A 72,089-nucleotide genomic window follows, 5' to 3' on the forward strand; every position below is an offset into this window, starting at 1 on the left:
CCTACTACAAGACTCCCAGAGTCTGAATAATGAAGCATTGTTTTGCAAAGTCATAAACGCCTGGCGGTTCATTCTTTTGGTGGGCTTGAATGCTCCGGGTTATCCTTCTCCGCTTCTCCGTCGGCTGCTTTGTCCTGGAAAGTTGACGAGGCCCAGTCAATGCCGCTCAAGGTTTCAGATTCGGCTTCCTCATCTATTAAACCAGCTGGGTCCACTTCAGGGGCAAAGGTATGCTTACGAGTTGGAGGGATCAGGCTGACTTCATCAAAGGGAGGTGTTGGGATTCTCCGATTCTCGTTGTCATAGCCCGGTTGATACTTGGTAAGATCAGTATCGTTCCCAATAAGAGTGGCCACGGGGCATATAACTTTGACACAGGCGGTGAAGTCATGTCCATCAAATACGGTCCCATCTTCTTTAAGACTGGGGTATCCAAGAGCGAGGTCGGCCGGGTCTAGTTCCGGAATCCATGCTTTCGCCCGGCTCAATGCAACTACGGCCCCGGCTCTTGCGGACTCCCGCCTTACATCTTGGATCCGTTAAAATAGTGAAGCAAGTTGTTTCAACACGTCTTGCAGGAGGTGAGAAACGTCATCTGATAAAGCTACAACGGTCAAAGCACGTTGTGACCCGGTGTAGAGCTGCTCCACAAGAGTATAAACCGCCTTCAGCTTGATCAGCATGTTCTACTTGAGGTTTGTGCTCCTAGGGCCTGCGTTATTAAACATAAGGTGAGCCGGAGCTGACAATTGAAGTAATCATTGAAAGGAGGTTTGCAAGGTTTAAAGTCTATATGGGTAACTTACCAAAGATTGCTGAGACCATTTGAGATATCTGGCGTTTTAAGCCGGACAGCTCCTTTGTTGCTTTTGCATGTAATGCCTCTGCCGTCTCAGCCCGGGTCACCAGTGAAGCCTTTTCATCAGCCAGATTTTCTTCTCTGCCACAAAATTCTTCTTCAGCTTCTCTTGTTCAGAGACATTGAATTCAAATTTGGAATTGGCCTTTTGAATTTCAAGTTCTTGAGCGGCCAGGCGGTTCTTCAGGTCAGCCATCTCCGACTCAAATTGACTTATGGTGGCCTGCATTTAATGCCGGGTTATAATCAGAGTCATGGTAAGATAACATTAAGTCCCAAACACTTTGCAAGCAAAGATACTTTACATTTGGGGGCTAATGTATATCGCAAGTTTAAAGTATCATGTTACAACCGGGTTAAATATCTTCTTTCCAAAAGTGGATAAATCAGGGCTAAGCAGTTTTCTAAGTCTACAACATATTCATTCATAAGCAATAGACTTGGGGGCTGATACAGTAAGTATGATTCGGAGTAGTAGCATAAGTCATACCTCAGATTTTTGCTGTATTTGCTTCACCATGCCAATTTCCAGGTCACGGCTGCTATGTACTTGATTGAGATAGCCAGAGACTGAATCTCCAATACTTAAATGAGTATAATCAGCAATATCTAGCTTGGCCTTTCGGCGTTCCAGAAGTTCCTCCTTAGCAGAGCACTTGGCAAGAACGGTGGGTCGCCCTGGCTCAACAAAGTGAGTCTTCAGAATCTCAATGTCCGGATCAACTGTCTTGACCGGGCTAGGAGCTTCTGGGTTATCAGAGCTATTGAGAGTGTCTTCAGCCGGTGGATCAGAGTTTGGTGCTGGAATGTCATAGGCTGGTTCAGGCAGCGGCTGATGGGTAGAACTATTAGGAGCAGTCGTGCCAAGTTCCGGTTCAGTCATGACTGGGTCTCGGGATGGCTTACTCTTTTTCGCCCTCTTACTGGGCTTCACTTGCACGCTGTGGACAAAGGCAGAAGGATGAGTGTCGGTGTCAAAACCGGCGGATCTCGGGTAGGGGGTCCCAAACTGTGCGTCTAGGCGGATGGTAACAGGAGACGAGGGACACGATGTTTTTACCCAGGTTCGGGCCCTCTTGATGGAGGTAAAACCCTACGTCCTGCTTGATTAATATTGATGATATGGGTTACAAGAGTAGATCTACCACGAGATCAAGGAGGCTAAACCCTAGAAGCTAGCCTATGGTATGATTGTTGTTCGTCCTATGGACTAAAGCCATCCGGTTTATATAGACACCGGAGAGGGCTAGGGTTACACAGAGTCGGTTACAATGGTAGGAGATCTACATATCCGCATTGCCAAGCTTGCCTTCCACGCCAAGGAAAGTCCCATCCGGACACGGGACGAAGTCTTCAATCTTGTATCTTCATAGTCTTGGAGTCCGTCGATGATGATAGTTCGGCTATCCGGACACCCCCTAGTCCGGAACTCCCTCAGTAGCCCCTGAACCAGGCTTCAATGACGACGAGTCCGGCGCGCATATTGTCTTCGGCATTGCAAGGCGGGTTCCTCCTCCGAATAATTTATAGAAGATTGTGAACACCAGGATAGTGTCCGGCTCTGCAAAAATAAATTCCACATACCACCGTAGAGAGAATAATATTACACAAGATCAATCTGCTGACGTATTCTGTGGCGTGACGTCACACCACTTCCAAGCCTTTACTCGAATTGTTTTTATTGTTCCACCTCAGCGCGTTTAGCGAGGCGGTTTCCTTGGCACGTCTTGTCGAAGCAGAGATCGTGTTCCCCTTATTCCGGGATTCCCATCAATACGGACGTGGGTAACCCAACCGCGCCCGTTGCCACGCCCCCTCCATCGAAGGCGGGTTCCAAACGGTCACGGGGACGGCTCTTGGTATTCTTCCTCTTTATAATGAGACCAAGGCCCGTTCTTTTTATTCAATCCTCTATCGAATCCGCCCCTCTCCCTGAGTTCCAACACCCAGGGCTCCGAATTCAGGTACCTTCGATCCTCGACAATGTCCGGTCCTGATCTACGAGGCCGGTGGATGCCCTCCTACGTCACGGAGGAGGACGTGCTAAAGCTGAGAGATGCCAGGTATTTAACCTACGAGATTTCGCATAGGCTGCCTGCCCGAGGGCAAGTTATCCCAACTCCCGAGCCTGGCGAGATCGTCGTGTTCGATGTCTCACTTCCGTCGGGGTTTAGGCTTCCCGACGGATCCCTTCATGAGGGGGCTCATGTTTTACTATGGGCTGGAATTCCACGACCTGGCTCCGGAGTCCATCCTCCATATCTCATCATTCATTGTCGTCTGTGAAGCCTTCCTCCGCACTACCCCTCACTTCGGCTTATGGCTCAAAGACTTCAACGTGGAGCCGATGATGATTGAGGGGCGTCAGGCAGAGTGCGGCGGGGCGGTTATAAGCAAGAGGGCCGAAGCTCCATGGCCCAAGGGCTCTTTCCAAGAGGAGCTCGGCTTGTGGCAACAGGAGTGGTTTTATATCACCGCTCCCCGGGGCAGCAGGCAGAAGCCGCCGCCCGTCTTTCGCTCGGGCCCTCCACAGCATCTGACTTCATGGGTCAACAAGGGGCGTGACTGGGGGCCGCCCAAAGACGTCCCCCTGTTGCAGGACCGGATTCGAGGCCACCAAGAAAGGGAGATCAATCTGGTCACAGTGGTGCAGGTCATGTTGATCCGGCGCCTACTGCCCTGAACGTCGCCCCCTCCACCTGTGGGAATTTAATCCGGATGGGCCGCGAGCTCTTCAACACTTCATGGGTTTGACTCCCATGGAGATGTATAAACTGTTCTTCGGATCACAAGAGACACATCTGGAATTGACCGAGGACGCTGGCCTAAGCTGCAATCGCCCGGATACTCAAGTAAGTAGCCCTGTGTCCGGACACACCATTCATTTATTTATCGTGAGCTTGCCTTTTAACCATCTATCCCTGGACAGGAGTGGATACCGCAAGCAAAATTGATACGGTGTCCGGCCCCCCTCCCCGAGACCACGCAGGATCCCGTGTTAATCAAAATGTTGGAGGTTGCACCTTCGAATGAGGGCGAAGGAGGGCACGGGGAAACTGTCACGTCTGCCAAGGAGGCGTTTAGTAAGGGAGGAATCGAGAGTCCCTCCTTCCAGGGGGAGAAGAGGAACGCTTCCGAAGACCCGGAGGCCAAGGCCTCAAAGCGGGGAAAGAAAGCTGTACCAGAAGGTCCTGCGCCAGAAAGCGCCCCAGCCGTACTGTCTCCTCGGAGGAATCAGCCCTCTAACGAGCCGTAAGTGAAAAGGGGGGTTTTATAATTATCAGACACCCCTTCTTAATGTCTAAAGGTAACGAAGTTTTTACCTTGTAGTTCGGATCCCAGCCCATCTTAGCACAGCTCATCTTTGGGAGACCTTCGTCCGGAGATGATGGAAAGAGAAACGCCTTCATCTGCCGCCCCATCGTGCGGGGCGGACGACCCTGAGGTGTCGTCGCGGAGGGTCTCCCCGAATCCGGCGGGACCGGAGAGTTCGGCGCCCATTGGAGTACGGCCGGTGGAGCTGCAGGATTTGCTTAAGAGGGCGTCCATCTTAGAAGATCACCGCACATTAATGGGTGATGTGATTGAGAGGATCTCGTCCGCTGAAACTGGGTTGTATGAGGCCGTCGGAAGTTTACTGACGGGATTTGAGGTACGCAAAAAATGACATACCCGTTGACAGTTTTGCACATGAAGTGCGCCCTGTATAGATAGTAGCCCCCGAGACTTGGTATGCTGTCGAAAACGACAGCGTGCCTAGGATCGTAATCTCGGTTATTAACTGTCGCCTTTCCCATGCAGGTGGCGGAACGTTCGGTGGCCAGCCGGACTGATGAATTTGCCCAGCTGAAGAAGCAACTCGACGCTGCAGATGCGGACATCTCGCTGGTCAATAGACAACTTGATGAGTCACAAGGTATATGGTTGCCCCGCGGTTGGTTAGTAAGGGAGCTGACGCCCATTCCTTACAAATTGTATGCTTAGATGCAGATGGTGTTGCTGCTGTGGAGGACCTTCGAGCAGAACTTGCTCGGGCCAAGGAGCAAGCCAGAAAAAGCGAGGCGGCTGCCTTGAAGGCAGCGGAAGGGCTAGAAGCCGAGAAGGCTGCTCACTGCCGAAGCAGGGAGGAGATGGCTGGAATGGCCATGAAATTAAGAGTTGCTACCGACCGCCTGGAAGTTCTTGAAGGAGAACGCCGAGCGGAGCAAGAGGACCTGAAGAAGGCCGATGCCGAGGCCAAGGATGCCCGTAGTGCGATGCGGGCTATGAAGGAGGAACTGCGTCAGGTCGAAGACATTGTGGCTGGAAAGCCCTTTATGCTGCGTAGGAAGTTCACGGATCCGAAGTATGCTCAGCTAGGCCGATTGTACGGTGCGGAGGATCCTTATCTGGACTTGGCGGCGAGTGCGGCTGACGCAGTCGTGCACTTTCGAAGCCAGGAGGATCATGAAATGGAAGAGCTTTTCTGGTCTCAATTCCATAGTCCGGAGCGTCCACTTCCGTTGAGTGATCGGCTGGTTGAGTGGGCTGAGCTGAATAGATTGTCCGGACTGGCCATGACGGATGTGGTAACTCATCTGTGGCCGAAAAGGCCCAAGCCGAAGAGTTATTTTGGCTTGTTGCAGCAATTCCTTGGGGCAGTGCCGCATATTAAGGCGATGAAGCGGTCGGCATGCATAGAAGGTGCGCGGATGGCTCTCGCCCGTGGTAAAACATACTGGGCGGAGATGGATGCCACCACTGTTGCATCCCGAGGTTCGGACAAAAGCCGATTCCCCACCGAGCATTACTTTGAGGAAGTCCTGCAGGGCGCTCGTATAATAGAGTCGCAGTGCTCGAAAGATGTTATGTTTGAATGACATGTATGATTTCTAAGACCATGTTTATAATGCAATGACTTTTTATACTTGTGTGTTCAAGTATTGAACTATCTCCTGTGCGGCTGTATACGTATGTATAATCGGAAAGATGACAGTCTTTGGCTTCAGCCCCCACGCACATGGTGCGGGGGTGTTTGCAAAAAGAAAAACACTTTTTCACACTTAATCCAACGTCTTGGTCCTTTTAAGGAGGTGATAGCATAGCAAACTAGGCAACTGGACTATAATGCTTTATCACTTTCACTTAGCCATAGGAGCTCGAATGTGGGGCTACTATATAGCCCCTGATGGCACCGCGCTTCTCCCAACTTGGGGAGCGTATGTGCTTGACCGGGAAGCGGTCCTTCATCAAAGCGGAGGAATTCTAAACATTCCAATGGTCGATCGAGTGGTTGACGGGTCTCTCGCTATATCATGACAGTCAGTTTTCGGCTTTCTCTACTGAGGTGCTCTCCCGGCCGAACCGGGGCACAATCGCAGTAGTTCTTCTGGTGCCGTGTTAGCCGATGATACGGAACGTAAGGCAGCAAAACATAGGAGCCGGGCAAACCCAACATTTGACCAAAGACATGATTCGGAGCTGATGCATATAAGGCCTAACTCGAGACGCCGAACACTCCCTGAGGTGTTCGGTCTTTATGATATCGGGCAGAATAAAGCCCTAAGCCCCTAGTGTCCAGGTACAGGCGGGAACTTCTGATGCGGCCGATGCCAAAACGCCAGCCTCGTCCTCGGCTCTGGTAGGAAACCGGGGGATGTGTATCAACAAGAGACAGTGAGAAAGGTTTACGCAGGGTCTTAATCTGAAAAGAATCCTTGCAACGGGTCCCTACTGCACGTCTGCGCCTATGTCTCCGTTGTGCTGTATCCTGGACGGGTGTAGCACGTGCTTCATCTGTAAAAGAGAAGGACTTAGTTTCTAAGAAATATCGTGCAAAAAGTGTATCAAAATAAAGTATAATTTGGAAGATGAAGAAAGTTGAGCTTTATTGGCTTTCATCATTTATGCGCGCAGCCCCCTAAAAAAAGGGGTATGCGGCTGGGAAGCCCCTTGTTAAGTTACGCCGGACTCGTCTAACCATGTCCGAGGTCTAAATGACCTGTTTTTAGGGGCTTTGACCTGCAAGGTCGGAATAATGTGTGGCTGTCTAGGCAGCCACACATTCTCCATGGTCGAGAGACACCTGGAGTTTTAAGAATATGCCACGTGGATCGGGCATTTTTAAGCGTAAGAGACGCGTAATGTGGTGTTGCATTAAAGCGGGCGAAAGTTGTACGCCCCAGTAGTGCTTAAGGGCTACTGCTAAATGGGGCGATGGAGGGTGAGCTTTTCGCGACGGGGGTTGTCGGATGAACCGAACACGACCCCTAGTGGTACAGAGCCTGTAAATTGGCTAAAAAGGCATGGCGTCACTCCTTTGAAGGAAGTACTTGCTATAGAGAATTATGGTGGGTTCTATCCCCAGTCTGCGGACGATGTCCTGGTATAGCAGGGGTCGCGCTGCGTGTTATCACGTGAAGTGAGTTCACTGTTTTGACTTCTAATGGGAAAGTTTTTTGGTTTCCGGAGCGCTGCTTTTGGGTTTCGTCACTTTCACTTGGTGTGTCGAGCCCTTTGTGTTCGGTGTTAAGTCGGCCGGACTGCTTGAAGACCCAACAATCTCTGTGGGTATGTTTTGCAGGCTTCCCGGAGGTACCGTGTATTTGACACAGTCTATCCAGAATCTTGTTGAGGTTGGATAGCTCGTCACTGTTATCCTTTAAGGGTAGTGTTTTGTTGTTCGGCCGAGAGCTTTTGAATCCGGCGTTGACCGCCATACTATTTGGGCCATTCTCCTTATTCCGGCGCTGATCTTTTTTGCGTCGTGATTTCCCATTTCCATCCCTGATTTCGGATGTACTCGTGTCCCTGGTGCTACATCTAGCCAACCAGCTGTCTTCCCCCGCGCAAAAGCGGGTCATGAGACTTGTTAGTGCGGCCATTGTTCTTGGTTTTTCCTGGCCGAGGTGTCTGGCGAGCCATTCGTCTCAGACGTTGTGTTTGAAGGCTGCTAAGGCTTCAGCATCCGGACAGTCGATTATTTGGTTCTTTTTAGTGAGGAACCTGTTCCAGAATTTGCGTGCTGATTCTCCGGGCTGTTGAGTTATGTGACTTAAATCATCTGCATCCGGAGGCCGGACATAAGTCCCCTGAAAATTTGCTCGAAATGCATCCTCAAGCTCTTCCCAACTCCCAATCGTATTTTCTGGGAGGCTTTTAAGCCAATGCCGGGCCGGCCCTTTGAGCTTGAGGGGAAGGTATTTTATGGCATGGAGATCGTCTCCTCTTGCCATGTGTATGTGTAGGATATAATCCTCAATCCAGACTCCAGGGTCTGTTGTTCCGTCGTATGCCTCTATGTTTATGGGTTTGAATCCCGCTGGAAATCCATGATCCAGTACCTCGTCGGTAAAACATAGTGGGTGTGCGGCGCCCCTGTATTTGGGTGTGCCGTTGTCTTTAAATGCTCGGCTGGTTGTGTTACTTCCTGGAGTCTTCTTTTTTGGCCCATAGATAGACCTGGCCGGGTTATCCTTTTTCTGAAGATCTTTATGCTGATCATGTGCCGGCTTGTGGGTGGCGCCCCGTGTTGCTCTTGGCCTGTCATCTAGTCGTCTATCCGGCCAGGCGGCCCCTTTATTTTTTGACTGCGGGGGCTCGAAGGCCTCCTTGTCAAATTCGGGCAACAGCTTGCGCTTCGGGTAGCTCTTTGTCTGGTGACTAGTGCCATATTTATCTGCGGTGTTGAGTACTTTGCTCCATCTCATTCTAAGTGTGTCTTCCGCTGTTTTGAGATTCCGCTTTTGCTTCTTCAAACTTCTTGCAGTGGCGACGAGCCTGTTATGGAGATTCATATGCTCTGGTGATGTGAGATCGTCTTCGCCGGGGATGGGTTGCTTGTCCGGTTCATGTCCGGCTGGCTGCTTGTTGACGTGTGCGTCGTCCACTGCTTCGCCCTACTTTAGGGCCGGGTCCATATGGGTACCGTTTTTGTCGATGCCAGTCTTCAGGCGGCGCTTGCGTCGCCGCTTTGTTTGTCTGTTGGGGGAGTTGTCCTTCGCCACGTCCCGTTTTTCCTCATTGTCGCTTCCTTTTGGTGTGTCCACCATGCATACGTTGTGGGATGGGGTGGCTTTCCTGCGCCCGTTAGGCGCTGGTTCTTGGTCGTCCCCGGCATCGTCGTCCATACCGTCGATGTCCTCGGAGTCGTAGTCTAGCCTGTCAGTTAAATCGTCGACAGCGGCTACCAAGTGGGTGGTGGGTGGGCTTTGAATTTCTTCGTCGTCCGCATCCCAGCCGTCCTGACCACAATCTGGCCAGGTCTCTCCTGATAACGAGAAGTATTTTAGCGAACTCAAGATGTCGCCGAAAGGTGAGTGTTGAGAGACGTCTGCTGCGGTGAACTCCATGATCGTCGCCCAGTCGGATTCGGTCGGGGTGGGCGCGGGAGGTTCGGAGTCCGGCGAGGAGTCCGGCACCTTGGAATCACGAGCTTTATGAGGGACGAAGTCAGTGTTCGGCTCTATCGCTGTAGAGGTTGCAGCCCCCGAGGCGGTGTCTAGGCATCCATCCTCGATCTGTGGAGCTGGCTCCGAATTGAAGATCGGAGTGGTTTCGAGTGCGGCCTCCAGGGTACTGTCCGGGACAGAGCTAAATCATGCCCGATGTGACAGTGCGGCATGCTCGGCTGTGGCTCGAATCCGTCGAAGATCAAGTCCCCGCGGATGTCAGCCGTGAAGTCCAAACTTCCAAATCTGACCTGACGGCCCGGGGCGTAACTTTCGATCTACTCTAGATGGCCAAGCGAATTGGCCCGCAGTGCAAAGCCGCCGAATACGAAGATCTGTCCGGGGAGGAAGGTCTCACCCTGGACGGCGTCGTTGATGATGATCAAAGAAGCCATCGAGCCTATCAGTGACGACACAGAGGAACTCTCAATGAAAACACCAATGTCGGTGTCAAAACCGGCGGATCTCGGGTAGGGGGTCCCGAACTGTGCGTCTAGGCGGATGGTAACAGGAGACGAGGGACACGATGTTTTTACCCAGGTTCGGGCCCTCTTGATGGAGGTAAAACCCTACGTCCTGCTTGATTAATATTGATGATGTGGGTTACAAGAGTAGATCTACCACGAGATCAAGGAGGCTAAACCCTAGAAGCTAGCCTATGGTATGATTGTTGTTCGTCCTATGGACTAAAGCCATCCGGTTTATATAGACACCGGAGAGGGCTAGGGTTACACAGAGTCGGTTACAATGGTAGGAGATCTACATATCCGCATCGCCAAGCTTGCCTTCCACGCCAAGGAAAGTCCCATCCGGACACGGGACGAAGTCTTCAATCTTGTATCTTCATAGTCTTGGAGTCCGGTCGATGATGATAGTTCAGCTATCCGGGCACCCCCTAGTCCAGAACTCCCTCAATGAGTACAAAAGCATGGATAAGATAAAGCATAAGGTAAACAATAATAAGTTGCCCGGGGGCAGTTTTGAAAGCCGGCATGTTAGATTGCATAGACTCGCCGGAGGAAGGAGAGGTATCCTGATAATTGGAGTCAGATGAATTGAGAGGTTGGCGAAATCAACCCGCCAAAGGTAAAACAGAACGTAAATCAGAGATAACCTCAGTCCGATGTTTCCTGGTTACGTCAGGTAAGCCGGAGGAGAGTTCTACATCCTTGCTGTTCCGGGTCTGCCTCCGGCTTTCAAACTATTGTTGCTTCAAAAGAAATTGAGGATCTTGATAAGCTAGAGGATGTGAAAATCTTACTTTCCGGGTCACCCTTCAGATTTTTTGCTTTGGCAAAGGCTCTGAGTCGGAGGAGATTATAGTTACCTCTTCGTCAATCGCTTGGCTGTTCCCCGTATCCTCCTGAAAGGATAGAATGTCAATAAAATAGTGACAAAAGAGTCAGGAGACTTAAGGATTACCTCTCTTTCTGTTGGGGAACGTAGTAATTTCAAAAAAATTCCTACGCACACGCAAGATCATGGTGATGGCATAGCAACGAGAGGGGAGAGTGTTGTCCACGTACCCTCGTAGACCGTAAGCGGAAGCGTTATGACAACGCGGTTGATGTAGTCGTACGTCTTCACGATCCGGCCGATCCAAGTACCGAACGTACGGCACCTCCGAGTTCAGCACACGTTCAGCTCGATGACGATCCCCGGGCTCCGATCCAGCAAAGCTTCGGGGATGAGTTCCGTCAGCACAACGGCGTGGTGACGATGATGATGCTCTACCGGCGCAGGGCTTCGCCTAAACTCCGCGACGATATGACCGAGGTGGAATATGGTGGAGGGTGGGCACCGCACACGGCTAAGGAACGATCCGTAGATCAACTTGTGTGTCATTGGGTGCCCCCTGCCCCCGTATATAAAGGAGGAGGGGGGAGGTGCGGCCGGCCTAGGAGGGGGCGCGCCAAGGGGAGTCCTACTCCCACCGGGAGTAGGACTCCCTCCTTCCTTGTTGGAGTAGGAGAAGGGGAAAGAGGGGGAGAGGAAAAGGAAAAGGGGGCTGCCCCCCTTGTCCAATTCGGACCAGAGGGGGGCGCAGGCCTCTTTCCTTTGGCCTCTCTCCTCTATTCCCGTATGGCCCAATAAGGCCCATATACTCCCCGGCGAATTCCCGTAACTCTCCGGTACTCCGAAAAATACCCGAATCACTCGGAACCTTTCCGAACTCCGAATATAGTCGTCCAATATATCGATCTTTACGTCTCGACCATTTCGAGACTCCTCGTCATGTCCCTGATCTCATCCGGGACTCCGAACTCCTTCGGTACATCAAAACTCATAAACTCATAATATAACTGTCATCGAAACCTTAAGCGTGCGGACCCTACGGGTTCGAGAATAATGTAGACATGACCTAGAACTATTCTTGGTCAATAACCAATAGCAGAACCTGGATGCCCATATTGGCTCCTACATATTCTACGAAGATCTTTATCGGTCAAACCGCATAACAACATACTTTGTTCCCTTTGTCATCGGTATGTTACTTGACCGAGATTCGATCGTCGGTATCTAATACCTAGTTCAATCTCGTTACCGGCAAGTCTCTTTACTCGTTACGTAATGCATCATCCCGTAACCAACTCATTGGTCACATTGCTTGCAAGGCTTATAGTGATGTGCATTACCGAGAGGGCCCAGAGATACCTCTTCGACAATCGGAGTGACAAAACCTAATCTCGAAATACGCCAACCCAACATGTACCTTTGGAGACACCTGTAGTACTCCTTTATAATCACCCAGTTACGTTGTGACGTTTGGTAGCACCCAAAGTGTTCCTCCGGTAAACGGGAGTTGCATAATCTCATAGTTACAGGAACATGTATAAGTCATGAAGAAAGCAATAGCAACATACTAAACGATCAAGTGCTAGGCTAACGGAATGGGTCATGTCAATCACATCATTCTCCTAATGATGTGATCCCATTAATCAAATGACAACACATGTCTATGGTTAGGAAACATAACCATCTTTGATTAATGAGCTAGTCAAGTAGAGGCATACTAGTGACTATATGTTTGTCTATGTATTCACACATGTATCATGTTTCCGGTTAATACAATTCTAGCATGAATAATAAACATTTATCATGAAATAAGGAAATAAATAATAACTTTATTATTGCCTCTAGGGCATATTTCCTTCAGTCTCCCACTTGCACTAGAGTCAATAATCTAGTTCACATCGCTATGTGATTTAACACCAATATTCACATCTGCATGTGATTAATACCCATAGTTCACATCATCATGTGATCAACACCCAAAGGGTTTACTAGAGTCAATAATCTAGTTCACATCGCTATGTGATTAACACCCAAAAGAGTACTAAGGTATGATCATGTTTTGCTCGTGAGAGAAGCTTAGTCAACGGGTCTGTCATATTCAGAGCCGTATGTATTTTGCAAATATTCTATGTCCACAATGCTCTGCACGGAGCTACTCTAGCTAATTGCTCCCACTTTCAATATGTATCCAGATTGAGACTTAGAGTCATCTGGATTGGTGTAAAAGCTTGCATCGTTGTAACTTTTACGACGGGCTCTTTTATCACCTCCATAATCGAGAAACATCTCCTTAGTCTCACTAAGGATATTCTTGACCCATGTCCAGTGATTTACTATTAGATCAAAATTGTATTCCTTTGCCAAACACAGAGCAAGGTATACAATAGGTCTGGTTCACAGCATAGCATACTTTATAGAACCTATGACTGAGGCATAGGGAATGACTTTTCATTCTCTTTCTATTTTCTGCAATGGTCGGGTCTTGAGTCTTACTCAACTTCACACCTTGTAACACAGGCAAGAACTCCTTCTTTGACTGTTCCATTTTGAACTATTTCAAAAATTTATCAAGGTATGTACTCATTGAAAAATCTTATCAAGCGTCTTGATCTATCTATATAGATCTTGATGCTCAATGTGTAAGCAGCTTCACCGAGGTCTTGCTTTGAAAAACTCTTATTCAAGTATCCTTTCATGCTATCCAGAATTTCCATATCATTTCCAATTAACAATATGTCATCCACATATAATATTAGAAATGCTACAGAGCTCCCACTCACTTTCTTGTAAATACAGGCTTCTTCAAAAGTCTGTATAAAACCATATGCTTTGATCAACTCATCAAAGCGTATATTCCAACTCCGAGATGCTTGCACCAGTCCATAGATGGATCGCTGGAGCTTGCACAATTTGTTAGCACCTTTAGGATTGACAAAACCTTCTGGTTGCATCATATACAACTCTTCTTTAAGAAAACCATTAAGGAATGCAGTTTTGTTTATCCATTTGCCAGATTTCATAAAATGCGGCAATTGCTAACATGATTCAGACAGACTTAAGCATAGATATGAGTGAAAAACTCTCATCGTAGTCAACACCTTGAACTTGTCGAAAACCTTTTGCGACAATTCTAGCTTTGTAGATAGTAACACTATCAGCGTCCGTCTTCCTCTTGAAGATCCATTTAATCTCAATGTCTCGCCGATCATTGGGCAAGTCAATCAAAGTCCATACTTTGTTTTCATACATGGATCTCATCTCAGATCTCATGGCCTCAAGCCATTTTGCGGAATCTGGGCTCACCATCGCTTCTTTATAGTTCGTAGGTTCGTCATGGTCTAGTAACATAACTTCCAGAACAGGATTACCGTACCACTCTGGTGCGGATCTTACTCTGGAAGACCTACGAGGTTCTGTAGTAACTTAATCTGAAGTTTCATGATCATCATCATTAACTTCCTCACTAATTGGTGTAGTAGTCACAGGAACAGATTTCTGTGATGAACTACTTTCCAATAAGGGAGCAGGTACAGTTACCTCATCAAGTTCTACTTTCCTCCCACTCACTTCTTTCGAGAGAAACTTCTTCTCTAGAAAGGATCCATTTTAGCAACGAATAACTTGCCTTCGGATCTGTGATAGAAGGTGTACCCAATAGTTACCTTTGGGTATTCTATGAAGACGCACTTCTCCGATTTGGGTTCGAGCTTATCAGGTTGAAACTTTTTTCACATAAGCATCGCAGCCCCAAAACTTAAGAAACGACAACTTCGGTTTCTTGCCAAACCACAGTTCATAAGGCGTCGTCTCAACAGACTTCGATGGTGCCCTATTTAAAGTGAATGCAACTGTCTCTAATGCATAACCCCAAAACGATAGTGGTAAACTGATAAGAGACATCATAGATCGCACCATATCTAGTAAAGTACGATTACGACGTTCGGACACACCATAACGTTATGGTGTTCCAGGAGGCGTGAGCTATGAAACTATTCCACATTGTTTTAATTGAAGACCAAACTCGTAACTCAAATATTCGTCTTCGCGATCAGATCACAGAAACTTTATTTTCTTGTTATGATGATTTTTCCACTTCACTCTGAAATTCTTTGAACCTTTCAACTATTTCAGACTTATGTTTCATCAAGTAGATATACCCATATCTGCTCAAATCATCTTGTGAAGGTCAGAAAATAATGATACTTGCCACGAGCATCAACACTCATTGGATCGCATACATCGGTATGTATTATTTCCAATAAGTCAGTAGCTTGTTCCATTGTTCCGGAGAACGGAGTTTTAGTCATCTTGCCCAAAAGGCATGGTTCGCAAGCATCAAATGATTCATAACCAAGTGATTCCGAAAATCCATCTTTATGGAGTTTCTTCATGCGCTTTACACCGATATGACCCAAACGGTAGTGCCACAAACAAGTTGCACTATCATTATTAACTTTGCATCTTTTGGCATTAATATTATGAATATGTGTATCATTACAATCGAGATCCAACAAACTATTTTCATTGGGTGTATGACCATTGAAGGTTTTATTCATGTAAACAGAACAACAATTATTCTTTGACTTCAAATGAATAACCGTATCGCAATAAACATGATCAAATCATATTCATGTTCAACGCAAATGCCAAATAACATTTATTTAGGTTTAACACTAATCCCGAAGGTATAGGGAGTGTGCGATGATGATCATATCAATCTTGGAACCACTTCCAATACACATCGTCACTTCACCCTCAACTAGTCTCTCTTTATTATGTAACTCCTGTTTCGAGTTACTAATCTCGGCAACCGAACAAGTATCAAAATACTCAAGGGCTACTATAAACACTAGTAAGGCACACATCAAACACCTGTATATCAAATATACCTTTGTTCACTTTGCCATCCTTCTTATCCACCAAATATTTAGGGCATTTCCGCTTCCAATGACCATTTCCTTTGCAGTGTAAGCACTCAGTTTCAGGCTTTGGTCCAGCTTTGGTCTTCTTCACGGGAGTGACAACTTGTTTGCCATTCTACTTGAAGTTTCCCTTTCTTTCCCTTTACCCTTTTTCTTGAAACTAGTGGTCTTGTCAATCATCAACACTTGATGCTCTTTCTTGATTTCTACCTTCGTCGATTTCAACATCACGAAGAGCTCGGGAATCGTTTCGGTCATCCCTTGCATACTATAGTTCATCACAAAGTTCTAGTAACCCAGTGATGGTGACTAGAGAATTCTGTCAATCACTATCTTATCTGGAAGATTAACTCCCACTTGATTCAAGCGATTGTAGTACCCAGACAATCTGAGCACATGCTCACTAGTTGAGCGATTCTCCTCCAACTTTTAGCTATAGAACTTGTTGGAGACTTCATATCTCTCAACTCAGGTATTTGCTAGAAATATTAACTTCAACTCCTGGAACATCTCATATGGTCCATGACGTTCAAAACGTCTTTGAAGTCCCGATTCTAAGCCATAAAGCATGGTGCACAAAACTATCAAGTAGTCATCATATTGAGCTAGCCAAACATTCATAACGTCTGCATTTGCTCCTGCAATAGGTCTGTCACCTAGCAGTGCATTAAGGACATAATTCTTCTATGCAGCAATGAGGATAAACCTCAGATCACGGATCCAATCCGCATCATTGCTACTAATATCTTTCAACACAATTTTCTCTAGGAACATATCAAAATAAACATATGAAAGCAACAACGCAAGCTATTGATCTACAACATAATTTGCAAAATACTACCAGGACTAAGTTCATGATAAATTAAAGTTCAATTAATCATATTACTTAAGAATTCCCACTTAGACAGACATCTCTCTAGTCATCTAAGTGATCACGTGATCCAAATCAACTAAACCATGTCCGATCATCACGTGAGATGGAGTAGTTTCGATGGTGAACATCATTATGTTGATCATATCTACTATATGATTCACGCTCAACCTTTCGGTCTTCGTGTTCCGAGGCCATATCTGTATATGCTAGGCTCGTCAAGTTTAACCTGAGTATTCCGCATGTGCAACTATTTTGCACCCGTTGTATTTGAACGTAGAGCCTATCACACCCGATCATCACGTGGTGTCTCAGCACGAAGAACTTTCGCAACGGTGCATACTCAGGGAGAACACTTCTTGATAATTAGTGAGAGATCATCTTAAAATGCTACCGTCAATCAAAACAGAATAAGATGTATAACAGATAAACATCATATGCAATCAAAATATGTGACATGATATGGCCATGATCATCTTGCGCCTTTGATCTCCATCTCCAAAGTACTATAATGATCTCTATCGTTACCGGCACGACACCATGATCGTCATCATCTTGATCTATATCAATGTGTCGTCACATGGTTGTCTCGCCAACTATTGCTCTTGCAACTATTGCTATCGCATAGTGATAAAGTAAAGCAATTATTTGGCACTTGCATCTTATGCAACAAAGAGACAACCATAGGGCTTCTGCCAGTTGCCGATAACTTCAACAAAACATGATCATCTCATAAAACAACTTATATCTCATCACGTCTTGACCATATCACATCACAACATGCCCTGCAAAAACAAGTTAGACGTCCTCTACTTTGTTGTTGCAAGTTTTACGTGGCTGCTACGGGCTGAGCAAGAACCGTTCTTACCTACGCATCAAAACCACAATGATAGTTCGTCAAGTTGGTGCTGTTTTAACCTTCGCAGGGACCGGGCGTAGCCACACTCGATTCAGCTAAAGTGAGAGAGACAGACACCCGCCAGCCACCTTTAAGCATGAGTGCTCGTAACGGTGAAACCAGTCTCGCGTAAGCGTACGCGTAATGTCGGTCCGGGCCGCTTCATCTCACAGCACCGCCGAACCAAAGTATGACATGCTGGTAAGTAGTATGACTTGTATCGCCCACAACTCACTTGTGTTCTACTCGTGCATATGACATCTACGCATAAAACCAGGCTCAGATGCCACTGTTGGGGAACGTAGTAATTTCAAAAAAATTCCTATGCACACGCAAGATCATGGTGATGGCATAGCAACGAGAGGGGAGAGTGTTGTCCACGTACCCTCGTAGACCATAAGCGGAAGCGTTATGACAACGCGGTTGATGTAGTCGTACGTCTTCACGATCCGACCGATCCAAGTACCGAACGTACGGCACCTCCGAGTCCAGCACACGTTCAGCTCGATGACGATCCCCGGGCTCCGATCCAGCAAAGCTTCGGGGATGAGTTCCGTCAGCACGACGGCGTGGTGACCATGATGATGCTCTACCGGCGCAGGGCTTCGCCTAAACTCCGCGACGATATGACCGAGGTGGAATATGGTGGAGGGGGGCACCGCACACGGCTAAGGAACGATCTGTAGATCAACTTGTGTGTCATTGGGTGCCCCCTTGCCCCCGTATATAAAGGAGGGAGGGGGGAGGTGCGGCCGGCCTAGGAGGGGGCGCGCCAAGGGGAGTCCTACTCCCACCGGGAGTAGGACTCCCTCCTTCCTTGTTGGAGTAGGAGAAGTGGAAAGAGGGGGAGAGGGAAAAGGAAAAGGGGGCTGCCCCCCTTGTCCAATTTGGACTGAGGGGGGGGGGCGCAGGCCTCTTTCCTTTTGGCCTCTCTCCTCTATTCCCGTATAGCCCAATAAGGCCCATATACTCCCCGGCGAATTCCCGTAACTCTCCGGTGCTCCGAAAAATACCCGAATCACTCGGAACCTTTCCGAACTCCGAATATAGTCGTCCAATATATCGATCTTTACGTCTCGACCATTTCGAGACTCCTCGTCATGTCCCTGATCTCATCCGAGACTCCGAACTCCTTCGATACATCAAAACTCATAAACTCATAATATAACTGTCATCGAAACCTTAAGCGTGCGGACCCTACGGGTTCGAGAATAATGTAGACATGACCTAGAACTATTCTTGGTCAATAACCAATAGCGGAACCTGGATGCCCATATTCGCTCCTACATATTCTACGAAGATCTTTATCGGTCAAACCGCATAACAACATATTGTGTTCCCTTTGTCATCGGTATGTTACTTGCCCGAGATTCGATCGTCGGTATCTAATACCTAGTTCAATATCATTACCGGGAAGTCTCTTTACTCGTTACGTAATGCATCATCCCGTAACCAACTCATTGGTCACATTGCTTGCAAGGGTTATAGTGATGTGCATTACCGAGAGGGCCCAGAGATACCTCTCCGACAATCGGAGTGACAAAACGTAATCTCGAAATACGCCAACCCAACATGTACCTTTGGAGACACCTGTAGTACTCCTTTATAATCACCCAGTATGTTGTGACGTTTGGTAGCACCCAAAGTGTTCCTCCGGTAAACGGGAGTTGCATAATCTCATAGTTACAGAAACATGTATAAGTCATGAAGAAAGCAATAGCAACATACTAAACGATCAAGTGCTAGGCTAACGGAATGGGTCATGTCAATCACATCATTATCCTAATGATGTGACCTCATTAATCAAATGACAACACATGTCTATGGTTAGGAAACATAACCATCTTTGATTAATGAGCTAGTCAAGTAGAGGCATACTAGTGACTATATGTGTGTCTATGTATTCACACATGTATCATGTTTCCGGTTAATACAATTCTAGCATGAATAATAAACATTTATCTTGAAATAAAGAAATAAATAATAACTTTACTATTGCCTCTAGGGCATATTTCCTTCATCTTCATCATCAGAAGTGTCATCTAATTTGAGTAAATCCAAAGCGCTTGGTTTCTTGTTCCTTGAAGTTCCGGTTTTGGCGGCTTTCCTTTCAGCTCTTTTTGCCGCTCTGGCTTGTTTGGCCGCCTCATGGTCATATTTGACCTTCCAGAAGTTGTCATCGGCCTGTGAAAAATGATAAGGAGCTATGAGTAAAAGCAAGATGTGATATAGTAAAGAGTATTCATTAAGGTTGGTGACTCGCAGCAGGGGCCGGGTTCTTCTTGCAGAAGGGAAGTAAGCCAAAGGCATTACTATTCACTGTGCCTTCTTGCAACAACGATTGGATCATGGCCTTCACCACATCTTCTAGTAAGTCATCGGGGCTATGACGCAGTGGGTCATCCTTCTCGCCGGAGTAAGTGCACATTAAGTCGGGGCGGCGGCTTAATGGAAGCACTCGCCAAGTAACCCAGACTCGGCGTCAATGCCGTCTAAGCCATTTCCCAAAAGAGCTTTAATTTTTCTAATAGTGGGAGAAAGTGGCAGACATTCAACAGTAGTCAGTTTATCCGACAGTAGGTGGTTGGACTCAAGGCGCAAGGCGCGGAAGCCGGGCACAGGATTTTCTTCAGCCGAAGAAGTGTCTTGGTAGTAGAACCACGTCTGATTCCAATCCTTTGGGTGACTCGGCAGTTCAGCATAAGGAAAGAGGCTGTCTCTCCGCCGCTGAATCGAGATGCCACCAAGTTCAAGACTGCGCCCGTTGGCACGTTCATTCTGCCAGTTTAAATAGAACAGCTCTCTGAATAACAGTATATTGGGCTCTTCTCCAAGGTACACCTCGCAAAAGACTTGGAAGTTGCAGATGTTTGACACGAAATTGGGCACGATGTCTTGAGGTCTGAGGTCAAAGAAATGCAAAACATCCCTGAAGAATTTTGAACTGGGTGGAGCGAAGCCCCGGTTCATGTGATTAGTAAACACGATTACCTCCCCTTTTTTGGGTCGAGGCTTCTCCTCTGACGGGTTAGGAGCATGATAAGACATGACCTCCTTAGTCTTGGGCAAATGGCCGGATTTCACAAAATCAGACAAGATGCTCTCTGTAACAGTGGATTTGACACAGTTGCAGGTCACGGGAGCTTTAGGAGCCTTGGGTGCCATTACGTAAATTGAAGCCTATAACAAAATAAGAGGTTCTGGTTCAAATTTAACCCGGAGGAAAGCATGTTAAGTTTAATCAAGATGGCGGCTTAAGAAGGGGCCTAATGACATATGGCTGACTATATCTGGTTGCCTAAGCCGCTATGGGAATCAGTAATAGTTAAAAGACATTTTAAGTTGCCAGGAGCTGGCAAGGTTGTCAATTAACGTTATCTATTTTAAACCGGCAATAAGGGCCGCTAGAGTTAAATGGGCTTAATAGAAACAGGTTTCGCAGTTGGCGGATATTATTTTGGCTCAAATAGGGGCACAGAAAGAAAAAATTTCTAAACCTAAAACTAGTATAGATAAGTTCATCAGTGCTAAACAAGGCTTCTGTACACAGAAAGGGATCTATTTGCAGTTGGAAACGGGTGCGAAACAACCACCGCAACTGTTCTACATTATCTGAAGATCAAAAGGGGGCATTGGAGGTAAAAAACTATCGAGGGTTTGACTCAGGCTATTACGAACACCGACGAACTCGAATAAGCCTTAATGCGGATCTGAGGAACAATAAGGAGGAAACTTACAGATGAGGAGTTGCTGCGGATGTCCGTCGGGTTTTTCTAGTCAAGTCGGGTTGATGCAGCGGCCTGAGTTGGTGAGGACGAGGAGATCTGCGACGGCGGCGGCGGCGGAACTCGAGCGCCAGAGAGAAAGCAAGAAGAAGAAGATGAATGACTTAGGAAGAAAATGGAGATGACCTAGGTCGAGCCTATTTATAGGAAGGACCGACCGGGACGGTGCGAGAAACAAGGAGACTAAACATCATTATCCAGCGGCCCCGACGCCCCGGTTTTCTGAGCGGTTAGTAAAAGCAAAGATCCATTGGAAGATATGGCGGAGTAAAAATTGAATTTAAGTAAAGATGACATCACGACGGGCTAACACGGATCCAGAAGATGACGTCATGGCGTGTTAAAAACCTTTGCACAGGCAGAAGGCTGAAGGTTTATTTTTTAAGGTATTTTAAGATTGACATGAACCGGTTCAAATCAATCTGGGGCCTAATGTTGGGTATATAATTATTTGTGTAAGCCGCCCAGGAGGGGCCGGGTTACGCAAGGAAGACTCATCAGAAAGAAGCCCAAGACCAAGCATGAAGATGGCGGTTCAATAAAGGGCCTAAAGCCCACCAGCGACTAGAGGCCCGTTGTAGTAAACCGCCACAATGGCATGACTTGTATTAGAAGGTAGATTTAACTAGTCACCGAGCCGGACACTGTTTATGAGCCGGCCGGGACTCTGTAAGCCACAGGGCGCCAACCCGAGTATATAAGGGGGCGACCCGCTGGCGGCTAAGTGTAAGAAACAACTCATCGAGAACCGGGCATAGCGTATCTCGCTCCCTGGTCATCAAAACACCAAGCAATACCAACCCAACTAGACGTAGGCCTTACCTTCATCGTAAGGGGCCGAACTAGTATAAATCTCCCATGTCTCTTGTCCCAATTAACCCCTTTAAGCTTCCTAGTTGCGATGGCTCCGCGATTAAGTCCTTTCACTAGGACATCTGACATGACAATTCCACGACACTTGATGTATGTCTTGTCGTGCTTATCCGTGGTGACAATGGGATATTCACGTGATCAACTTGATGTATGTTTTTGTGATCAACTTGCGGGTTCCATAACCTTGGGAATCTATGCATAGGGGTTGGCACACGTTTTCGTCTTGACTCTCCGGTAGAAACTTTGGGGCACTCTTTGAAGTACTTTGTGTTGGTTGAATAGATGAATATGAGAATGTGTGATGCATATCGTATAATAATGCCCACGGGTACTTGAGGTGACAATGGAGTATCTAGGTGACATTGGGGTTTTGGTTGATTTGTGTCTTAAGGTGTTATTCTAGTACGAACTCTATGATAGATCGAACAGAAAGAATAGCTTCATGTTATTTTACTACGGACTCTTGAATAGATAGATCAGAAAGGATAACTTTGAGGTGGTTTCATACCCTACCATAATCTCTTCGTTTGTTTTTCCGCTATTAGTGACTTTGGAGTGACTCTTTGTTGCATGTTGAGGGGTGGTTATATGATCCGATTATGTTATTATTGCTGAGAGAACTTGCACTAGTGAAAGTATGAACCTTAGGCCTTGTTTCCTACCATTGCAATATCGTTTATGCTCACTTTTATCATTAGTTACCTTGCTGTTTTTATAATTTCAGATTACAAATACCTTTATCTACCATCCATATTGCACTTGTATCACCATCTCTTCGCCGAACTAGTGCACCTATACAATTTACCATTGTATTGGGTGTGTTGGGGACACAAGAGACTATTTGTTATTTGGTTGCAGGGTTGTTTGAGAGAGACCATCTTCATCCTACGCCTTTCACGGATTGATAAACCTTAGGTCATCCACTTGAGGAAAAATTGCTACTGTCCTACAAACCTCTGCACTTGGAGGCCCAACAACGTCTACAAGAAGAAGGTTGTGTAGTAGACATCAAGCTCTTTTCTGTCGCCGTTGCCGGGGAGGTGAGTGCTTGAAGGTATATGTTTAGATCTTGCAATCGAATCTTTTTGTTTCTTGTTTTATCACTAGTTTCGTCTATAAAATAAAACTACAAAAAAATGGAATTGAGTTTGTCTCATACGCTTCATCTTTTTAATATCTTTCGTGAGAATGATGGAAAGGAAAATTGTGCTCAAGTGCTAGAAGAAGAAATCTATAAAATGTTGGCATTAAATCTTTGAATGATGAGCATGATCGCAATGTTGTTAGTATGAATTTTTTGAATACCCATGATGCTAATGATATGCAAAGCCACAAGCTTGGGGATGCTATGTTTGATGAAGATGATATTTTTTGTACCCCAAGTTTTGATGAGAATATTTATTATGATGAAAGCATGCCTCCTATTTATGATGATTATATTGATGAAAGTGGATTTGGAGAGGTCATGACTTTATTTAGTGATGAATCCACTATTTCGGAAGAGGTTCCAATTGATTATGAGAACAAAGTTGCTATATATGATGATTATTGTGATGACTTGTATGATATTAAGAATAATAATAACCATGAAACTTGTCATCATGATTTTAGTTTTCAATTGGATTATGCCTCACATGATAGTTATTTTGTTGAGTTTGCTCCGACTACTATTCATGAGAAGAAACTTGCTTATGTGGAGAGTAGTAAAATTTCTATGCAAGTATATCATGAAAAGAATGCTTTAGATGCTGGTTATATGGTTGAATTCATCCATGATTCTACTGAAAATTATTATTAGAGAGGATCATATGCTTGTAGGAGTTGCAATAATATCAAGTTTCTTCTCTATGTGCTTAAAATTTTAAAGTTATGCTTGTTTTGCCTTCCTAGGTTAGTTGATTATTGTTCCCATAAGTTGTTTGCTCACAAAATACCTATGCATAGGAAGTGGGTTGTACTTAAATGTGCTAGTCATATTCTTCATGATTCTCTCTTTATGTTTTATTTCTTATCTTTTATGTGAGCATCATTGAAATCATCATGCCTAGCTAGGGGTGTTAAACAATAGCGCTTGTTGGGAGGCAACCCAACTTTATTTATGTTCCTTGCTTTTTGCTCCTTTTTATTAATAAATAATTCATCTAGCCTCTGGTTATATGTGGTTTTATGTTTTAATTAGTTTTTGTGCCAAGTAGAACCTTTGGGAAGACTTGGGTGAAGTATTTATGATCTTGCTGTAAAAAAACAGAAACTTTAGTGCTCACGACATTAGCTACCATTTTTTACTGGAGAGTGCTTTTAGGTTGATTCTTTTTGTAGATGATTAATAGACAAATTTCTCGGGTCCACCAATTTATTTCAGAATTTGTGGAGTTCCAGAAGTATACGTTTGATACAGATTACTACAGATTGTTCTGTTTTTGATAGATTCTGTACTCATTGTGTTGTTTGCTTATTTTGATGAATCTATGAGTAGTATCGGAGGGTATGAACCATTTAGAAGTTGGAATACAGTAGGTTTAACACCAATATGAATTTAGAATGAGTTCACAACAGTACCTAAGTGGTGGTTTATTTTTCTTATACTAACAGAGCTTACGAGTTTGGGGATGCCCAAGGCACCCCAAGGTAATATTCAAGGACAACCAAGAGCCTAAGCTTGGGGATGCCCTGGATGGCATCCCCTCTTTCGTCTTCGTTCATCGGTAACTTTACTTGGAGCTATATTTTTATTTACCACATGATGTGTGTTTTGCTTGCAGCGTCATTTTATTTTGTTAGTATTTTCTTGCTGTTATTTAGAATAATGTTTTGCATCTTTATTTTTAATAAAAATGTCAAGGATAGCCTTTACCATGCTTATTTTGCAAGTATACATGTTGCTGTTTCAAAACAGAAAGTTTACCGCTGTTGCAAAAATTCCCTAGAAAAGTCAGAGAGTGATATAATGTTGAATCTTTTTGCATATTAAGCTCTGATAAATCTTATACAGCTTAGTATTTTTCTTATAATTTTTTGGAGTTAGGGAAGTATGATGAATCTTGCATTCTTTACAGACTATACGGTTTTGGCAGATTGTTGTTATGTTTGCATTGTTTGCATATGCTTGCTTGTTTAATGATTCTATTTGAGGATAGGAGTATTAAATATGCAGAGACATTTAGTATGCAATGTTTAATAATAATGTTAGTAATTTGTTACAGTAGAAAATGATAAGGTTTTTGCATTGTTTTATACTAACTTATCTCACGAGTTCTTGTTGAGTTTTGTGTGGATGAAGTTTTTGAGATTTAGGGAAACTGTGATATAAAAGGAATGAAGGAGACACAGAATCTCAAGCATGGGGATGCCCAAAGCACCCCAAGATAATATTTCAAGAAGTCTCAAGCATCCAAGCTTGGGGATGCCCCGGTAGGCATCCCACCTTTCTTCTTCAACAATTATCGGTTAGTATCGGTTGAACCTAAGTTTTTGCTTCTTCACATGAGGCGTGCTATCCTTGCAATGTCATTTTGTTTGTTTTGCTTGCTGTTTGAATAAATTACCAAGATCTGAAATACTTAAATGAGAGAGAGTCCTCACACAGCTAAATAATTATTTGACTACTCATTGATCTCCACTTATATCTTTCGGAGTAGTTTGTTGTTTGCTCTAATGCTTCACTTATATCTTTTTAGAGCACGGAGGTGGTTTTATGTTGTAGAAATTAATGAACTCTCATTCTTCACTTATATTATTTTGAGAGTCTTAAACAGCATGGTAATTTGAATGAAAACTATCATAGAAGTGAATTGGATGCTATAATCAATTTGATGCTTGATAATTGTTTTGAGATATAGAGGTGGTGATATTAGAGTCATGCTAGTTGGGTAGTTGTGAATTTAAAGAATACTTGTATTGAAGTTGGCAAGTCCCGTAGCATGCACGTATGGTAAAAGTTGTGTAACAAATTTATTGCATGGGGTGCACTTTTGATTGTCTTCCCTTGTGTGGACGTCGGGGGCGCGTGATGGTTAACTCCTACCAACCTCCCCCCTAGGAGCATGCGCGTAGTGCTTGGTTTTTGATGACTTGTAGATTTTTGCAATAAGTATATGAGTTCTTTATGACTAATGTTGAGTCCATGGATTATACGCACTCTCACCTTCCATCATTGCTAGCATCTTCGGTACCGTGCATTGCCCTTTCTCACCTTGAGAGTTGGTGCAAACTTCGCCGGTGCATCCAAACCCCGTGATACGATACGCTCTATCACACATAAACCTCCTTATGTCTTCCTCAAAACAGCCACCATACCTACCTATTATGGCATTTCCATATCCATTCCGAGATATATTGCCATGCAACTTTCCACCGTTCCGTTTATCATGACACGCATCATCATTGTCATATTGCCTTGCATGATCATGTAGTTGACATCGTATTTGTGGCAAAGCCACCATGCATAATTTTTCATACATGTCACTCTTGATTCATTGCCCATCCCGGTACACCGCTTGAGGCATTCATATAGAGTCATATTGTGTTCTAGTTTTGAGTTGTAACTCATGAGTTGTAAATAAATAGAAGTGTGGTGATCATCATTATTAGAGCATTGTCCCTTATAAAAAAGGAAAGGCCAAAAAGAAAAAAAGGCCAAAGAAAAAAAAGGAAGGCAAAATAAAAAAAGAAAGGCCCAAAAAATATATATAAAGGGGACAATGTTACTATTTTTTTCCACACTTGTGCTTCAAAGTAACACCATGTTCTTCATATAGAGAGTCTCATTTGTTGTCTCTTTCAAATACTAGTGGGAATTTTTCATTATAGAACTTGGCTTGTATATTCCAATGACGGGCTTCCTCAAAATGCCCTAGGTCTTCGTGAGCAAGCAAGTTGGATGCACACCCACTTAGTTTCTTTTGTTGAGCTTTCATACATTTATAGCTCTAGTGCATCCGTTGCATGGCAATCCCTACTCCTCATGCTGACATCATTTGATGGGCATCTCCATAGCCCGTTGATTAGCCTCGTCAATATGAGACTTTCTCCTTTTTTTGTCTTCTCCACACAACCTCCACCATCATATTCTATTCCACCCATAGTGCTATATCCATTGCTCACGCTCATGTATTGCGTGAAAGTTGAAAAAAGTTTGAGATTGCTAAAGTATGAAACAATTGCTTGGCTGAAATCGGGGTTGTGCTTGATGGGAGTATTTTGTGTGATGAGAACGAAACATAGCCCAACTATATGATTTTGTAGGGATGAACTTTCTTTATCCATGTTATTTTGAGAAGACATGATTGCTTTATTAGTATGCTTGAAGTTGCTATTTATTATGTCAATATGAACTTTTATTTTGAATCATTTGGATCTGAACATTCATGCCACAATAAAGAGAAATACATTGAGAAATATGCTAGGTAGCATTCACACTTCATAAATTCTTTCTTTTATCATTTACCTACTCGAGGACGAGCATGAATTAAGCTTGGGGATGCTGATACACTACTAGGAAAATGCTTATACATAGAAGTTTACCAGTAGCGTTTGTTTGTGTCCCACGCTACTGGTAATTACCAGTAGCGCTGGGTACAAAGCACGCTACTGGTATGGCTTAGAAGCAGCGTTGGTTTCTTTGGGGCGCGCTACTGGTAAATAATTCTTGACTGTGCCCTGCGGACAAACCATAACAACGGCGTGGGTCGTAAACCTATGCCACTGCTAATGGGATAACCGTAGAGCCGGTGAGACACCTTGTGCTACCGCTAGCACAGTCCGTCAGTCCCACACCGGACCACCCCCGATCCATTACCCACCCCACCAACCGTCCTTGTTCAACCCCACATCGCACCCATCCCCGATCCAGATTCCCTCCACCTCCTCTCCTCTCCTCTGCCGCCAGGATCCCCTCCCGGTTCTTCTCCGGAATAAGGCGATGGAGCGAGAAGGGAAAGGGGAAGGGGAAGCAGTGTGTGTCGGCGCGGCGGAGCAATGGCGGACAAGCCGAGCCGGGCGCTAGTGCTGTACGCCGCCGGCCATGCAGCGCTGCTCGCCGGGGGCGGAGGGGGGAAGGGCCAACTCGATGCATTCGCCTCCATTGCCTCCTGCAGCTTCCTCTCCGTCCGCACCCCCGTTGTCAATGGTACCAATCCGCCCCCACCCGCTCTCGCGCTCTGCGCGGTTGCTCTGCTTTGCTTTCCCCCCATTAAACTGAGAGGCTTCTGGTCTTGTCTCCCAACCCAGAGGATGGAGGGGACAGGAACAGCGACTCGATTCTCGAGCTGGCGCAGCTGCTCGACGTGTGCGATGCCCTCTACTCTGTCAAGGTGTGATCCTGCTCTTCGGGTTTGCGTCCAGGCAAAGTAGTTGCACAGAGGGTTTGAGTATGCGATGCTGATTGTATTTCTTTCACGTTAGGATGGGGAAATTGCCCGGGTGGATCCGCAGGAGCTACCAGTCCCCAAGCTATCCGAGAGGTTCGATGTATGTGTGATCTTTTGCTTTGATTACTGTCAGTGTATCCATTGTAAATGCTAAGGATGACTCTGCTGCTTTATATGTTGCTTCTATTTCATGGGGCTGAGAGCTGCTATGGTCAGCAATTGCCCCAGTGTTAGCTCATTCGCGGCGAATCTTGGCTTCCATGTTTCGGAACTGAGGATTTTGCCGCGCAGTCAGGTTCTGGCAGCAGTTCTAAGGACACTAGAATAATTGACCGGGCGTTCACTCTGCTGGGATTTGCAGAGGGGAATGTCCAGGATGCGTCCGAATTCGATCTGGTATTTGTGCATGCCACAATGGAGAACACAACCAGCAAGCTTGGGAAATTAGGGATGAAGACGTATCTCAACCGTCTTGACAAATTGGTGGCTTCAGTCATGGAAGCTGCGCCGGTCGGTTCAGCTGTCGCTGCCCGTATTCATGTTTCTGTTATCTTGAGCTATGGATCTGCTACTGCAAATAAGGAAGAGGCATGCCTCATCTTGAACTCTTCAATCGAAACTGATTCCGACTTGAAGTTACTCCATCCACAAATAACTTTATTATGCATATCCTGCAGGAATCATCATCCAATGCTACTGGCACAGTGGCAACAAGGAATAACACGTTCTGATTTGGCCAAGGAGTTCTCTTTTGAGGAATTTATAAAGATCTTCTTAATGCACTTTTTAGAATGTTTGCCTGAATCATAGAAACTTTATCAAATAATACTATATATGCAAGTTTGTTCCCGTGATCCTGTTTATTACTTTGTTTCTTCAGTTCTTTATAATGGACAAACACTGCAGTTCTTCCTTTTCCTAGTGTGGTACTGGTGCCAGCATTAGAAACATGACAATACCTTTTTTCGGAAATAGAGTTTGTAGATTAGAATAAGCCATGTAGTATTGATATTAATTCCTTGGGTAGTGGGCGGTTTATGTGATAATATAGTAACTATGGTATTACAAATTCTCAACCTCCTCTTTTGATTCGTAAAAAAATCATTTCGATAGAATGGCAGGGCTTCTCTTCCGTACAACCAACTTTACCCAATTGCTTCCACAGAGCAACACCAAACTGCGCACTTAGCATCATTGTGTCAGTGCAACACCAATTCAGCACTTAGAATCATTGTATTTTGTCATTTAACTTCAGTTTTGTAGGTATGTGACAGATTTATTGCCCGTAAGCTTGTGCGACGGTTTTATGACAAAGCCCTTGCATTTGGTCTAAAGGGCTATGCAAAGCTGTAAGTATCCAGTCCTCAGTAAGCATTTTTACATGACTCTTTTTACCGAATCTCCAGTTTTGACGTCATTCTTACTGTTTTGGTTTTGGTGCTACTGCTATACTCTCCTATAAATTCATACTATGTGTATATATGAAACCTAATTTTAGTCTTTTTTAATAAATTAAATTCTCACTTGAGGACAAAAGATAGACCTTGTCTATCTACCCTTGTTCAGTGATGCCATTTTTTTGTAGTTCTAATTCTTCTAGGTAGTACCAACAAAGAGCAGACCAAATGATTTCTTCAGGAAAGAGGAAAAGCCCATTAACTTCAGAATTCATTTGTCAAGTCTGTGAACTGGTAGGTATATATGTTCATGCTTTAGTTTGTATAGTCACTATGCTCTACCAACAGTAGATTCATGGACTTTGTTATCTTTGAAAACGTGAAAGATATCAAGGTATTGAAGTGACTACTTAGAAAAATGGATAGATAGAAAATTACCGAAAGAATTATGCCTCTAACTCCTTATGTGCTTCGTAGGTGTTGTTTCTTTTTAGGGCTTCCAACACAACAGAATTGCTTCTAATCTTTTGTGTTATCTTTTGTCATGGATGTAGCTATGTGCTGCTTGAGTGTGTAGTTAAGTTGTGCATTATGGCTTAAATAAAAATCTCGGAAAGAAATTGTAGCACATTGGCATCCACATGTACAACATTGTTTTTCCGTGTCATTCTTCTGAAGAATCTGAAGTTTCTAAATCTCTATTGGTAATGCTGCAGGCTTGTGGTGGCGACGCTGACGGTCGTCGAGAGGTTCGTGGACTGCATGGTCTCGTGGCTGCCGATGGATTCCTTTGTCCACTGGTGGTGAGGCACGAGCACGACATCGATCAAGGCCTGCTGGAGCTGAGGGTCAGGGCGAGGGATGTGACGGCGTCACAACTCAAGGCGGCGGCCACCGTCGGTCAGGTGTGGCTCGCGAGGCTGCTCAGTGTGTTTCGTCGCAGCTGCAGGCCACGTGATCAGGCCGGGCAGGCTTCGCACATTGACTAGGCACACAACACTATGTGATAGGAATTATACATGAGTTGCCGCTAGCTACAATGAGAAATTGTGTGATGGTAGATACGACAATTGTGTGACAAAATGGAATTGCTTCATTTTATTTTATTTTAATTCCTAATAAGTTACTAGTAGCGTGGGGAGGAACTGGGCGCTACTAGTATATAGGATACTAGTAGCGTTTGTAGTTTACCAACGCTACTACTATTTCATTACTGGTAGCGCGTGTACGTAATAGCAGTAGGGCGGGTGGAACACGCTACTAGTAACTTTTTTAGCTGTAGCGTGGGGTAAAAAACGTGCTACTGCTAAAATTTAGCTGCAGCACCGTAGCAGTAGCGCGGGTGCATGCGCTACTGGTATGCAAAAAACCTACGCTACTGGTAGTGTTTTTCCTAGTAGTGATACGTCTCCAACGTATCTATAATTTATGAAGTATTCATGCTATTATATTATCCATCTAGGATGTTTTATATGCATTTATATGCTATTTTATATGATTTTTGGGACTAACCTATTAACCTAGAGCCCAGTGCCAGTTTTTGTTTTTTCCTTGTTTTTGAGTTTTATAGAAAAGGAATACCAAACGGAGTCCAATTGACGTGCCAATTTTTGACGAATTTTTATGGACCAAAAGAAGCCCCAGGAGTGCAAGAGTTGGGCCAGAAGAGTCCCGGGCTGCCCACGAGAGTGGGGGCCACGCCCACTCCCCTAGGGCGTGCCCCCTGCCTCGTGGACAACTCGGAGACCCCCCCCCTAACGTGAAACCTATGCCAAAAAATCCTATAAATACTAAAACCTCCGAGGAACACAATAGATCGGGAGTTCTGCCGCCGCAAGCCTCTATAGCCACCAAAAACCAATCGGGACCCTGTTCCGGCACCCTGTCGGAGGGGGGATCCCTCACCGGTTGCCATCTTCATCATCCCGACGCTCTCCATGACGAGGAGGGAGTAGTTCACCCTCGGGGCTGAGGGTATGTACCATCAGCTATGTGTTTGATCTCTCTCTCTCTCTCTCTCTCTCTCTCTCTCTCTCTCGTTCTTGATTTGGCACGATCTTGATGTATTGCTAGCTTTGCTATTATAGTTGGATCTTATGATGTTTCTCCCCCTCTACTCTCTTGTAATGGACTGAGTTTTCCCTGTGAAGTTATCTTATCGGATTGAGTCTTTAAGGATTTGAGAACACTCGATGTATGTCTTGATGTGCTTATTTGTGGTGACAATGGGGTATTCACGTGATAAACTTGATGTATGTTTTGGTGATCAACTTACGGGTTCCGTGACCTTGGGAATCTATGCATAGGGGTTGACACACGTTTTCGTCTGGACTCTCCGGTAGAAACTTTGGGGCACTCTTTGAAGTACTTTGTGTTGGTTGAATGGATGAATCTGAGATTATGTGATGCATATCGTATAGTCATGCCCACGGGTACTTGAGGTGACAATGGAGTATCTAGGTGACATTAGGGTTTTGGTTGATTTGTGTCTTAAGGTGTTATTCTAGTACGAACTCTATGATAGATCGAACGGAAAGAATAGCTTCATGTTATTTTACTATGGACTCTTGAATAGATAGATCAGAAAGGATAACTTTGAGGTCGTTTCGTACCCTACCATAATCTCTTTGTTTGTTCTCCGCTATTAGTGACTTTGCAGTGACTCTTTGTTGCATGTTGAGGGGTAGTTATATGATCCAATTATGTTATTATTGTTGAGAGAACTTGCACTAGTGAAAGTATGAACCTTAGGCCTTGTTTCCTATCATTGCAATACCGTTTACGCTCACTTTTATCATTAGTTACCTTGCTGTTTTTATAATTTCATATTACAAATACCTTTATCTACCATCCATATTGCACTTGTATCACCATCTCTTCGCCGAACTAGTGCACCTATACAATTTACCATTGTATTGTATGTGTTGGGGACACAAGAGACTCTTTGTTATTTGGTTGCAGCGTTGTTTGAGGATGACCATCTTCATCCTACGCCTCCCACAATTTGATAAACCTTAGGTCATCCACTTGAGGGAAATTTGCTACTGTCCTACAAACCTCTGCACTTGGAGGCCCAATAACGTCTACAAGAAAAAGGTTGTGTAGTAGACATCAGCTTCGTATTAAGAATCGCCATAGGTATAACCCAGCCCCTCCTGGGCGGGTCATACCTAATAGTTATATCCCCAACACCTACCTCTGTCTTCTCTGTCAAATTTTTATGGTGGAAATCTCTCCTGATCTCCAAATCTTCCAAGTCTTTCCCTTCCTTTGGCCAATCCTTTGCCTTCTCCGGCATGTTCATCAGTGTGCCCAGCAAGCTCTTGAGGACATTCTTCATGATATGCATTTTATCACGGCAATGAGGCGTGTCGTGATTGGGCCAGTACTCCAAGCCCCAGAAAACATACCTCGTTTTCCATACCTTCAGCAGCAGCTCCGGCGCCTTTTTCATCTTTCCTGGCGCGGGGCACTGTTTCCAGTTTTTCAACAGCTCGTTGATTTCGGCACCGCGCCTCTTATGTGGAGGTCCTCGATGCTCAGCCAACCCATTGAATACATCTCCACGTTTTCTCCACGGGTCATCCTTCTCGAGCCATCTATGGTGCCCCATGTACACGATTTTCCCGGACCCGCCATCTTTCATTGACATAAGTTGCTGAGACATTGTATCATCCATGCGCCTCGTGTATCCGCAGTATCTCTGGCACACCTGGCCTGAGGTGTACCCGTAACTGAGATAGTCGTGCACCGTCGTCATCAGCGCGACTCTCATATAGAAATACTCTCCTTTGCTGGCGTCCCATGTCCATGTCGGTGTTTTCCATAACATGTATAGTTCCTCTTTCAGAAGCCCCATATACATGTTAATATTATTTCTCGGTTGTTTCGGCCCTTGAATCAGCATGCTCGTGTACTTTGTCTTCATGCACTTCCATGGGGGGAGGTTCTACATCCGTACAAAGATGGGCCATATGTTGTGGTTGGTGTTCTGGTTTCCAAATGGATTCATGCCATCGGTACTCGCACCAAGCACGATGTTCCTTGGATCTTCTGCAGCAAATCCATATACGGCGTTGAATGCTCTCCACTTGCTAGAATCTTCGAGGTGTCTCATCTTCGGATCATCTCCATCGCCGGCTTCTTCCACTCCGCATGCCAGCGCATGAGCTTTGGTTCCTTAGGATCTACGAAATACCGCTGCAGACGAGGAGTGATCGGAAACTACCATACAACTTTCTGAGGAGCTTTCTTTCCTGCCTTCTTGTATCGAGAAGCATTGCACAATGGCAGCTAGTTTTTTCCGCGTGCTCCCCCCGATAAATGATGCAATCGTTGATGCATGCGTGGTACCTAATGTGCGGCAAATCAAAAGGGCAAAGGATTTTCTTGGCCTCCTCGATACTAGTAGGACATAAGTTCCCCGCGGGAAGAACTTTATTATGTAGACACTTCAAATGCTCATCGGGGCTTTTGTCTGTCCATTTGGTTTTGGCCTTCGTCTTCAGAAGTTCGAGCGTGAAACTCAAGCGGGTCACCTCAGGATCGCAACTGTCATACAATGGAGTCTTCGAGTCTACTTCAAGTTGCGCCAGCTTGGCCTCCTCTCTAGAAGCATCTCTCTCGCTAGTCGTACTCTTGCGAAGGAGGTCTCGAACATGAGGGTCTCGCACGACTGCACTTAGTAGCGTCGAAGACTACGGCATGACCGCCGCCTCTTCTCTGCCATGTCCGGACTCTTCTTCGTTATGTCCGGAATCTTCTCCGCGACCGTCATGTCCGGACTCTTCCCCGCCGTGTCCTGCGCCATCATCTGCGTGTCGATCGGTCATCTCTTCGTCTAGCCCCATGTCATTATTCCCTGCCATGTGGATGTCATCATCATCACCTTCACTTATCCACCGAGTATAGCCATCCATGAATCCATTCATCAGCAGGTGCACCTTCAAATAGCCACGATCAAAAGGGTCCAAAAGGACCCCTTCTTTACATCTTGCACACGGACATCTAATCCTAGTCCGATTATTTGCATACATGCCCATCACCGCGGATTGCAAGTATCACTCCACCTTTCATCCACTCACCTTCATGACCGCCTACAGGGTATAACAAGCAAAAGGGTTATAAACAAAATGCATGCATGCATCAAAGTCATATAAAAATTTGGCATGACCTTGCCTAAAAATAGGACATATCGAGTTTGCTCAAAATTCACCAAAACGGAAATAAATCGACATTTTGGCAAAACATAAGTAACTCGGGGGGCATGTCACTCGCACAAATCTCTCCATATCCCAAACACACATATTCCCATTCTTGAAATGCACAACCTTTTACTCACCTATCTCCCGAGAGAGACCGAGCACGGTTAGATGAGGCCTTTCGCTACCTATAGCGATCAAAAGTGTGGATGGCTAAATATCTAGCTAGATCTAGTTGTTGGGAAGGAGAGATGACTCTAGCTAACTAATGGAGAGGGAGAGAGATGAGCTATCTAGATCTATATCTATGGAATGGAGAGAGCGCCAAATAAATGAGGTAGCTAGATAGAGATGAGAAGGCCATTTATGGAGGAGAGTTATGGTGGAGGGGGCATTAATGGGGAGAGAAGAGAGGTAGGAGGAAGAGAGGAGAAGGGCAAGAATGGTGAAGAACTAACTTAGAGAGGGGAGAGGGGAAAGGAGGGGGAGAGAGGGCAAAGGGGTGAGGAGGGGGCCAGAGAGGAGTGTGGAAAGGTGGCAACACCTGCAACTAGCAGTAGCGCTGTTTCCCAGAATGTGCTGCTGCTATGGTACTTAGTAGTAGCGCTTTCCAGGAACAACACTAGTATTAAGTGGGACCCATTAGCAGTAGCAGTGTTGTTAAATAAAGCGATGCTGCTAAAATCTTAGTAGTAGTGATGTATTCTGGACAGCGCTGCTACTACAACTAGCGTCGGTGACCTCGTTGGGTACCACTTAGTAGTAGTGCATTTTCCTTTTCCAGCGCTACTGCTAAAGAGTTACTTGTAGCGTTGTCCCAGAAAAGCGCTACTGCTAATTAGCAGCATCGCTTACTATTTTTCAGCGCTACTACTGTTGTCCTACCTATAAGCATTTCCCTAATAGTGAAGGCATAGTGGGGGCGGCTATACTGACATCATGTCATGTCTTGAATAAAATTCGACAAAATAAAATTAGGTCACTCCCTATGAGCAATGGGAGAGGAGAAAGATGACATTTTCATACTTACGCACTTGACTGTTTGACGAAAGTCGATATGTCGATCCCCAAAATGTGTAAGCTTAGACCAAAGACCGTGAACTGCGTTAGTTTGGGCCACACTAAGAATAACATTGGTTACTGATTTCTAGCAGTGAAATCTGAGGTACCTGACATGAAGGTTGGTACAATTATGGAGTCTAAGGATGCTACATTCTTTGAGGATATTTTTTCTACAAGAGATATGCAAGGCACTTCTAGACAGGAATCTAAGGAGACTCCTGAGTCTATCATTCCTATTTAATATTATGAACAAACCATGATGAAAATCATGAGGAGGATGATGAGGAAAACCTAGGTAGGGGCAAGAGATGAAGGACTACAATGACCTTTGGGTATAACTTCCTTGTGTGCCTCATGGATGATACTCCCCACATAAGCCTTTGCATCTGCAGATGCTGACTATTGGAAAGAAGCGCCTCGTAGCGAGATGGATCCATCGTGGCTAACGGAACATGCGAAATTACTAAACATCCCTAAGGTTGCAAACCATTGGGATGTAAGTGGGTGTTCAAAAATAATATTAGGCCTTATGGTACGATATAAAAGTACAAGACTAGGCTTGTGGCCAAGGGTTATTCCTATACGATACTTATTCACTTGTGGCCAGACTTATCACCATTCGAGTGCTACTCGCATTGGCGTCCTCCCATGGTCTTCTCTTCCACCGGATGGATGTTAAGATGACTTTCCTTAATGGAGAGCTAGACGAGGAAATCTACATGCAGCATTTTTACGGCTTTGTGATAGATGGTCATGAAGGAAGGTGTGTAAGCTAGTGAAATCTTTATATGGTCTGGGATAAGCATCTAAGCAATGACATGATAAGTTCAATATAACTTTGACATCTGTTGGCATTGTTGTTAATACAGCTGATAAACGTGTAAACAATTACTATGGTGGGGGCGAAGGAGTTATAATGTGCTTGTATGTTAATGACATACTGATATTTGAAACCAACTTCAAAGTGACTGAGGAGGTTAAGTCATTTTTATTTCAGAACTTTGAGATGAAGGACTTGGGGTCGCTCATGTTATCTTGAACATCAAACTACTGAGAGATGATGAGGGTGGAATTACACTTCTGCAATCCCATTATATTGAGAAGATTTTGAATCGTTTTGGATATTCGACTACAAAATTTCTCCAACATCATATGATCCTAGTGTGCAGATTTGAATGTTCGAAGGCACAACTAAGGATGAACTAAGATACTCTCAAATAATTGGTTCACTGATGTACCTAGCAAGCGCTACACGGTCTGACATCATGTTTGCTGCGAGCAAAGTAAGCCGGCTTGTTTCCAATCCGGGTGATGTACATTGGCATGTTATTGAAAGAATTATGCGCTATCTGAAAGGTACTATGAATTATGGACTTCATTGTACCGGAAACCTGTCGGTACGTGAGGGTATAGTGATGCGAATTGGATCTCTGATGCTGATGAGATGAAGGCCCACAACTGGGTATGTGCTTACCCTTGGAGGTGGCGTTGTTTCCTGGAAGTCGAGCTCACACATGCGCTAATTTTTGCCGATCTGGGATGGAGAGTCCAGAGTCACAATCTGAGAAGTCGGATCATGGGCTATTACCGACTCGGATGTGGGTCCAACCCACGTCTCTCCATGAGACCGGACCTATATATTGGAGGCACCGGCCAACCCTAGCCGCCAAGAGAAACAGATTGCATGAGCTGCCTCCATGCCCACAGTCGTTCCTTTTGCTGCTGCTGCCGCCGTAGGTGATCCCATCCCATCCACCGCGTACACAGTTGATGAGAGAGCAGGCCTCTGAAACCCCACCTCTCCAGATCTTGTATGACAGACGGGCAATTAGGTTTTTGGGAAGTGTCTCCTACGCGACTGCTCGCCACCATTCGTCTACGTCTATGTTGCCTTCATCATCACCTTGTCCACCACCAACGAAGCCAATCGTCTCATCGCCGAGAAGCTTGAAGTCTAGAAGAATGTCACCGAGGAGAATGTTGTCGCCGTCGCTGCGGCTTCTGTCTGGCCTACTGAAGGGTACAATATGTTTATCCCGCTCCTGTTTATTTCTGTCTTAGCAGTACTAGCTATGTGCGTAGATGTTTCTACTATATGCTTAGTACGTATTTATTTAGATCACAATTAGTATGTTATTAATTCTGTCAACACCGTGATCATGATTACTTTTTGAATTAATTTGATCAAAAATTTGCTTATATGCTCAACAGTGTCAAGCGACTCGACCACAATGGCAGTGGCTATGACGACGACAGTGGCGGGGAAGATCCCATTTCCGCTGCTAACGAGGACAAACTACATGGTCTGAGCGATGAGGATGAATGATCTCTTGGTGGACCGTCAGGACTCAGCCAATGAGATCGATGAGGGGAAGGAAGAGATAGTCGTCGAAGATATTGCAAATAGATCGAGATCCAAGCTTCTCGAAGGTTTGAAGATACTATCCATTCATTTCCCTTTTGTGCACTCTCTTACTTTTATCGGAGAAAATCTGACAAAGGTAACCTTCCCAGTCCTTGCAATTCCTTCTTACAAAGAACTCCCTCCATTTTTATTTTTTATTTACTAAGTATATTATATTTGACCTAAATCAAACTTATAATATTTGGCCACTTTTACGGAAACAGTATAAACTTTCACAATAATAAAAATATATGATGTGAAAAATATTCAATGATGATTCTAGAGCTAATAATTTTTTTACACAGTACAGGCGCAGATGCATATACACTCATTCATACAAACGTAGGCACGCACACCCTATCATATGAGCACCTCTGAGAGACTAAACCGGCACATCATCTTGAAATTGACGAAGTCGTCACAGGTACCTTCATTGTGGATGGGAACGTCACCTCCCACCGGATACACATCGCTGAAAATCCTGAAATAAATTCAGAAAAAAACCCATCAATGTCAAGTCTAGGACTTGAACCCTGGTGGGTTAGGGATACTATTGTCCTTCTAATGTTATAATATTGATTTGGTATATGGATGTCCTAATATTATATAAATTTGGCGAAAGTTCATAAACTTTGACTTGTGACAAAGTTAATGTACAGAATAAATAAAAATTTAGAGAGTACAGATAATCACGTCACTCAAACAAGCTTAGCCTTGGGAGTATTATTGCTTATTTGACAGCTTGCAAGGAAAGAAACTAGCACTAATAACGAATTCCGGTGCGCCTGGGAAATGTGGAAGATAATGTAAGGGCATGTACAATGATGCTATCTTAGGAGTGTCACATAGGATAATAGATGAGGTGGAGGAGAGATAACTCATAAGAAAAGACTTGTCTTCTCTTATTTAAAAGAAGATAAGAGATGATCTCTTAGCACAATTTGTCTCGCCATGTTTTAAGGAATGGCAAGTTATTGAAGATAATACTAAGATATAACCCATTATAGATATACTTTTTTGTCATCTCTAAGTTACATGCAAGCCATAAGATAAGACCGTCTTATCAATCATTGTTCAAACAGACCGGGATCCAAAGCTGCTCGATGGTTCCAAAGCTACTGGGCTGTTCCAAAGCTCGAGGATGGTATCTCAAACGTTTTTTCTCCTCCTTCCTCGCGATAGTTCTTTCTCTCTACGCTCCACCCCCGTGGGAGGTGGTTGTGGCCTCCCCGACCTCCTCTCGACATTCCTCCACCGCTGTACTGGCCGTCATCCTACTCCAAAATGAACAACCACTACTGGAATCGATCTATACGCCAGGTGTCACGGACACTTGGCAAAGGACCAATAACCGTCGGTGAAGGCTTTGCTGGGAGTTGCACTCGGCAAAGGCCACCTGACGTACACCTCTCAGTCAAACAAAAATTTGCCGAGAGCCAGGACACGAGCACTCCATAAAGAGTTTACCGAGAGCCAAACAATACCACTCGGCAAAATAAAGTGACTTGACGGGCGACGAACGGTCGGGGCGCAACAGGTACAACTATTGAGCTGAATTAAAAAAAACGATGCCAGGGCGCTGCTGCCGCCACCGCCGGAGGTCGTCGCACTCAGGTACTGACGGATACTGCTCGCTGGCTCGCTACCCAACTCTACGTGTTGCTGCTGCTTGTGCTTGAGCTAGCTAGCTCCACGTACGGCTGCTGCTTGTGCTCTGCTCACCGCTGTCACCGTTAGCGGCTGCTTGTGCTCACCGCCGGCGCATACTGCTGCTCGCACGTGCGTGCGCCATTCAGCATCCCTGCATCGGAGCTCGCAGGGTCGTCGACTCTCGTCGTGCTCGCGCATGGGCTTGGTCGAAGCGGCAGGGACGACGGCCTCAAGGTGGCGGCCTTGGCGGAGTGCGCCGCGGCATGCTGCGGCTGCTCAAGTCCTACGCCAGTGTGCTTCGAGCCCTCCATGGACGTGTGTGTTAGTGTGTGAGTGCCTGTGTGTGAGATGCATATATAGGTGAGTGTGTTTGTGTTTGTGTTTGTTGTGATAGCGACATGTGTGGCTGTGATCTCTAGACTGATACAAGATGTGTGGTTGTATGCTTCCTACATCATCGATCCATGGCATTGTCTTTCAACCAATCACAGGCAAGTAAACTTTATCGAGTGTTACACTCGGTAAATACATGTTTTTTTCTTTTTTCTTTCTTTTTTATTTATTGTCCATCAAATATGGTTTACTTTCCTTGAAAATTAGAGTGGTGCCATTTTGCACCTTGGTTTTGTACTTCCTTCACAAAAAATACTCATTTGTGACACTTGGAAAATAAAAAAATAATTTGTTTTCTACAAAAAGTTGAAAACTCTATTGGACAATATTGTTTTTAATGGCAAGATGCACCTATGTGCCTAATTTTGGCACATTATCATAAACTATGCAGTGAGTATAGTCATCATCTTGGTCATTTGATTTAAAACCATGAATGTTCATACACGATAGCCCGTGAAGGAATTTTTTTTCAAACTTGTCACATTGAAAGTTTGGTATTTTTCTTTGTAACTAGTACACATAAAAGGACTCTATGCAAAAGGATTGCATTTCTTCAACTTGTATTATTTTACTCTCATTTTCTCCAAAACAGGGTCAAAATGGCCGACATGGCTATTCATTGCAAGATGTTGAATATCTCAAAAATCTAATTGCGTCTCCCATATAATGACTACTTGTGCATCTAAAAATATTTGTTTGCTATTTGTTAGGACAAAGCTACCACACACTTGTGGTTCAAATTTGAATTACATTTGGAAAATTGGCATAAAGTCATTTAAATGTGCTAAAGTAGCTAGAAAACTAGAAAATCTATGAAACTTTGGAATTGTGCATAAAATATGGTCTTCTTAATGTGATAATTGGAGTGGAGCCATTTTGCATCCTCTTTTTTGTACTTGCTTCACAAAAGACACCCATTTTTGACACTTAGAAAATGAATATTGACTTTTTTGTACAAAAAAGTTGGAAAATCTATTCGGCAACATTGTTTGTAATGTCAAGACGCACCTATGTGTCTAATTAGGGCACACTATACTATAGAATGCAATGAATATGGCTGTCATCTTGGCCCTTTGACTTGAAAGCCATGAAAGTTCATACACGATAGCCCGTTTTGTGAAGGATTTTTTTTTCAAATTAGTTATATTGGAAGTTTGGTATTTTTCCTCGCGCCTAGTACACATAAAAGGACTCCATGCGAAAGGATTGCACTTTTCAAACTTGTATTCTTTTTCTTTCAGTTTTTCCAAAACGGGGTCAAAATGGTCGGCATGGCTATTCATCACAAGGGGTTGAATCTCTCAAAACTCTAAGTGCTTCTCCCATATAATGACTATTTGTATACCTAAAAATAATTTTTTTTTCTATTTTTTATGATAGAGCTATCACACACTTGTAGTTCAAATTTGAATTACTTTCAAGAAATTGATGTAAAGTCATTTAAATGTGTGAAAGTAGCTAGAGAACTAGAAAATTCATGAAACTTGGGAATTGCGCATAAAATATGGTCTACTTACTGTGATAATTGGAGTGGTGCCATTTTGTACCCTGAGTTTTGTACTTGCTTCACAAAAAACACCCATTTTCTACACTTAGAAAATGAAAATTGATTTTTTTGAATGAAAAAGTAGGAAACTCTATTTGGCAGCATTGTTTGTAATGTCAAGATGCACCTGTGTGTCTAATTTGGGAACATTATAATAAACTATGCAATGAATATGACTATCACCTTGGTCCTTTGACTTGAATTTCATGAATGTTCATACACGATAGCCCGTTTTGTGAAGGATTTTTTCTTCAAATTCGTTATATTGAAAGTTTGGTATTTTCCCTTGCAACTAGTACACATAAAAGGACTCCATGCGAAAGGTTATTTTAAAACTTTTATTCTTTTTCGTTAATTTTTTCCAAAACGGGTCAAAATGATCGACATGAGTATTCTTCACAAGGGGTTTAATCTCTCAAAACTCTAAGTGGTTCTCCCATATAATGACTACCTGTGTCCCTAAAAATACGTTTTGCTAATTTTTATGACTGACCTATCACACACTTGCAGTTCAATTTTGAATTACTTTCGAAAAATTGCTATAAAGTCATTTAATTGCACAAAAGTAGTTAGATAACTAGAAAATATATGAAACTTGGAAATTGTGCATAAAATACGGTCTACTTACTGTGATAATTCGAGTGGTGCCATTTTGCACCCTGATTTTTGTACTTGCTTGACAAAAAACACCCATTTCTTACACTTCGAAAATGAAAATTGATTGTTTTGTACAAAAACTTAGGGAACTCTATTTGGCAACATAGTTTGTAATATCAAGATGCACCTATGTGTCTAATTTGGGAACATCATAATAAACTATGCAATGAATATGGCCATCACCTTGGTCATCTGAGACTATATTAATATTTGGCATGCCAAAAAGTGTAATTAATATGGCCTCAAATGTAAAAGTTCTCAACATCGAAGTTTTCCGTGTCGTCAAAATGAACAACTTTGATTTTTGGACCATCTTCATCCAAGGTCGTGTGCAACCTCTACAGCCAAACCCATGAAATTTAGCGAAGACCCCCTTTTGCCGAGTGTGTCACTCGGTAAAGACCCCTTTTTGCCGAGTACTACATTCGGGAAAGCCCTGTTTGCCGAGTTTTGTTTGTTTTACCGATTGTTTTGTCCACGACACTTGGCAAAATATTTGTTTGCAGTTAGGTACTCGGCAAAGATACTATTGCCGAGTGCCCGACATAATGCACTCGGCAAAGAGCCTAACGCTCGGCAAAGAGAAAAATTCATGTAGTGAACTCCGGCGATCCCCTGCACACACACCCCCACACTTAAGATAGATAATACGATTGTGGCTTCTCTCTGAGATGGATAATGAGGCTATGCATTTTCTCTAAGATAGATGGCGGGTCTGGTTCTTCATCCAAATGCCCTTGGAAAGAAAGGAAGAAGAACAAAAAAGTGAATAATTCAATTATGAAAAATAGCAAAACCGTGAACTTATTACTCCCTCTGTTCCAAAATATAGGGCGCCCGCGCTTTCCGAGGTTCAACTTTGACCATAAATTTAACCAACGAGACCGATTGCGGCGGGAGTAAAAATTATATAATTGAAAACTTTGTTTAAATACGAATTCATTAGTATAACTTTTGCTCCTGCCGCAGTCGGTCTCGTTGGTTAATTTATGGTCAAAGTTGAAACATGAAAAATCGAGGACGCACTATATTTTGGAACAAAGGGAGTAGTACATGCGCAAACCTCTTTTTACCGGATACGGTACCTACCGGCGAATCATCTGCCGCTCAAATGCGAAGTGATTCGTGCTATAGGGAGGCCCACAGACAATGTATAGATGTGTATAATGAGAGTCTATCTCTTGTATCTTTATTAATAGTCAAATCAATGTCAGATGAAAGGGGCCCATGTCAGCAACATAGTTATACTTGACGCATGCATCGTCCATTCTCTCTCCTCATTCTCACGTACAGAAGATGCATCACATGTCAGACTAATTCATGCCCTTTATTTTCTCTTTACCAATTTCATTCATTCATATATTTTAAATGGCAACTTGATTTTTGAAACTTTTTATATATTTGAAACTCCTGATGCCAAGACCTTTAGAACAACCTCAATCTTGAATACACTCAAACATCTTTTAATTTCAACATTTCAAATGAGTGAAACATGTTTTGTGGAATACACGAAATAAGTATTTGAGCGAAACTGAAATTTTCAAATGAGTACATTCTGTTTTCATGCATATGAAACAAATTTCATTGTGAAATATTTTTAACTTGTTATTTAGAAAATGTGAAACTAGTTATTTTAAAACATGTGAGACAGATTATTTTCAATTTTTTTATAAATGAGCGAAATCTATTTTATGAAGCGAGTGAATTTGTTTTTTCATTTCATTTAAATTTCACTTATTTCAAGTTAGAATTTATATTTCAAACAACTGAAACTAACTTTTGAGATGATTGAAATACATTTGAACATATTTCGTAAATACAAAGTCGAATTAGTTTTTGAGATATATTTTGTAATGAGTGAAATCAGTTTTATGAAATGGATTATTTCAATTAACTAAAATATGTTTTTTTGAAGTCAATGAAACCAATTTTATGAATTGAATGAAATCATTGTTTCAATGAGTGAAATCGTTTTTGAAATGAGCGTAATCTGTTTTATGAAGCGAGCGATTTTTTTTCAATTGAGTGAAATTGTTTTTTTTTAATTGAAATGAGTTGTTTGAAACAAGTGACATCAAATGAGTGAAGTTAGTTTTATGAGATAATTTAAGTTTATTTTTGTGACATATACCAGCTTCTTGAAACAAGAATATTTTTATTTTCAAATGAGTGAATTAGCTTTTCAAATTATTGAAACATGTATTTCTTTCAATTGAAACGACTCAAATCAGTTGTATCAAAGGAGTGAAATGTGTTGTTTGATTCAATGAGTGAAATCAGTTTTCTGAAATGTTTGAAATAAATTTTTGGAATGAGTGATGTCCATCATTTGGGATGGGCCTAAATCCATCTTTTGAAAATGAGTGAAATATGTTTATTCAAATGATTGGAAATGAGCACGAATGTTAGATATTGGAAATGAGTGAAATATCTTTTCGAATGTCAGATATTGTTCTGAAGGTCTTGTCAGCACGAATTCAAATATATAAAAAGTTTCAATAATAGACATTTGGTTCAAAAGATATGAATCATTAAAAATACGAGGAGAAAAATAAAAGCATGTCATATGTATGGCGTGAGAGAATGCATGCATGCACCGTTCTCTCCACTCTAACTCTCTTCTCTTCTTCTGTAAAGACAATATCTCACAGCAGTACATGTATTGCTATGTCCAATCTAATATCTAAAAATAGAATATAAGATATGCACAGATCTTGACAAAAGTGATGGATGGTAGATTGGCCACGGGTACATACCAGCACGGGTAAAATAACTTACGCGCGCGGGATCCAAAGCTGCTCGAGGGAGAAAATTTGGGCGTTTGCACAAGACTTTGCCACCATGCATGCATGCACATGTGTGTGTGCAGTGCCATTAATGATGTCAACTAGACGACTAATACGAGTAACCTCGATGCCCTAATGGAAAAAGATTACCGTATTAAACAAGGGTTTTGTACTAGCACCCTGTCCTGCCCTGCCGATACACGCTGAGCGTTGGAGCAGCTAGCCGAATGCCACACCGCACAGGCACGGCAGCAACACCGATGAAGCCCTTCTCACGGAGCCTCCAGAGGGACCTGGACGCCGCAGTCGACGACGGTGACGGCAAGCATCACTCTGCCGACGACGGCGATGGCAAGCAGAACTCCGAGAGAGGCCTCCGGCGGCCGTCCCGGCTCTTCTACCTCGCGCTCCTCTACACCGTCTTCTGGGCCATGGTATTCTACCACCACTTCTCCACCAGCCAGCAATCAGGCAGCGCGGCGGTGGCAGCGCCCACCGCGCTCCAGCTCAAGCCGTCGGCGTTCTTCTCGGCGTCTCGCTTCTTCCGCCGGGACCCGTGCGCCGGCCGGTACGTGTACATGTACGACCTGCCGCCGCGGTTCAACGCCGACCTTGTCCGCCAGTGCGGACGGGTCCCAATCTCCTCCAACGTGTGCAAGGACGTGTCCCACGACGGGTTCGGCCCGCCCATCCCGGGCGGCGGCGAGGGCGGGTCGCTGCCGGAGCGGGGCGTCTACGACACCGACCAGTTCATGCTGAGCATCATCTTCCACGCCCGGATGCGGCGGTACGAGTGCCTCACGGCCGACCCCGCCGCCGCCGACGTGGTGTACATCCCGTTCTACGCCGGCTTGGACGCGGCGATGCACCTGGGCAACCAAGACCTCGCGGTGCGGGACGCCCTGTCTCGGGACCTGATGGACTGGCTGGCGCGGCGGCCAGAGTGGCGCGCCATGGGCGGGCGCGACCACTTGCTCGTCTCCGGGCGGGGAACATGGGACTTCCTCCGCAGCCCGGACGACTCAACCGGCTGGGGTAACTCGCTCATGACCTACGACCTGGCCATCCGCAACGCCACGTTCCTCAGCACCGACGCTAGCCCGCGGCACGACAACGACTTCGCTGTGCCGTTCCCGTCGCACTTCCACCCCTCCTCCGACGCCGAGGTCACCGGCTGGCAGGACCGCATGCGCCGGCGGGACCGCGCGTGGCTCTGGTGCTTCGCCGGCTGGCCCCGTGCCCAGGGCATCGGTATGGGGCCTGAGCGCGCCGAGATCATCGAGCAGTGCGGCAACTCGAGCCGCTGCTCTATGCTTGGCAAGTTGAACCACTACGAGCCCATGCGGCTGCTCGGGAGCGCCGAGTTCTGCATGCAGCCGCGCGGCGACGGCTACACGCGCAAGTCCACCTTCGACTCCATCCTCGCCGGCTGCATCCCGGTCTTCTTCCACCCGGTGTCCGCCTACCTCCAGTACACCTGGCACCTGCCCAGGGACTACCGGAGCTACTCCGTCTTCATCCCCCACGGCGACGTCGTCGGCCTGAACGTCAGCATCGAGGAGGTGCTGCGTAAGATACCGTCAGAGAGGGTAGCGCAAATGCGGGAGCGGGTCATCTAGCTTATACCCACCGTGATGTACCGGCACCCGGCGGCCAAGGGGGTTACGTTCAAAGACGCGTTCGACGTCGCCCTTGACCGTGTCCTCCACCGGGTGGCCAAGCGCCGGCGTGCCGCGGCCGAGGGACGGGAGTACGTGGACAGCGTCGACGGACGTGACAGCTGGAAGTACGATCTGATGCTAGAAGATGGGCAGAAGAAGATAGGTCCGCACGAGTTTGATCAATATGTTTACATAAACGCAACCAAAGATTAACTTGCCTAGTTAATTGGGGAAGTAAAAATCATCCGCTGCCCAACACTCTTATGCGGCGCGATCAAACCGTCGTCTGATGTTCTTCCTCATCACCTGCTCACTTGCACATTACTAGCAAAAACCCTAGTGATAGCGCTTGTTGTGTAGCTAGCAGTAGCGCTTGTACAAGCGCTACCACTAAGTCGCTACAGCTAACTGTTAGCAGTAGCGCAGCGCTACTGCTGTACCAAGTTAGCAGTAGCGCTTTGTTTGGTAAAGCGTTACAGATAATAGAAAGTAGCAGTAGTGTTTCTTCTGAAAAGCGCGGCTGCTAACTTTTCCTGTATTTTTGAGAATACAGCTTATTTTCATTGTGGTTTTATATACAGTACTTTCATCATATGATTTTATGACCATGATTAGTTATTATATATAACAGTGGGTGAAATGAACGTGGACTAGATTCAAGTGGAGGCAACATGTGGTACGTGTCAAAAGTACTACTAATCCAAACTTGATCTAGTTTGGATTAGTAGTACTTTCGATGTGCAACACATGCCGTCTCCACTTAAATCTATTCCATGTTTATTTCACCTACTCATATATATAAAATAACTCATCATGCTCATATAACAACTTAGCATCATGCATCATCGATCATAATAATAAATAACTCATCATTGGTATCATAATAACAAGTCCTACTCATCATCATCGATCATACAACTTCTACTCGATACCACATCATCATCATAGTCATCTAACCAATCCTACTTAGTTGTTCTTACCACACGATCCCACATGATCATGAGTATTAGCTAGAACCTACTACCTTCTCTTAGGTAAAATAGTGTAAAACAAGATAGGCCCCGACTCTTTATTATGGAGAATGGAGATTATCCTGTCTTCAATTCTTGCACTTCGCCTAATGTTGCTTCTAAGTACCTCCTTACGAGCGACCATACATTTTTTCCAATCTTTGATTGTCATGTCTTCATTGCTTTTAGAAATCCGATATGAACAGGAGTGATTCGTAGGATGACCTGGCTGTATATTCAAAACATCAAGGCGACCTTTCTGAAACATCAGATGAGGCACACACTCCTGCGGGATTATCTGTTGAAAAACATAGTAATAACTTCGTAGTTAGCAATGTAGTTCAGCTTTAGAAGAATTTATGCAAAAAATGCACAGATGTCATAATACTAAAAAATATTACCATGAGATTTCCATGGATGTTAGCATAGTTCAACACGTGCACTGGTGGCACATATTGACCATAATGTGGAGGAGTTCGATAATAGACATTGTAATTCTCAAGATCAGTACAAAATGCGACCAGATGATTTTTCTCCTGATAAGTTAACTCAGAGCCATCGGTGTAGTAGGTTCTGTCTACCATCTTCCGTACATTCTTTGAAGAATGAAAATAAGCTATCAATGGAATTAAGCTGTCAATTATTTTGAAATAAATAATATAAATTACTTAAGAACTATGTTTGAGAAACTCACATAGGGGTAGAATTGCAAGCGTATAAACAAGGACCCAAATGTCCAAATTGTCTACCTCGATGACAGGATTAGCAAGATCCATGGTGACAAGCATACCCTCTTGAAAATCATACATCTTGCAAAGTGCTTCCCAATCCAGGCAACCAAAATTGGATACGCTCTCAGAATTGTATAGATTTAACTCAAAATCCATACCATGATGGGTCCTTAGGTAAATTTTCTTTATTTCATTCCTCTCATGATCTTCAAAACCCATCCTCTCAGGGGCGGCGCAAGGGGTATTCTTGGGTCTTCATGTGAATACCCATGATTTTTACAAAACAGTGTTGATTTTGGCAAAAGAGTGGCAATTTTTGAAAAAACATCAATGATTTTGGCAAAATGAATACACATGAATAACCGGTTGCAAATTCCTGAAGCCGCCACTGCATCCTCTCCAAGACATAGCGTCTTGCATGGCATTGGATAAGCTAGTCGAATCGTAAAAAACAAAATTACACGTTGAAGTAGTAGAAGTCGATCTTAATTACGAAAAAAAACACTTTGCGTCGTAATGTACCGTTTCACAATCAAAGGTCTCCTCGAGCTTAATGTTGAAGCGCCGACCTTCTACCAAGTGAGGCCTGTCGCAGAAACCCCGGTTGTCGCCGCACTAGGAGCACTCCACGGGACTTTCGTCTGATGACATTTTCTATGTTCATAATGCAAAGATTAAACTTCTAAAATTCAATATATGTACTACAAAAACTAAATTAGATCGTTGACTATCGGTCTGTCGAGTCTTTTTTTTAAACTCTCAGCTCATGTGGTGTATACATTCGACCATTGGTGATGGTCGCTCATCCCTTCATCCCTGAGTGCATTAAACCAAAATGTCTAGCACACGGGAACGAACAAGAAGCGACCCCCACGACAACAGTTGGCATTCTTCTTCGTTCTCTCATATATGGTGGACACACTCCCTCACTAATTTTTCGAATGTCGGTGATGGTCGTTACTCCTCCTTCCCCTGGTGCCTAACAAAGGTCTAGCACAAGGAGAAGAAGGAGAAACGACCCCCACGACAACAGTCAGGTTTCTTCCTCTCCACTAGTAGAAAAAGGGTTTAATGTGAAACTCATTAGTCCCGGTTTGCAATTGAACCGGCACTAATGTGACCATTAGTGCCGGTTCCAACGGCCAGGCGGGCGGCGCTCATTAGTATCGGTTCGTGAGGAACCTTTAGTACCGGTTCGTGCCACGAACTGATACTAAAGAGGTGGTGGCCTTTAGTACGGGTTGGTGGCTCCAACCTGTACTAAAGGGGGGGTCTTTAATACCGGTTGGAGCCACCAACCGGTACTAAAGGTGGTGGCCTTTAGTACGGGTTGGTGGCTCCAACCGATACTAAAGACCCCCCCCTTTAGTACCGGTTGGAGCCACCAACCGGTACTAAAGGTGATGCGCTGCCACCCGCAGTGCACAATGTTTAGTCCCACCTCGCTAGTTCAGAGGAGCTCGCACCAGTTTATAAGCCCCGCCGCGGCTACCGTGTCGAGCTCCTCTCTAAGCAGGCATTTGTGGGCCTATTGCAAGTCTTCTGCCCTGTGGGGCCTACTGGAGCGTACGGGCCTGCATCCTGGCCCAACTAGAGATTGGGTTTCTAGTCGTATGCAGGCCGTGCCGGCCCAGTAGGCGGGCTGTTTTTGCTTTATTTCAAAAAAAATAAAAAAATCCTTACCAACCGGGACTAAAGGTCCCCCAGACCACGGCGCGCCTCGTGCCACGTGGTGGGCCTTTGGTACCGGTTCGTGATGAACCGGGACTAAAAGGGGGACCTTTAGTCCCCACTCTTTAGTGCCGGTTCCAGAACTGGTACTAAAAGTTCTTATGAACCGGTACTAAAAGTCGTTTTTCTACTAGTGTCTCTCATATATGGTGCAGACTTTCTCATGGAGTGCGCGGCCGTGTCGTATCCGCCTCCGGCCTGGGCCAGGAGAAGGCACCGGGGCCGGTGGTATGCACCCCCCCTCCTCTCCAATCGTGGATCCGTCGAGTGAAGCGTCGGGGTGGGAGCGGCGTCCATCGGTGCCCCTCTCCTCTGACGCTCGGCCTTGTCATCTCAATTTTGCTTGGCCCTAGATCGCGAGGTTCTGCGGTGTGATCACGCCGGCTTCATTCTGTTCCATTTTCTTCATCCTACTAATTCCATTACGTTCCCTTTCCTGGGTTGATTTCCCAGGCTGTCGCCGGCGGCTGCTGATTGTCCTTATCTGATTTTCCATATTTGGTTTGGGCCACACACCCGTGGATGTTGGCTGCCCAATTGTGTACTTATCTGATTCTTCCTTCGAACCTACTCGCTCTTCCTTCTCTTGCGGATTAATTCCTTCATTCTTTTCCCCTCAGAGGCTAGTTGATTTCTGATGCGGCAAAGTCACTCGCGTATATAAATGGATTGAATTGGTTGAAAAGGACCGAGGTGGGACTATTTATGAGTTCTAAATTTTTTTCGCTGCGCCCTCTCGTCTTCACTTCTTTGACTTTCAAGCATGTTCGTCGGCATTGTAATGTTGTGACTCATGTTTTAGCCAAGTCTTATAAAAACTCTAGTGTGTTTTCTTTTTGTCTGTCTGCGTGTATCCAGGACACTTTGTATGACTTTATTACTTGATCAATAAAATGCCAACGTTCTCTTAGAAAAAAGTTTTTTTTGCTGCTCCTCTGCTCATCGTTTTAGTAAAATGTGGGCCATGTCAGTTCAGTCAACGCGCGTGACAATGAAACTTACGGCTTGGTCCAGTCGAGCGACGGACGAGACTCAACCCACCCCATTTAAGCCATTTAGTCTCCTTGTCGAGAGGTCATGAATGTCATTGCGGCACTATCGAACTTTAGTCACATGGGCATTGTAAAAATATGGATGAGGGGGTACAAAGGTAACAAAAAGTACACCATCAAAATTGTTACCTTTTTACGTTAATGAGTTGGGATAATGAGATTGAAAAGATGCACCCTGGCTGCATCAGATCATGACGTGCGATAGGCAACTACGGCCCTGTTGGGCGATAAAGACTGGATGTATGTGTGGTAGCCAATGAAATAGTTGGAGACACAATAAAATTGTAGATGGAACATTCGTATTTTTAAGCTAGCAAAGCTACTGATTCAGGCGATTGGATGATCACATGTTACACATCCATCTCCGTGTAGTATAGCAAAAAATATGTCTGATTGGATGTTCACATGTTAGAGCATCTCCAGCCGCGCCCCCAACACGGCCCCTCCAGGCGATGTTTTCGCCAGATCCGTTCCACCTCCCTGCTCTACGAGACCCTGTTCTACACCTGGGTGGTCACTCTTTTCTGGCGCTGCCTCAGCCACGATACCCTTCTCAGTTGACACGCCCCCAGTTGCCACACTAGGATCTTGCCGTACTGCCTCGACCTCTTGGGCTTGAGTTGTGTTGTCCCTCATAGATGATTTACCTTGCTTCGTGGGTTCATCCATAACAAGCTTCTTCAGGTTTCCTCCACGTGGTGGCGCGTATTTCAGAAGCTTGACTGGGCTCGTCACTTCTTCCTCACCATCCACTCTTTCTCCTTTCTTTCCCTTGTCTAACTCCTCCAGCTTAAACTATCACTACCACTCCCACTGCCCGTTCTGCCACTTGAGCGTCCACTGCCATAGAGCCTGCTGCCTCCAGAGATGGCTCCTTTGCCCCTCCAAATACGGTCCTCCTCAGAACTAAATCTCCTTCTACCGATATCTGCTCGTAGCCACAGACCAAACTGGGCCTTCTCTCCTCTATTGACTCTGATAGAGCACTCCTTCGCAACATGACCAATAAGACCGCATGTGTAGCAAAAATCGGGAAGGAATTCATATTCAAAACGACACCAGAGCCCCTCCTCCTCCTCGTCTTCCTTACCGTTTATGCTCATCTTCTTCTTTCTCTTCTCCCCTCCATTGCTCTCCTCATCATCCAGCATAAAACCCCTCATTATTGGTTTGTTGATCTTCATTCTGATCTTTACCCTCAAGAATTTTCCAATGGCTATTCCGTCCACACCCGCATCCACCTCCACAAATCTCCCACTGATATTGCCTATCTCCTCTATCAAATCCTCATGCATCATGCCTAGGGGAAGGTTGAAAATTCTGACCCATATTGGGATACCATCGAATTAATAATCCTCAATTCTTTTTGCTGGATCATAGTCCTCAACCACCACCAAATCTTTGTCAAACATCCACGGTCCATCCTCCAAAGCCTTCCTCTTCCCTGATTCTCCCTGGAATCAATCCCTTTGATTGGGCACCAAATCCTTCCCAGTGAGAGGCAGATCGCATCGGGATGCGCCGGCTTCTCCGAAACCACCATCCCTACTGCCTGGACATCCACCCCTTCCCCTTCTCCTTCCCTGCTGCCCGGATTCTGACTCCCTTCCTCTCTTCCTCAGACAGCTTCAGACTCCTCATCATACCCGCAACTCCCTCCATCTTCTTCCTGCACCGCTACGCACCACTGCACGCCACCTAGGGTTTGTAGTGTTTTACGACCGTGCGCCCTAGGGAGCACATATAAGGCTTTGATGTGGACTGGTTTACGACGAGGCTCGCTGGGGGAGGATGAGCGAGAGAACCTGAACAACTCCGGACGAGAACGGTCGCACGGGGACGAAGACGGAGCAGCGCCGCCGTCAAAACCCTAATCGCCCCCGCAATCGCCGGAGGGGTACCGAACCGTCACCCTAGGGACGGAATCACAGAAAAGAATTGGACAGACAATTCTGTGGGCAGTTTTTAGAATCGTAATTCTCCAGAATTATAGGGCGTAAAGAACTGGCCCTAAATGGGCTGCACCCAGTGCGGACCATTTTCACATATTAGTTTTTTTAATATAGAAGTTATTTAAATTATAACAGCAACATCCGAGACATGCCTAAGGGAGGTTCTAACCACATTACCAGTCACCAATCAATGTCAGGGACATGCCTAAGGAAGTTAGTTAAATGATAACACAATACCATGTAATTTTAAAAAAGTGTGCACATATTTAAATAAATATTAACATAACTTCTATAAAATGGTTATGTATATTAAAATAAAATTTCCATATATTTGATAAAGTAGATGTATTATATAAGAGTGTCCATGCTTTAATAAAATGGTTATCTTGTTTTTCAAAGCGTTCACGTGTTTTACACAAAAATAAATTAAAAAAATGAGGTATGGAAAAGTAAATACAAGCATAGTGTGCCTTGAGATTCTACATCCTCAAATGAACACATGAATATTTATAAAAAGATAATGTTTTGAAAGTTAAATGAACATCTATTTAAATTACAAATATTTTAAAGCTACATCAATATTTCTATTAAATGTGAACACTTTGTAAAATTCCACAAACATTTTGAAAATTCTAAAAAAGAACCAACATGTTTTTTTCTTTAATCTAAAACAAGAACTAAAATGTGAAAATGGGTCATAGTGGAGTGGCCAGTTTGGTTATGCTACCTTGTTCCCGGACATTAGGAGGAGGTTGTGTGTTCGGTTTAGTTTTTCGATTTCATTTTTTCTTTTACCTACCGTGTGCTGGCAGATGGGCCCCAGCGGTAAGCCATGTCTTCGGCATCTCGGCCGGCCTCGGCGGATCCGCCCTGCGGCGGGCGGAGAGATCCACGGCCAATATAAAAAGGGAACTATCTCACTCTGGCCCCTCCCCTACCGCCGTATCACGCCAGCAACCTTGACCCCTCGAGAGGAGGGTTGTTCAGGGGCTCCGTTGAACATAATTAGCAAATGGAGGGCCAATGTGCATAAAACCGCGGTCGTACTTCCTCCGCCAGCCAGCCACCAACCCACTCCCCCTATTTCTCGCCATCGCGTCCAAACGCAGAACACATCGACCGATCGAACCAATGGCGATGGTGACGGTGAAGCTCAGCTCCCCGGTCGCCGCCCGGCTCGTGCCCTCCGCCGGGAGCGCCCGCCGCGCCTCGCGCGTCCGCGTCCGCGCATCCGGCGGCTCCTACGCCGACGAGCTCGTCTCCACCGCGGTGAGCGCCCCCCCCTCTCAATTTACCTTCTTAGTAGCGCTCATGTTTACCTTCTTAGTAGTATTCATGTTTACCTTCTTTCCTTCTTTAAATTCCCTAAATGGGCCCTAGACCTGATCAATACACAACTTGCTCACTGTCTTTGGAATGATTTTGAGGGAAACAGGAAGCTGCATCTAGCCAACTGGAATTTAGTGTGTATGAAAAAGGATTTCGGTGGCCTAGGATTACCAAATATTAGAGATGTCAACCTATATCTACTAGCCAACTGGACTAAAAGGCACAACTGTGATGAGGGTAAGATTTGGAGAACTATAGTAGACCAGAAATACCTAAAGGACTCCCCCAACATCTTTGCTTGTAGCGCTCAGAGAACCTCCAAGTTTTGGCAAGGTGTAATGTGGGCAGCAAAAGCTGCTAAGCATGGGTATAGGTGGGTCCCTAGTAATGGGAGGAAAATTAGATTTTGGGAGGACACCCGGTTCAGTACCTCCCCCCTATCCATCCAATTCTGGCCTCTATATAGAATTTGTCACCAACAATGTGTGACACTCTCTGAGGTCTGGGATGGCGTTAATATTAAACTCTCCTTTAGAAGGGTGTTCACACCTCAGATGATGGAATCTTGGTTCTGTTTGGAACAAATTCTACAAAGTACAAAGCTTAATGGGGAAGATGATGCCCTTATTTGGCAGCATGACTCCAAAGGGGTCTTCTCTACCAGTTCCTTGTACACCATTATTAATTTCAGAGGGGTGAAACCTATTTACATTCCCGCTGTGTGGTCCATCACCCCCCCTAGGGTGCAAGTCTTCCTTTGGTTGTTGGCTAATAAGAAAATTATGACTAAAGACAACCTCAGAAAAAGGGGGATTGACAAACCGCCAAGTTGTTTGTTTTGTTCTGAAGAGGAAAGTGTCCATCACCTTTTCTTTGAATGTGTAGTTGCTAAGGCAACATGGATCCATGTTAAGAACTTTTTCAAACTCCCTCTTGGGACAGACTACCTTTCTATTGCCAAATACTGGCCAGCTAGCAAAAATCATTCTGCTTTGAACTCCATTTGTGCTTGTGTGCTATGGTGTCTATGGAAAACTAAGAATGCACATATTTTTAAGAGTAAATTCTGGTTTTTACCCTCTATTCTGACATTTTTGACACTAATTACCCTATTTAGCGAGATTTTGTCCGTTTTACCCCATTTAGCAAAAGTTCTGCCAGAATTTACCCTGTTTAGCGAGATTTTGTGTTCTGACCGACAAGTTTCAATTGTCTGGTCCAGCTGGCATGCCACATCAATGGTTTTTTATTGCCTATTTTTCTCCCTGCCGAACCAGTCCTCGTAGCTTCTACCGACCAGGACAGCCTGATGGTGATCACTCGCATCGCGTCCAACGCACAACGTGCGAGTCGGCCGAGCGGCGAGCGCCATGCTCGCCTCTACTCGGTTCTCGCTTGCGTTGCTCGCCCCCAATCGTTGCTCAGGATTGTCAAGCAGTGGCGACGATGACGGCGACGGTGGCGGGTGCTGAGGTCCTGGCCATGCGCTTTCATACCTCCTCGGGCCGGGCTGTATGGCCACAACATCATGGCAAGAAATGACCTCGTGGAATCCGATGGTCCCGTCAAGTTCGCTGACGTCGGCGTAGTCCTCTGAATTTGATATACTTAAAAAACTAATCATGTATGTGACCGCATCAGGTTGTGCTTAGTTCTTCTTCCTACTTTGGCGACATAGCAGGGACCCTATTAGTCTGTGCTCAGTTGATGGCGGTTCTATGGCGACGTCTGGTCCAACAAATCAGCGAGGTTGGTGAACAAACAAGCCCTCTCAGTCATACCCCATTCCACATGATTTTGACCATCTCTATTACAGCAATTTGTGTATTCTAAAATTTTCCTGACTCATGCATTTGCTGGTTAGGCGTTTAATTCGGACAAAATTAAGATGCTTATTAGAAGATCATGTCTATATATATCACCCTTCTGTAATTGAGGTACATTGATTTAAAGTGTTTTTCAACATTTTGAATATTGGAATTCTTTTACTTCTTCAGTTTGATAAACCTTTATCAGAATATATTTTAGAGTAACCTAGATCTCCTTCAGTGGTTGTAAGGCGCATAGATGGAGGATGATTTTTGTGGTTTGTGACAGCTCCTGGAAGTGATGGAGGACAAGATGATGTTAGCATCCTAGATGGAGAGCTTTGCAAGGTGTAGGAGCTAAGAAAGGTGAAGACTGACAAGGTGTATGTGCCACTGCTACTGTTTGGTGTATTCTGAAGCTTCTGCAGTTGTGAACTAGTGAAGCTATCTATACATGTGATGTTATTCAGCTGTACTATAAGGTCCTGGTGCTATCTATAAATGGGAAGCATCATTCAACCTGTTTTCAACATGTGAACCCGGAGCAATCTGTAGTCTATATTAATAAATTTTGATAGTAGTGTATTTCCATGATCTGTTGCAAATAATAGGAGAATGATCTGATTTATAAATAATAGGAGAATACCATCAACTCCAAAAATATCAAACATGGTAACACAATCGGACCAGCGTGTCAGAATGCTTATAAAATATTAAACTGGGTAAACTGTGGCAACACTTTTGCTAAATTGGGTAAAACGGATGAAATCTCGCTAAACGGGGTAATTATTGTCAAAAATGTAAAAATAAGGGGTAAAAACCGGAATTTACTCTATTTTTAACAACGCTATCTGGTTTGACACAAAGCAGGTCTGGTGGCTGATCCTTACAACCCTGAAGAAATGGAGAATCATCTTCAAGCATCAAGAGGAGAGGGTGGACGCTTTCTCGAAAATGCTCTCAGAACAAATCAAGAAGCCATACTGCTTGCCAGCGGGGTGAACGTCTCCCCAGAATCAGCACTGGGTCACGGCCTGTGGTCGAAGCTGTCTCTATCTGGGAAGATGGAAACTCCATCGCCTCCGTGCAGCCCCCCGCCGCGGACCTCGATGATCAAGAACTCTGTGATCAGTCCGGTGTCTACCTTGGATACATGCTCTCCAACTCAGACACCGCTGAAGAAAACAAAGAGAAGTCAGTGCACACCGGTCTCCTGTGTGGATGGCTGTTCTGTGGTTTCAACCTAGTGCCTTCTTATGAGCTTGTCCCTAAAGCATTTATAGTGTTAACAATCCTGGCATGTAATAATTAAAAGACTCCGACAGTCCTTGTAGACTAGCCCTGTGCAAGGTCTTTTTAGTTTCTTTAGCTCCTTAGTTGTAGTCTGGGTGCCTTCGCGGCTGGTAGCTTGTCTTTACTATTTCTGTGTTTTTTCTTTTCCTGAACGTTGTATCAACTCTGGTTCCATGCGGTGCAATGGAACCGGGGAAGCCTTGTGGCTCCCTAATGCTCTAAAAAATCTTATCATTGACGAGTAGAGGTTCCAGTTGGAACAACGGATGCGTGACTTGTGCCATGGCTTTGGTACGCATGACCCAGACACCATCTTGCAACATATACACCTTCCAGGTTATCTCCCCAATAGATCTCCCGTCAGCCATATTGATGATCTCCATTGATGGCCACATGTATGAGGAACGAGAATGGAATCTAGCTAGGGTTCCTTCCACTCGAGAAAAGAAATTGGGGATATTCTAAAGGTTCGCCTAACTGAGATCGGGAAGGAGGAGGCGGCCTTGTGGGGGCGGAGGAGCTGGTAGCTGCCCGGGGGCTGGGTTCGGACCGTCCGTGAACCCCCCGTCGATGCGATAGCCCGTGGCGGTGGTTGTGACTGCATGGGCGTACTGTGGTGTGGACTGGGGAGTGCCGCGGCATGTGTGTGGATTCGCCTAGTATCAGGGTCAATGTCAAGCCACATTTTTTTTCTACACCAGGTCAATAAAATTTTACACGGCAACAACAACTATGAATCATGGCGAGTATATTTACTTTGTTTCAAATGCTGCTACGTGCAATACAAAATAGTACTTCAGGAAATCGAAAGGAATTTTACAAGCTTCAGGTTGGTTGATGTTGGGCGGTAAGCCAAGGGAGTGGCTTACCATATGATGTTGGGCGGGAAATCATCTGGCGGGAAGCCAAGGAAGCATGAAGCAAGCTAGGAATTTCTTTTCTATGTATTTTTCGTACTACTTCCCATATGATTTCTAGCATCAACTTAAACATATTAAAAAAATTCTTTGTTTTTCTTATGATGCAATCAAACAACCCAAAATTATGTAGGATTGAGATGGGCTTGACATTTTTAATCCTATGTTTTTCCTATTCCTTTTTTTTAGAATCATGCGAATCGAGAGGCCCTGGTTGTTTCCTGCTGCTTAATCAATAAAGCTCATGATTCAGGAAAGAAGACACATGTACAAGTTGATGTTTACACTGTGGAGGACACATGGTACAAATTATTTCAGGCAGTTTGATTCTAACTTTCCTACTTAGTTTGAAGAAGTAGTTATGAATTCATCAGATTAAGTAGAAAAATGCAGTTGTCACCACCTCAAACTTTTCGCCATCCAAACTCCTTGGCCACAATAATTGCCGAGAGACGATCACTAGTAGAAAAGAGGGCTTTGGTTCAGGCCGGGTCAGCCCATTAGTCCCGGTTCAGTCCAGAACCGGGACCCATGGGGCATTGGTCCCGGTTCGTGAGCCCAAGGGGCCGGCCGGGCTACGTGGGCCATTGGTCCCGGTTCGTCTGGACCTTTTGGTCCCGGTTAGTGGGACGAACCGGGACAAATGGGTCTGGCTCCTGGCCCACCACCATTGGTCCCGGTTGGTGGCTCGAACCGGGACAACTGGCTACCCTTTAGTCCCGGTTTATGCCACGAACCGGGACCATTGAGGTGCCTATATATACCCCTCGCCCGCGAGTAGAGCACTCCACTGCTCTGTTTTTCTCTGGCCGGGGAGGGAAGGGCTTTGTGGTGCTCTAGCTCACCTCCTATGCACTTGAGGTGTTCGATGAAATGCCCGAGCCACACTAGTTAAGCTTTCTCCTCTCGAACTTCGACCTCCGAACTCTATTTTTCCCGAGATTTGTCTAGGTTTATATTGGCGGCCCGTCACGCCCCGTCCCCGTCTTCACTGTCGTCGATCGCCCGCGCCGATCTCGTCACCGGTACCACCGTGGTGAGCCTCTTGTTCTTATCTTCTTTCTAAAAAATCTTGCTTTAGATACATACTTGTCTAATTTTCTTACTATTTTATTGCTTGTTATTATATAGTGCGATGGTTTTAGTATCCGCCCTCGTCGGCCCTCGTCCTGTCTATGATTCGGATGTGGTATATATTATCTTTATAACTATTGCTTCATTTATTGTTTATGAAAATTATGCCAACCAATGTGACATAGATTTTATTTATCTAGGAGGTATGTGAACCGGAAATTCCAACCGATCCTATTGTTGAGAGGTTAAATTTAGTTGAAGAAGAAAACAATTTCTTGAAGGAAAAAATAAAAAAAATTGAGGAGGAGAAGATGATATTGGAGTTGCATGTTGCGGATGTCGTCGATGATCACAAGATCAAGATGGATGCAATGCGCTTGAAGATTAGAAAGATTAAAAAATATGTCATTCATACCGAGGCTTGGTATCATTATGCCGTTGGATCAATTGTTATCTTGGTTGCCATTATGATCGCATTTGTTTTCGCATTGAAATGTTTTACATAGTTTCAATGTATGATTTAATTAATTTAGATGCTCTGGAGAGCTTTATGTTGTTAGATGAGAACTATGTATGTACTTTGGTTTTAATGTGATTGATGAACTTTTATTAATTTGGTCACTTAATTATCTATTCATGATGTTCTGTAATGGTTTTTGACACACTTAATTATATATAATGCACGCAGATGAACCGGCAATGGATGTAGGTGACAGACACACCTCCGAGTACATTAAGGGCGTGCATGATTTTCTCGAAGTGGCTGAGGCAAACAAGCAGAATGGTCTTATGTGTTGTCCATGCCCTAAATGTGGGAATATAAAGTCTTACTCTGACCGGAAAATCCTTCACACCCACCTGCTTTACAATGGTTTCATGCCACACTATAATGTTTGGACGAGGCACGGAGAAATAGGGGTTATGATGGAAGACGGCGAAGAAGAAGAGGACGATGACAACTATGTGCCCCCTGAATACGGTGATGCTGCAACGGGGGAAGCTGCTGAAGATCAAGAGGAACCAGATGATGTGCCCAATGATGCTGCAACGGGGAAGCTGCTGAAGATCAAGAGGAACCAGACGATGTGCCCGATGATGATGATCTCCGCCGGGTCATTGTCGATGCAAGGACGCAATGCGAAAGTCAAAAGGAGAAGCTGAAGTTCGATCGCATGTTAGAGGATCACAAAAAAGGGTTGTACCCCAATTGCGAAGATGGCAACACAAAGCTCGGTACCGTACTGGAATTGCTGCAGTGGAAGGCAGAGAATGTGTGCCTGACAAAGGATTTGAGAAGCTACTGAAAATATTGAAGAAGAAGCTTCCAAAGGATAACGAATTGCCCGACAGTACATACGCAGCAAAGAAGGTCGTATGCCCTCTAGGATTAGAGGTGAAGAAGATACATGCATGCCCTAACGACTGCATCCTGTACCGCGGTGCGTACAAGGATCTGAACGCATGCCCGGTATGCGGTGCATTACTGTATAAGATCAGACGAGATGACCCTGGTGATGTTGACGGCGAGCCCCCCAAGGAAGAGGGTTCCTGCGAAGGTGATGTGGTATGCTCCTATAATACCACGGTTAAAACGTCTGTTCAGAAACAGAGAGCATGCCAAGTTGATGCGATGGCACAGTGAGGACCGTAAGAAAGACGGGAAGTTGAGAGCACCCGCTGACGGGTCCTAGTGGAGAAAAATCGAGAGAAAGTACTAGGATGAGTTTGCAAGTGACCCAAGGAACGTATGGTTTGCTTTAAGCGCGGATGGCATTAATCCTTTCGGGGAGCAAAGCAGAAATCACAACACCTGGCCCGTGACTCTATGTATGTATAACCTTCCTCCTTGGATGTGCATGAAGCGGAAGTTCATTATGATGCCAGTTCTCATCCAAGGCCCTAAGCAACCCGGCAACGACATTGATGTGTATCTAAGGCCATTAGTTGAAGAACTTTTATAGCTGTGGAATGGAAACGGTGTACTTACTTGGGATGAGCACAAACAGGAGGAATTTGACCTAAAGGCGTTGTTGTTTGTGACCATCAACGATTGGCCCGCTCTCAGTAACCTTTCAGGACAGACAAACAAGGGATACCACGCATGCACGCACTGTTTAGCTGACACCAAAAACATATACCTGGGAAGCTGCAGGAAGAATGTGTACCTGGGCTATCATCGATTTCTTCCGACCAACCATCAATGTCGAAAGAAAGGCAAGCATTTCAAAGGCGAGGCAGATCACCGGAAGAAGACCGCCATGCGTACCGGTGATCACGTACTTGTTATAGTCAATGATTTACACGTAATCTTTGGAAAGGGTCCCGGCGGACTAGCTGTTCCGAGTGACGCTGAGGGACACGCACCCATGTGGAAGAAGAAATCTATATTTTGGGACCTACCCTACTGGAAAGACCTAGAGGTCCGCTCTTCGATCGACGTGATGCACGTGACGAAGAACCTTTGCGTGAACCTGCTAGGCTTCTTGGGTGTGTATGGGAAGACAAAAGATACAACTGAGGCACAGGAGGACCTGCAACGTTCGCACGAAAAAGAAGGCATGCCTCCAAAGCAGTATGAAGGTCCTGCCAGCTACGCTCTTACCAAAGAAGAAAAGGAAATATTCTTTGAATGCCTGCTTAGTATGAAGGTCCCGACTGGCTTCTCGTCGAATATAAAGGGAATAATAAATATGGCAGAGAAAAAGTTTCAAAACCTAAAGTCTAATGACTGCCACGTGATTATGATGCAACTGCTTCCGGTTGCATTGAGGGGGCTTCTATCAAAAAACGTCCGATTAGCCATTGTGAAGCTATGTGCATTCCTTAATGCAATATCTCAGAAGGTGATCGATCCAAAAATCGTAACAAGGCTAAGGAGTGATGTGGCGCAATGTCTTGTCAGTTTCGAGCTGGTGTTCCCACCATCCTTCTTCAATATCATGACGCACGTCCTAGTTCATCTAGTCGACGAGATTGTCATTCTGGGGCCCGTATTTCTACACAATATGTTCTCCTTTGATAGGTTCATGGGAATCCTAAAGAAATATGTCCGTAACCGCGCTAGGCCAGAAGGAAGCATCTCCATGGGCCATCAAACAGAGGATGTCATTGGGTTTTGTGTTGACTTCATTCCTGGCCTTAAGAAGATAGGTCTCCCTAAATCGCGGAATGAGGGGAGACTGACTGGAAAAGGCACGCTTGGAGGGGACTCAATAATATGGAAGGACGGATATTCTTGGTCTCAAGCACACTACACAGTTCTACAGAACTCTACCTTGGTGACCCCATATATCGATGAACACAAGAACAGTCTGCGCTCCAAACACCCGGAGCAGTACGACGACTGGATTACATGAGAATACATCAGGACTTTCAGCAGTTGGTTGGAAACACGTCTCAGAGGTGACAAGATTGTATGTGATGAGTTGTACTTGTTGTCCAGGGGACCATCTTTGACTGTATTGATTTGCAAAGGATACGAGATAAATGGGAATAACTTTTACACGATTGAACAAGATCAAAAGAGCACCAACCAAAACAGCGGTGCCCGCTTTGATGCGGCAACCGAGAGGGGAAAGGACACATATTATGGTTACATAGTGGACATATGGGAACTTGACTACGAACATGATTTTAAGGTCCCTTTATTTAAGTGCAAATGGGTCAATCTGTCAGGAGGCGGGGTACAAGTAGACACACAGTACGGAATGACAACAGTGGATCTGAAAAATCTTGGGTACACTGGCGAACCATTCGTCCTAGCCAATGATGTGGCACAGGTTATCTATGTGAAGGACATGTCTACCAAACCGAGAAAAAGAGAAGATAAGGAAGCGAATACATCATACGATGAGCCAAAGCGCCACATAGTTCTTTCAGGAAAAAGAGACATCATGGGAGTGGAGGGCAAGACAGACATGTCTGAAGATTATGAAAAGTTTCATGAAATTCCTCCCTTCAAAGTCAAGGCTGACCCAAGCATCCTGATAAACGATGAAGATTATCCATGGTTACGGCACAATAAGCAAATGACACAAGCGAAGAAAAAGTGAAGACTTTCTCCCGCAACTATTATGATGATACCATGCCAACTTTGTGTCAGACGAGTATGATACCATTGTCTGTTTTGTACATGCATATGCTATGTGGGTGAAATTATGATATCATGCCAACTTTCAACTTTTTCAGAGTTCATTTGAAATGCTTTAATGTCTTATGGTTCGACCCTCATAATACCATTAATCCCGGTTCGCTCCTTGTCAACTATGTTCTCACCAAGAACACTCAAGAGGGCAACCACATGGGCCATTGGTCCCGGTTCGTCTGGACCTTTTGGTCCCGGTTCCATGCACGAACTGGGACCAATGCGCCTCGCCCATGGCCCATGACCATTAGTCCCGGTTTGTGCCACAAACCGGGACTAAAAGGTTGGTCCTTGTTGCGGTCAGAGTTTAGTCCCACCTCGCTAACCGAAGGGCGCTCACACCGGTTTATAAGCCCCTCCCTCTCTGCCTTGTTGAGCTCCTCTCAAAGTGAAAATAGATGCCCTTATACAGGGAATTTGACCTAAATTCAATTTCTCTGAAATTCATAGAAATTATTATGAATTTAGCTTGAATTTTCTCTATAGGCGGATCTATGCTCATTTTTTTAGTAAAGTTAATCACAAACTTGTGATTCACACAAATTTCAAAGAATCCAAATTTTAACTATTCAAATTTGAAAACTAATGACACTAACAGAAAGTTTATAATTTTTGTGACTTAAAAGAAAAATAATTAAACATAAACTTTAATAAAATAAATAAAAATAGCAACAATAAGTATTTTGTTGTAAGTAGAAACAAAATAAAATAAATAAAGCAACAAAGAAAACAAAATAAACAAAATAAATTTTCTAAAACTAATGGCACTAATAGAAAGTTTATAATTTTGCTGACCTAAAAGCAAAAAGAAATAAAAAATAAAGCAAAAAACAAAAGAAAATAAATAATGCAAAAAACAAAAAAAAACTGGAAAAAAAACTATTTTTATAGTAAAGTTAATCACAAACTTGTGATTCACACAAATATCAAAGAATTCAAATTTTAACTTCTCAAATTTGAAAACTAATGGCACTAATAGAAAGTTTATAATTTTTCTAACCTAAAAGCAAAAAGAATTAAAAAATAAAGCAAAAAACAAAAGAAAATAAATAATGCAAAAAACAAAACAAAAAAACTGGAAAAAAAACTGCCACCTATTGGGCCACCACGGCCTGAATACGACTAGAAACCCAACCTTGGCCAGGATTCAGGCCCGCAGAAGGCCCAATAGGCCTACGGGCAGAACAATATGAGATTAGGCCCGTAATCCTGCATTTGAGAGGAGCTCGAGAGGGTAGCCGCAGTGGGGCTTATAAACCACTCCGAGCCCCTCTCAACTAGCGAGGTGGGAGTAAACTTTGACCGCGACGCGGGCAGCGCAGGGGCCTTTGGTCCTGGTTGGTGGCACCAACCGGGACGAAAGGGGTGAAATGGTACCGGTTCGTGGCACCAACCGGTACCAATTCCCCCTCTTTAGTCCCGGTTGGTGGCACCAATCGGGACTAAAGGTGGCATTGGTCCCGGCTGGTGCCACGAACCGGGACCGATGCTCTTGGTATATAACCAGGACTTGTGAAAATTTCAGTTTCTCATCTTCATTTGCCCCCGACGACGTCGAGCTCATCGCCGCCAGGCTGCCCCGATGCCGTCCGCCGCCCCTGTCGTCACCCCCGACCGCGCCGTCGCCGTCGCCGACGTCGTCCCCGAGCCTGCGCGCCCCTGCCCTCGCCCCCGAGGGCGCCTTCACCGTCCGCCGTCCCCGAGAGCCTTCCTCGTCGCCGACGCCACCTCGCTGTGAGCGCCGCCCCGTTCCCCTGCTCCTCCCCCTGTACTGGCCGCCGTCGACGCTGCACGCTGCCACCGTGCCGTCCCCCTGCCCTTCGCTGCCGCCGCGCGCCGCCCCTGCCCTTCGCTGCGGCCGCACGCCGCCCCGCCGCGCGCCGCCCCCGCCCTGCATTTTTATTTCATAGCATTTTTTCATAAATGTATTTTTTGTATATGTGTGTGTATATGTGTATATGTGTGTGTACATGTTCATATCATTTTTTTCATAAATGTATTTTTGTGTCAATTTATGTATATGTTCATATATATGTGCATATTTGTAAAACAATTGTATATGTATAGGAAAATTTATGTATATGTTTTTGTGCATATTTTTTGTCAATTTATGTATATGTTCATATTTAGAAGAAAATAAAGGAGTGCAAAAAGAAGGTTAGTGCATTTTAGGTTAGTGTAGAGGAAAACGTAAAATAAGGAAAAGGAAGAAAAGTTTTATATATCGGAAAGGAAGAAGAAGAAAAAGAAGGAGAGGAAAAACGAAAATAAGAAGAGGAAGAAAGGAGAAGAAGAGGAAAAAAAAAGAAAAAGAAGAGGAGAAGAAGAAAGGAATAGAGGAGAAGAAGAAAAAATAGAATATTTTATTCTATTTTTTCTTCTTCTCCTCTATTCCTTTCTTCTTCTCCTCTTTTTTTTCTTCTTTTTTTTCTTCGATATTCTCCTCTATTCCTTTCTTCTTCTCCTCTTTTTATTTCTTCTTCGTTTTCTTATGTTTTATCGGGTCTGTCGTCGTCGATATACACCTCCCGATAACTTCAACAAGAGGGGGGTCGATATACCCCCTCCCCGATAATATTATTTTCCCATGTACGTATGTCGTCATTGTCGATATAACCCCCTCCCGATAACTTCAACACGTGGGGTGGGGGGTCGATATACCCCCTCCCCAATAACATTATTTTCCCGTGTATGTATGTCGTCGTTGTCGATATTACCCCCTCTCGACTGTGATAACTTGTACGAAAACTCTCGAGGACACCCAAACCCTAGAAAAAACGATGTCGGTCTCCTACCCCCTCCCGCCGCACCCCTACCCGACAAACTCTCTCGAGGCCACCCCCTCTCGCTCGACCAAAACTCTCGAAGACACCCAAACCCTAGGAAAAAAATGATGTCGGTCGCCTACCCCTCCCGTCGCGCCCCTACTCTTGAAGCGTTGCCGAGGACACCCCAAACCCGGAATAAGCTCGATCTACGTTTGCCACTAATATATCCACCTGCTGTCATGTTTTTGTAATAATTGCCATGTTGTAATATTTGCAGAAACAATGGAGCACATACGAGACGAGGAAGCAGAAGAGGTGTTGGGGGAAATAATCTTATCCGGAGGTGATATCTTCTCGTATCTTAACGACAATGATGGTATGGAAGAACAGGGTGAAGAAGCAGGCTACGGTGAATGAATAATGGCGGAGGAAAGACATGATTATGATAGCTCCGGTGACCCAATGACAGTGCAAGAAGGAGACCGTGATGACGGCTCCGGTGACCGAACCGAGTCCGGCCAGGTATATATATTAGTTAATCCTGTGCTGACTAGCTAATTGATGCATTCATAGTTTTGGTATATATGTACACATATTAATTAACTCTCGTCTTTCTTCTTTTTTCTAGCCCTCTAGATCGAGCACAACTTCGGTAAAGAGACGAGGCTCGAAGAAAAAGTTGCGCTCGGATGAAAGGTTTGAGATCACAGCAATCGCGCGCGACGGCAAACCGGTTGAACCCATCCGGACAAAGGACGCATTTGCTGCTTAGTGCAGGGTTCTTGTTAGGGACAAGATCTCGATCAGCATCCACCAATGGTATAAGCCTAAGAACGAAGACCCTGAGGTGTCTTATGTCAATGATATGCAGAAAGATGATCTTTGGACTGAGCTGAAGGCAACTTTCACCCTACCGCCAGAGGAGGATCCGGAGAAGCCAGTTAAAGAGCAATTAATCAAGTCTCGTGCTCTTAAGAAGATGGCAGGCCTATTCAGGAGGTGGAAGAATGAGCTGAAAAAGTTTGTCGACAAAGAAGAGACACCAGAATTCATCGGCAAATATGAGAAGATTAGAGATCAATGGCCCGCATTTGTGTCCCACAAGACATCGGAAAAGAGTAAGAAGATGTCGGCGACAAACAAGCAAAATGCTGCGAAGAAGAAGCTTCACCATCGCACGGGGTCAGGTGCCTACCTCCAAGCCCGGCCTAAGTGGGGCAAGGCTGAGAATGATATGCTTGATAAAGGGATCGAACCAGAGACAATGAACTGGCCAGACCATTGCCGGACTTGGTTCTTCGGGGCTGGCGGAACCTTGGACCCTGTATCAGGGAAGTGCCGTTGGATGGACGAGCAATTGAGAATACCAGTCAAGAGGCTTCGACACTATATCGATGCAGCGCAGAAAGGGACGTTCGTTCTCGACAGAGAGAACGACGAGCTCACAATGGCCCTCGGGAATCCTGAGCACCCTGGACGGACACGAGGCACGCCAGGCTCCGTTCCATGGCAGGCTGGGTTTCCGGACGCAGGCGGTTACAAATGTCAGGAGAGGAGGAAGAAAGTGCAGCAGACCGAACTGCAGGCGCTGCACGCAAGGATACAAGCGATAGAGGAACGAGAAGCAAATCGCAGCAAACGAACTGCCGAAGCTACCCCGCCATCTCAGCGAAGAAGCAGTGTGGCTTCCACCGAGCTGCTTCAGCCGGAGCATGTCTCGACGGCTCCTGCTAGCTACCCCGTGGATGCTATCACGGAGTCTCAAAATTGCCACCTTATGACGCAATGGCAGAACTTAAAAGTCAAGGCGGCTGTCGGCTCTGTTCGACCTTCTGAACCCGACGCAACTTTTCACTGTCGTCCGATTCCAGAAGGATATGCTAGGGTGACGGTGGACGAAATAACAGAGGGATTTGAGGCCCTCCAGCTTGACCACCCTACCGGTGAAGGGGAGACTCGGCTGGGTTCTGCTCTGAAGACTCCATTCCTATGGCGGAAGGAGTTCATCAACCTTCCGAACTGGACGCCTCTGCCTCCTCCTCCTCCTCCGGCGAGTCAGGGCACTCCGCCTCCTCCACCGCCTCCTCCTCTGGCGAGTGACGATCAGGACACTCAGCCTCCTTCTCTGGTGCGTGGCGGCACTCCGCCTCCTTCTCTGCCTGCGCCGGCGCGCCCGAGCAGCCAGCAGCCTCCTCCTTCTCCGCCTCGCCGGCAAGGGCGGAAGAGACCCACCGCCGCCCTGGCTTCTCCGGCGCGTCGTAGTCCTTCTCCTCCGCCTCGTAAGCAAGCACGAAAGAAGACAGCCGCAGCCGCTCCGTCTGCTCTGGCGTCTAGCAGTACAGCCAGAGGCGGGAGGCAATACAGATATGGTCCATCTCTCAAGCCTCTAGAGAAGTTACCGTACGAGAGGACCGAGGAGGAAAACGTGAAGATCATGCGGACCGAAGTGAAGGACTTCTTTGAAGGGTTGAAAGCAAAGAGACATCCACCTTCGGAGGAGAAGGTAGATCCGGTGAAAGCAAAGCGCACTATCGATGCCCTGAGGAAACCACCAAAGTCTCCGCCAAAAACCAACTATGAGCGCATTATTGAAAAGACATATCTCAAAGCTAACTGGTCGGGAAGTACTATCAGTGATCAAAAGTTAAAAGAACGAGCAGCTGGGAAAAAAATTGCCCAGCTCGGCGAACAAGCAAAGCAATCGTGCCCCCCGCTCAATGTGTCTAGCGACATCGTCGCTAATGCTCCGGGGACGGTGCTCGGTTATAACAATCTTGAAGATTACCTGCCTGATGATGTACATTTTGATTTCTTGGAGGTGGACGAACACAGATACGAGTATGGGAAGCCTCTCGTCAAAGATGAAAAATCTCTAACAACGATGATGCGAAGATTCCATAATTGGTACATGAAAACCTGCAGAGAGTCTGGGGGGATGAATACTTTGTATCTGAGAATTAAACAGAAGCACAACCTCGTTGGAACTGATCTGTTGCCTGTTCCATTTGAGGAGTTCTTTGAGTTCTTCAATCAAAAGGCCCTCGATAAATTAACGGTCTTTTGCTACTGTCTGTAAGTACTATTTCTGTCATTAAGTCTCTATATATAGCTCGGCTCTTTCATTGCATGTATTTCTAATTAATTATCCTCACTATATTATGCAGATTGAAGATCGTCGAGTGCAAAAACAAGAAATGTATGATATTGGGTTCATTAACACAAATATCATAGATGAATTTCAGGTTAAAAAGAACGCCGAAGAGGCCGAGGCCAACTTGCTACAATCGTTGATCAAAAATCAAAACAAAGATTTAATACTCTTTCCTTACAACTTCGAGTGAGTGTTACTGTCGTGTGCATATTCGGTTTCCCTTATTACTCGAGCGAGGTTATAGTAATGTAATTGATGAGTTATGTATGCGTGCGCAACTTCCACTATGTTCTTCTGGAGATTAAGCTTGAGCGGGGACTAGTAACGGTCTTAAACTCGAGACGAAAAGATCCCGAAACCTATGCGGACATGACTAAATTGCTCAACAAGTAAGTTCAATCGATCATTATCGCACCATATCGGCAACTTTTTGTTCATTTCCTGATATCTCAAGTAATAATTATTATTTTCTTTGTCTTGCAGGGTTTGGAAACAGTTCACCGCAGAAGCTCCGGGACTGCCGAAGGAGCTGCGATATACATACCCGAAAGTAAGTACTACTAGCTAGCTAGTTGCGCGCATCTCCCGTTGATTCTATAGCTATACTTTCATCAATGCCATTTATAATGCTTCATTATCAGTTTGATTGACCTCTATTTCTCGTAAAGTGCTTGTGGTAGGAAGAAGGGAATAATTTCTGTGGATACTACGTGTGCGAGTTCATCTACAACGCGACTTTGAAAAATAAGCGGGGCTACTCTAAAAGACAATATGAAGTGCGTAAGCAATAATATTCACAATTTCATTTTATTACACCATCATTTCTGTTGAGTTTCATTCATATATGTATTAACCCCCTTCTTCAAATTAGACGTGGCAGATGCGAAATGAACTCCTAGAACAAGATCGCATGAAAGCAATTCAAGAGGAATTGGCGGGATTCTTTCTTGACCACATCATCAATAAAGCCGGAGAATACCATGTGGAAGTTGATTTCAAATGCTAGGGGATTGTAAGAGATCTTACATATTGTATATGCATGTAGCCAGTAGCGTCGGATAGATAATACGAAAACTTATTGTTCGACCAATCTCTCAGAGAAGGAGAGGTCGATCGATCACTTCTCTCGGTATGCATGACGAACTTCTGTACTTAATGGTTTCCTTCATTTTCTTACTAGCTAGCGTGTCGAGGGCCTCTCTATGTATAGTATGTAGCATCGACCAAGCACGGACATAAGAGAGGACACTTCTCTCTATTAATTAGCTAGCTAACACAATATATGAAACACCTAAATTAACCCCCCAAAACCCCCAACCCCCCCCCCCTTTCAAAAAAAACAAAAACCCCAGCCACTGAAATGCTGACACGTGGATGCCTTTTCGTCCCGGTTGGTGCCACCAACCGGGACCAAAGGCCATCCTGCCTGGGCTCGGCGCACCAGCCACGTGGAGGCCCATCTGTCCCGGTTCGTGTTAGAACCGGGACTAAAGGTCTAGGGCATTAGTAACGACCCTTTAGTCCCGGTTCAAGAACCGGGACAAAAGATCCTCACCAACCGAGACTAATAGGGGTTTTTCTACTAGTGGATACAACCGTGATTGGTGGAAGTTGGTTCGGGATTTCTTATGAGTGTTTTTCATAGGTACATCATACTACATGATTTAGTGTGCAGTATGAGGTTGATCAAATGTTAATGTGAGTTGTCATTTAGTTGGCTCGAGGACAGTTTGATAATTTCCTATAGTGATATATTTGTCCTTTCATGGTGACTAATCCTAGTGATCTTAAATCGAATTAATAATCGCACCGGAACCTGCATGCCTCCACGGTTCCATCCATGTTGCGCCCCCTAGGTCATCCAACATTCGACCCTGGTAACCAAAGGGCCTCCTCCACTCTTGATGATGTTTGCCCCGCCTCCAGCAACCACCTGCCCTCGCCTAATATCCCGACCAAGGACAAGCATCCTGCACCCTTGCCCTAATTCGACTCCAAATTCGACAACGTCCTTGTCTCCACGACTATTTTCGTTAGTACACTAGTAGAAAACAGGGCTTTGGTCGCAGCT

The 72,089-nt window shown here is 44.9% G+C and overlaps 1 protein-coding gene, 1 long non-coding RNA gene and 1 pseudogene across 2 annotated transcripts; all 3 read left to right on the forward strand.

Moving 5' to 3' along the window:
* Window positions 1–27,909: 27,909 nt before the first annotated feature.
* On the forward strand, window positions 27,910–29,111 carry LOC123067154 (uncharacterized; annotated as a pseudogene).
* Window positions 29,112–45,614: 16,503 nt separating this feature from the next.
* On the forward strand, window positions 45,615–47,355 carry LOC123064359 (xyloglucan galactosyltransferase KATAMARI1 homolog). The gene has a single exon (XM_044487850.1). It carries the CDS (start codon window positions 45,625–45,627, stop codon window positions 47,014–47,016), a length of 1,392 nt encoding a protein of 463 aa, XP_044343785.1. The 5' UTR covers window positions 45,615–45,624; the 3' UTR covers window positions 47,017–47,355.
* An 8,562-nt stretch (window positions 47,356–55,917) lies between these two features.
* On the forward strand, window positions 55,918–57,088 carry LOC123064360 (uncharacterized). The gene is made up of 3 exons (XR_006430687.1): window positions 55,918–56,612; window positions 56,728–56,800; window positions 56,961–57,088. It is a non-coding gene; the product is annotated as an uncharacterized lncRNA (long non-coding RNA).
* The last annotated feature ends 15,001 nt before the right edge of the window (window positions 57,089–72,089 follow it).

This window comes from Triticum aestivum, chromosome 3B (assembly GCF_018294505.1).
Source record: "Triticum aestivum cultivar Chinese Spring chromosome 3B, IWGSC CS RefSeq v2.1, whole genome shotgun sequence".
In the NCBI taxonomy this organism is placed as follows: domain Eukaryota; kingdom Viridiplantae; phylum Streptophyta; class Magnoliopsida; order Poales; family Poaceae; genus Triticum; species Triticum aestivum.

Excerpts from the sequence above, each read along its gene's own strand:
- LOC123064359 (XM_044487850.1), top strand. The coding sequence starts at position 45,625 with ATGCCACACCGCACAGGCACGGCAGCAACACCGATGAAGCCCTTCTCA.